Source organism: Zea mays, chromosome 3 (genome assembly GCF_902167145.1).
Source record: "Zea mays cultivar B73 chromosome 3, Zm-B73-REFERENCE-NAM-5.0, whole genome shotgun sequence".
Lineage (NCBI taxonomy): Eukaryota > Viridiplantae > Streptophyta > Magnoliopsida > Poales > Poaceae > Zea > Zea mays.
In genome coordinates, this window is record NC_050098.1 from 178448049 (window position 1) to 178520137 (window position 72089).

General features: G+C 47.1%; 1 protein-coding gene and 2 pseudogenes across 2 annotated transcripts; all 3 read left to right on the top strand.

The window, feature by feature from the left end:
• The first annotated feature begins 3545 nt into the window (after positions 1 to 3545).
• On the top strand, positions 3546 to 10267 carry LOC103650944 (Erythroid differentiation-related factor 1-like protein). Of its 2 annotated transcripts, XM_020550408.3 has the most exons (10): positions 3546 to 3842; positions 4539 to 4651; positions 4820 to 5027; positions 5109 to 5664; positions 5738 to 5989; positions 6165 to 6356; positions 6430 to 6504; positions 6597 to 8978; positions 9430 to 9500; positions 9629 to 10267. In XM_020550408.3, the coding sequence occupies exons 1-9, from the start codon at positions 3700 to 3702 to the stop codon at positions 9451 to 9453; spliced, it is 3945 nt and encodes a 1314-aa protein (XP_020405997.1). In that variant the 5' UTR covers positions 3546 to 3699; the 3' UTR covers positions 9454 to 9500; positions 9629 to 10267. The 2 variants fall into 2 exon arrangements, with proteins under 2 accessions (XP_020405997.1, XP_008674770.1); XM_008676548.3 differs by lacking the exon at positions 9430 to 9500.
• Positions 10268 to 10716: 449 nt separating this feature from the next.
• LOC111591275 (uncharacterized) lies at positions 10717 to 10806 on the top strand (annotated as a pseudogene).
• A 56405-nt stretch (positions 10807 to 67211) lies between these two features.
• Positions 67212 to 69336, top strand: LOC103652382 (probable magnesium transporter NIPA6; annotated as a pseudogene).
• Positions 69337 to 72089: the final 2753 nt, after the last annotated feature.

The window sequence follows — 72089 nt, forward strand, 5'->3', positions numbered from 1 at the left end:
CCATCATCACCCTACCCCGTGCTGACTCAGGCCACGGGGAACAAGACCGGCGTCCCATCTGGCTCGCTCCGCCAGATAGGCAATGATGGTGCCCCGCATACTCTGTGACGACGGCGGCTCTCAGCCCCCTTACGGAAGCAAGAGGACGTCAGCAAGGACTCAACAGCTCCGATAGTTGTCCCTCCGCCAGGCTCCAGCACTCCTCCGACGGCCACGACATCACACCAGCTGGGTGCCAAAATCTCTCCGGCTGCCACGACGGCATGTACTTAGGGCGCTAGCTCTCCTCCGCTAAACACGTAGCACTCTGCTACACCCCCCATTGTACACCTGGATCCTCTCCTTACGCCTATAAAAGGAAGGACCAGGGCCCTCTTAGAGAGGGTTGGCCGCGCGGGGACGAGGACGAGACAGGTGTTCGCGTGAGGCCGCTCGCTCCCTCTCCCGCGTGGACGCTTGTAACCCCCTACTGCAAGCGCACCCGACCTGGGCGCGGGACGAACACGAAGGCCGCGGGATTTCCACCTCTCTCACGCCCATCTCCGGCCACCTCACTTCCCCCCTTCGCGCTCGGCCTCGCGTCGACCCATCTGGGCTGGGGCACGCGGCGACATTCACTCGTCGGCTTAGGGACCCCCCGGTCTTGAAACGCCGACAGCTTTGGTTCAGAATCACAAGGTCTTTAAATTTTGGTGGGCTTGGGATTTCTAACTTGTATTACCAAAGTTAGGCACTATAGACTAAATTGATATGGTTGAAAAAATAGATCCTAACATGCCTTGGTTTGGGCTGAAATTTCCTATTTAACATCATGTCAGGAGATTTTTTTGCTTCTTCAGTTGTTACCTTGGTTGGAGATGAGTCTAACACTTTATTTTAGACAAATAGGTGGTTGGATGGGTCTTGTATCGAGGATTTTGCCTCTACTGTAGTTGCTAGTGTTGATAAAAGAGCTATTTCATCCAAAACAGTGGCCCATGCTCTTGAGAACTAGCAATGTATCAACAACATAGAGACCTCTATTAATTTGATTGGGCTGCAACAATACCTACAACTTTGGCACGCTTTAAGAGGAGTGTTGCTTACACAAGAGGCTAATAGACATGTGTGGATTCATTCTTCCTCTGGGCAGCTCTCTTCTAAATCCTGCTATAAGGCTTTTTTCGTGGGTTCGATTACCTTTGAACCATGGTAGAGGTTATGGAAGTCTTGGGCTCCTCCCAAATGCATTTTTTTCTATGGTTGGCAATAAGGAATAGATGTTGGACAATTTATAGACTGCAGAAGAGAGGGTTGGATCATCCTGAGGTATGTGCTTTATGTGACCATTTGCTGGAGAATATCCAACATCTTATTTGCAATTGCATTTTTGCTAGACGGTTTTGGCACTACATTCGATATCCGTTGGGGCTTGCTAATCTTTATCCTGCTTCTAATGAGTTATCTTTTACTGAGTGGTGGAGGAAGTTGTGTAAGCAAGTGCACAAATCTAAAAGAAGAGGCATTACCAGTGTCATCATCATGGAGGCTTGGTATTTATGGCTTCATCGAAATAAGGCAATTTTTGATGGTGTTAGACCTTCCATAAGCGGAATTAAGAGAGTTTTCTTGAACGAGTTAGAATGTTTAGGTCTGGTCGGGGCCAAGCATCTTGAGGAGTCCACAATAAGTGGTCCGAGGAGAAATATTAAAGCGCCCACAATAATCGAAATAAGACAATTTTCGATGGTGTTAGACCTTCCATAAGCGAAATGTTTTTGGAAGAAAACATTTTAGGGTGGATTTATGTTTACAATTGATCATTCCTATATATTAAAGCGCGGTGGAATCAAGCGATCTGAGGAGTCCATGTTGCCCAAATTACTTTTAACCGTTCAATTCCTATCGTATGGCTGTTACACTATATTCTGGACACTTCCTCCGTAGAATGGGCTGCGTCATAGAAACTTCTCTAATATATGCTTCCCGACACTTCCCTCTCGAAGCACATACGAACAGATGGCACAACAGTAGATAAAACAAAGGAAGCATCCAATGAAATTGTTCGTCTTCCCGTCGCTTTAGGTTATTATAATCTTTCCTTCTACAATTTTTTTAACATGTTCCGAGTCCTGTTCCACTGCGCATCCACGAATAGAGCTAACAGAGCCAATAGAGTATTTTTTAATAGGAAGGAATGTAGGAGTACGACAGAAGAACTTGAAGCACATTCACTGCTCTTATTTCAAGACCAAAAGAAAGAAAAATTGAATTGCCTTCACTAGACTCCTCTTTTCAAGATAAAGGTAAAAACATATATTTTTTCTATCTTGCTTTGCACAAGCGCACTCCCAAAAACTTTAGAATCTTGACATGTCACAGTCTAAACATGAATGCTTCTCAACCTTTTAAATGCCTATAATTATACTATCAAATGTATTACTGTTATGACATACTTTCTCTTCACGTTTTAGTTTAAAAATAACTAGCCGACAATAAAATATTCGAGAGAAAGTATAAAACTTAGCACATGTCTCTAAGACTCTAACTAATAACCTGCGCACTAGCTACTAGTGTTATATAAGAAGAAATGAAATCTTATGTCAGGTGAACTCTTGAGGATTGTTTTATGTAGTGGCGGAGCCAGTGTAAAAGTAAAGCCCGGTCACCCGGGACTCCACCATTGCACTGTCGTCTGTTGCCCGTCGGAGCAGGTGCTCCAGTTCCGTTCATGCACGACGGTGGTCTTCAAAGGCCTAAGGCGGCAGTGCTGAGGTGTGAGTCATTGTGCAGAGGAAAGGCCGAGGACACCGGTAGCAGGGATCGTGCGTCACTCGCGTTGAAGCCAATAGAGGAGCACCAGAGCCGAAGCCCGGACACGTGCCTAGGCTCGCCGGGCTGTGGCTCCGCCACTAGCTTTATGGACCTACGGGACAACTGGACAATTACATTGATCGGAGAATTTCACACTATTTTTGAAACGGATATCTTCAACGAATTTCTGGAACTGAAAGATGAAGCTAGTGTGGCATGGGTCTAGCTGCTGCATGCTAGCCCGCTCCCTTTGAGACTGGGCAACGATTAATATACAGGAGTTACAAACATGTAAGTAGGTCTTTTGTTCTACCGTATGTTATATTTAATATTTAAATCCTCTCACCATTATAGCTTTATAAAAAAGCTCATAGCAAACTACAATTACAAATTCAACGGACGAACAGAGCTTGAATTGCATATTAGGTAGTGTTTGGTTGAAGAGCCAAGTAGAACAGAGCCGTTATGTCTCAGTTTTGTTGCTGTTTGGTTACAAAGTAACTATAACGGAATGACTCCAATTAGGGAATATTCTTCTCAGATCCGGAACCATTCCGCTCCAAAAAATCAACCGGACGGAGCCGCTCCGTTTCCATCCCGCTCTCACAGTCACGCTCCGTTCCGTTCACTCTGCAACCAAACAAAAAACAGAGCCACTCCGTTCCAGATTACCAAACACAAAACATATCGGCTCCGTTTCTAGAATCAAGAATGGAACGGCTCGGTTCTACTTGCTCCTCAACCAAACACTGCCTCAGTGTTTTTCCATTTGGGACCGCAAGCCTTCTCGAACCCATCAAACTGCCAAGCGAATCACCGCGAAGCAAAACAGCGAGAAAGCTCCGTCCATAGAAGTGCTAGAACGCCAGAACCCGCCGCCGGCGAACCCGAAGACTGCGCCCAGCTATGGACGCGCCGGGAGAGCTGCAGTGCGTGGGCAGGCTCGAGGTCGCCGCGCCGCCGCCGGCGCGCTACCTTCGCGTTGGCTCCCTCCCCGTCCCCACCGACTCCTCTGCCTCTCTCCCAGTCCTCCTGCCTTCTCCGTCCCCGTAAGCCCCACTTCCCCACTCTCGCCTCTCCGTATATGCCTACGCGCGCGTGTTTAAGCCCTCTGGCTACTGTTTGTCCTATTCTCAATCAGGAGGGGATGATGCTTCTAGGGTTTAAAGCGTCTCGATTGACCTGTAGGACTTTTGTTAAGGGTTGAGGCTGGGAGTTTGAGATGGAGTTCCATGGGAATGAACACCATCTATGTTGTGCAATTAGAAGTATTTGTGTTTGTTATTTGGTAGCGATTAGGGAAGACCCTGGGGATAGTACGCTTCAGTTGAGTTCTGCAGATAAACTGCCAATTGCTTATTGGATTTACAAATTGTTATCATAGGAAATGGTGATGAAACTGCTATGGTGAAATGAATAGAAGTCTTGTCCTACTATTGGCTAGGATTGGTCTGATCGATGGATGCAACCTACCAAAATTCAGTTGCTATATCATGTAAAAATGAAACGAAATGAACACATATTCTGGTGGTGGTATGCTGATGGGTACTGTATACCATTTACCCTCTTTTGGTTTTATCTCCCATACTGCAATGAATAACAAGCATGTGCACACAGTCATATTGAAAGATAAAAATTATAAAACGACACTTAGTCGTTATGGTCCTAATCCTGTAGCTGGAACTGAATAATGCATGCAAATGCCTCTTCCGGAGAATTGCTGTTTAATTCTGTTCTTGATGTAGGATTGGTGCTCCAAGGTATCAAATGCTGCCATTAGAGACTGATCTGAACACACTCCCTATGATTCCAAACATCCCAGAGAAGGTTTTTTCAAGTGATGCTAAGAGTACTGAAGGTTATCTCTATTAACCCTTGATAATTACAATCTGATCAGCATAAGAGGAATACTGGCTTGTAGCTAACTTTCTCTGCGAACTGTTCGGCACTGATGAATTACTGTAGGTATTGTGTGCGACAGTTCACTTTTTATTGTCACCTTTATGACTCTGTTCATACTCTTCAGGATTACGGTATGACAGTGGTCATATCAACCAGAACTTATCAAGGAAGTGTGAAGCATTAGCTGTGTCAGGTTTGGCAGAATATGGTGATGAAATAGATGTGATTGCCCCAGCTGATATCATGAAGCAGATTTTCAAAATTCCATACTCCAAGGCACAAGTATCTATTGCTGTAAACCGTATAGGAGATACACTCATTCTAAACACAGGGTATGTAGCTGGTTGCATAATCATCATCATGCTGAGTATAGTTAATACACATGAATGTTTAATCGTGTATTCGTGTTGTAGGCCTGATGTTGATGAAGGTGAAAAGATATTCAGAAGACAAGGTAACCAGCCTAAAGGATCTGATCCATCAATATTTCTGAACTTCGCAATGCACTCTGTGCGAGCAGAAGCTTGTGATTGTCCCCCAAGTCATCAACCTTCACAGAAGAAGCAAACAGCATCTGCAGTATTGCGTGGATCTTTTGGCTGTGACGAGGGTTCTTTTGATTCATCCCCATCATCTAGTTTTAGCACATCACCTTATCTGGATCAGAATGACAGTAAAAGTAGAAAAGCTTCTCATAGTACTCATGAAAGCCTGTACCTGGGAGCAATGGAAAACAATCGAAAAGTCAAAGGGTCTGATCCTATTAAAAAAACGACTCGTGTTGGTGAAAAAAACAGCTGTGAGGTGCAAGAATCTGAGAAGAGCAAGAGAGTGGGAAATAATGGATTTCGGAAGGTTTGCTTTTGGCAATTCCACAATTTCCATGTGCTTTTGGGTAGTGACTTGCTTATATTTAGCAACGAGAAATATATTGCAGTCAGTTTGCACCTATGGGATGTTTCTAGACAGGTATGCTTTCATTACTGTTGAATGTGGTTACATACTTTCTTTTTTTTACCCCTATTGACAGGTGTTTTTATAGGTTACTCCATTGAACTGGCTCGAAGCTTGGCTTGACAATGTAATGGCAAGTGTTCCAGAATTGGCCATATGTTACCATCAGAATGGTGTTGTTCAAGGTTATGAGCTTTTAAAGAATGATGATATATTTCTCCTTAAGGGTGTCTCGGATGATGGCACACCTGCATTTCATCCACAGGTTGTCCAGCAAAATGGCCTTGCTGTCCTGAGGTTCATTCAGGATAACTGTAAGCAAGACCCTGGTGCATATTGGGTATGCCATTGAATGCCATCTTTTTTACCCTTGTTTGCTAGATGTGGTAACTACTGTCAAGATGTTACATTAAGCCTTTAGTCCCTTATCATATTGCCTAAATATCTCACTTTTTTCCCAATGATTGATGACCTCGGCTATTCTCATTAATCATATTGAGTCTGTTCCTTTTCAGCTGTACAAAGGCGCTGAAGAAGATGTCATACAGTTATATGATCTGTCTATCTTACCTGAAAAACATACAGCTGGTGATCATAGATCTCCATGCGGTCCTATGTCATCTTTTATAGACAAGGGAAGAAAGGAGTCATTGTTCTCTTTGGGTACACTCCTTTATCGTGTTGCTCACAGGATGTCCTTGTCAAAGGTACTGGTGTGTTATCTTTTGCGCTTTGTTTTCATACTTCTTCGCTGGATGTAATATTATTTATGCTTTGCAGGTGCCTAGTAATAGAGCAAAATGTGCAAAATTCTTCAGAAAATGTTTTGATTTTCTTAGTGAGCAGGATCACCTGGTATTCTATTCATCTTATCATTATGTAATCATTTAACTGTATTAGTGCATCAGTAGATTTGTGCCAATATTTGTTTTGTTTTTATCTTCTAGGTTGTCCGGGCATGTGCTCATGAACAATTTGCAAGACTCATCCTTAAATGTTATGAGGATCTGGAACTGACTTCTGAATCATTTATGATTGAATCTGAAGTCACCCTTACTGATTTGGATGACGATTCTCCAGAATTGAGACTTGAGAATTTACCAGCAAAACAAAATGTACTGCCAGAACTTGGCAAGAATGAGCCAGCAGTGTTAGATGAAGTGTTGGAATGCACAACATCAGTGTCTTCTGGTATGACAAGCAGCTTAGTGGAACCAAGCCAAGTTGATGGTGGTTCTTCATCTTCAGTTACAAAAGAAGATGTTTCTCTGGACAGCTTGGTGATGTGTCAGGCTGGTATATCAAAAACAATTGCTGATGCAATCTCCTCTAAGTTGGCTGCCATACACCACGTATCTCAAGCTATCAAATCCCTTAGATGGAATCGACAGCTGCAGAATAATACTCAGCATGGTTGCGGGGACAGTGCAGATACCATTTGGGAGAGGTCAGTCGACTTCTCTTTATGCCGATGTGGTGATGTTGATTGTATTGAGGTCTGTGATATCAGGGAGTGGCTGCCAAAATCAAAAATGGACCATAAGCTGTGGAAGCTTGTTCTTTTGCTAGGAGAATCTTATTTGGCACTTGGAGAGGCATACAAGAATGATGGGCAGCTTCAGCGCACCCTTAAAGTTGTTGAATTAGCTTGTTTGGTATATGGGTCTATGCCTGGACATATTGATGGCGACGAGTTCATCTCATCCATGTCCAACAGTTCATTGAGTCGAGAAGATCTTGCCCTAAAAACTAAACTTGTACTGGACGAGGCAGACTATTGCAATAACAAAAGATGCTTCAGTTATGAAGTTTCTTCCCACCAATTGCCACCAAATTATTTGTTCTGGGCAAAGGCATGGATGCTTGTTGGTGATGTCTATGCAGAATATCACAGATTGAATAGTCATCAAGCAAAGTTGGCACCAGAACAGAAGTCTCATGGCGAAGTTAGAATGTCAAATGAAGTTGCATTGGAGGTCAAACGCCTTAAGAGAAAACTGGGAAAGGATAAGCAGAATTGTGACACATGCTCTTTGATAAACTGTAGCTGCCAAAGTGACAGGGCAAGTAGTGGCAGCAGTGCTAGCAGCAGTAGTTCTGAGGCCTCTAAACTTTACAGCCGAAAGAAAAACAAAAAATCACTTGGTAAGAACCTTCAACTTCAATCACAATATAGAGAAGCCAGCAAGAACCCCAATGCACAAGAAGCTACACAAGGTTCTGAAAGTAAACAGCATGATGTGAATGATACTTGTATTGAGAACAACTCAGTATTAAATGATGATATTGGTCACTACAGTCAGGCCAGGGAAAATCAGTCAAGAAATGTTGATGGTGTTCCTGATAAATCTCAAGCAAGTGTTCCTACTGTGAGGGATGGTGGTATCTTCAAGTTCCTTGGTGGTCCAAAACCAGGAGATGTTGAGTACAACTTGTCTTCTGCTATTCACTGCTATGGTGCAGCCAAGGGAGCATTGTTCGCATTTCCTGTGCATTCAGTAGAAACTTCCATGGTTCTTAAGAAAAGAGGCTGGGGATTTAATGAACTGGGCCGTTGTAGACTTGAGAATAGAAATCTGGTTAGCGCCGAGATTGCTTTTGCGGATGCTATTAAAGCATTTGAAGAGGTGTTTGACCACACAAATGTTATACTGATCAACTGTAACTTAGGTCATGGTAGGAGAGCTTTAGCAGAGGAATGTGTATCCAGGATTGATGAATTTCAGAAACATAATCTTCCTGAAGGCACATATATGCAATCCTTTAAGTCGGCCAAGTCAGAATATTTTCAAGCAATAAACTACTATTCCGCAGCTAAGAGGCAACTGAAGTATGTCAATACTGAGGCCGATAAAGTACTATACCATGAGGTTTACACACAGTATGCCCATACCTACCTGAGGCTTGGAATGCTTTTGGCAAGGGAAAGCTTCTTAACTGACAGTTATGAAGGTGGACTTGTCAATGAGTCATCTAACAGAACAGCTGTAGAGATTTTAGCGAGTGATGCTTTTCGGGAGGCTTTGTCTACGTATGAATCCCTTGGTGAACATCGCAAACAGGAAGCTGCTTTTGGTCATTTTCAGCTTGCTTGTTATCAGAGGGATCTGTGCTTAAGGTTTCTGGATTTAGTTGACAAGGAGGTTAAACAGAAAAACGAGGATAAATATCGTCAGAAAAGTAAGTGGTATGGTTCACTAGCTGAGAAGAACTGGCAGAAGGCTTTAGAATTTTATGGGCCGAAGACACATCCTACTATGTTTCTTAACATCCTTATGGCGCAGTCTGCCCTTTCTATTAATATTTCTAATTCCTTCCACTCAACCGCGGTATGCTTGCTACCTATTCCATCTCCAGCTTTTCAGTGTACTAGAATTAAGTCTAGCAATGTTTTCAAGTCGGACGACTTGCTGGTCGTTCTGGCTGATCGACTAGGGCGATTAATCACGATTAGTCGGACGACTTGGACGATTAATCGTGATTGGTCCAAACTGACTTGGACGATTAATCGAGACTCGAACGACTTGAAAACATTGAAGTCCAGTCACTGTTCTTATGGAATTTCGAAAAGGGCATACCTACTCAAAGGGGTTGGTCAGTGTGCTGGTTAACCCTGTGTTTATTATGCAGAGGGGGTGCTGTATACTTAGAAGAATATAATACCCGATTTAAGTTTTATATTTGATTCAATAGTAATTTTGTTAACTGACTACATTTATTTCTTCCAAGGAGTAACATTTCCAAAGAGGACAAACTCTGAAAAGTCATTTCTTTTTGCAGTATACAGACCTCAATGGTCAGTGAAAATGGGCTAGCATCTAGCAACATATAGGTTCATCATTTACCTATAGGTACTAGGTAGAAGTCAGCCTAGTTTTTTTCTGCTAAGATTTTACCTTTTATTTGCACCTTGGTCATGTCCGGCTGGCAAATGCTCCTTTCATTAAATTTTCCAATGATCTGTTTCTCATCCTTTCAGATGCTTGACACCGCTCTGACTCACTTGTTGGAAGGCCGGCATGTGGTTGAAGCAAATGAAGACAACTCCAACGATATGGATCTGGACATAAAACCGAAGTTCTGGTGCCAGCTGCAGAGCCTGCTGAAGAGGATGCTGGCGGGATCCCTGCCTAGCAGCACGGGCAGAGCAGCCTCTGTCAGCCAAGCCAGCACTAGCAGCAGAACAGAAACTTCTAAGCTGAAAGAGATGTATCGTTTGTCGCTCAAATCTTCTACCCTGGGCCAGCTGCATGCGTTGTACAAGCTTTGGGTATCTTAACACCTTTATTTTACAAATGGTTGCTGCTCATGTTTTATATCGTCGGCATCTATCTCTTGAATTACAGAGTTTTTATTTGGTGTTCACGGCACGTTTTTTTTGTTTTGATTTCCAGCCAACTTTTAAAACTAAATATTAAGTGTAACCATGGAATGTCATGGACGGGACACACTAGCTACTACAGTCTACAACTGTTTTGTAGACTTATATAAACAGCAAATAATGGCATCCTATGTGAAGACAGTGTATTATATGTATTGTATCATAGAGAGCCAATGCCAAAATATCTGAATGTATGTGCCCTGCTTCACCGGGAATGGATAAATGTTTGGAAATTTCGATTCGATGTTCTTTATTAAGTTCTCACTAGTATGGTTCTCAACTATGACTTCCAGGCCTAGTAAAACTTTATTTCTTTTTACTAGTAGTAATAATTAGTCGTGTATATAAATAATGGTGTACACAATAGTTCGTCAGGATTTATACAACTATTTTCTTATTTATTTCTTTAACATTTTCCCTTCTAAGCACAGTAGGAGACTATGTCAGGCGTTGATGATGTAGATATGTTTTTTTAAGGCATAGTGGCGTATGTGCAAAAACTTCTTCACAGTAAGGCCACAAAGAAACATGGTCCGTGGCCCAATACAAAGCACCGCAACAAAGCCCAAATAACAGTTCGTCGGTGGAGCAACGCGCAACGCACTAGGCAAGCAAATAGTTTGTCCCACCTCGTCCAGTCACGGAACCAAAGTTGAAGTTATAAACCTGACCGAAGACACCACATCGTCTCTTCGGAGACATCCGATAAAATTGGAACGATACAGAGAAGATTAGCAAGGATGACACGCACAAATCGAGAAATGGTCCAAATTTTTTTGCGGATTTGCGCGCTGGTCCCTGGTGTTCGCAGTTAGGTCCTCCCGCACTAGTTTTTCTTCACGATTTAGCACTAGCAGATTTCTGACAGCCGTGTGTACCTGAGGCCTTTATTCGCCACTAGGCCCTTACTTTTATACTTTCTTTTACATGTATGCCCCTAGCATTTTTTACTTTAACCCTTCAGTTTTCTATTCTGTACAATTATACTCTACACCATATCTTTTGCTCTCGACGTTCAAGTTTGTTCCCAGTGGCATTCCGTAGCACTACCATGTCCTAAGTTATACGGTAGAATTTTGCAATGACACATCTAACCTTTTTCTCTCTTTATTAAAAGTAAAAATTAGCACATATGTTCATACGTTGTACGGAATGTAAAGTTTATATATGGTTAACTAAGCAACTTGTAACTTAACAATCTTGCCTTGTGTTTCTCTTCGAACCAAACTCTGCACTTTATCCGTGCACCCACTACTCAAACTAATATGGCATGGGAAGCTTAAAAATTTATCCAATTATTATGTATGTGTTTCAATTCATCTACGAACCGATTTTTGTTTAGTGCATAGTCACACCGGTCTAACTTCTATAAACACCATAAATAATAAAGTTCTACGTACTTCAAAGTTAGAATAAGTAGTATACCCATGCATTGCTATAGATTTTTTAAATACTTCTATAACCAAAGTTCGATTAAAAAGATAGTGTGTCATCACCATGCCCCATCGATAGTGATAATATTGGGTTCGAATAATAGATATACAAATCTTCAAGGGGTCTTCAAACTTAGTGGTCACAACTCATTATATAGTGCCATGCTACTGTGATTTTTCCACGCCTGCTCTAGCCATATTCGTTGGCCTCTCCATATCTGTCCTGAGCAGTCATACCTCGTCGACCGTCATGGCCACGTCTGGTCGAGCCCTGGATGTACCCCACCGAGCCTTTGAGGGTGAATCTAAGATTTGATCACGTATAGACCTATTCAAACGCTGGGTCGGGTTCAGGTCAGGTCAAGGGTCGTTTGGCATGGCCCACGCCCGACTCGTGCATAGCGTCGGGTCGAGTTGGCCCGTACCTCTCGATTGGGCGCGTTGGCCAGGTTTTTTCGGGTTGGGCCGGTTTTTAGGTCAAAACTCACGGCTCGTACGGTTGTACCCAACCCATGTTTGTTATGAGTTAAAAATTATGGCTCGTACTCGTACGTCACATTGGTCGAGTCGGGCGGGTTGGGTTTTTCGGTCATTGGTCATGAACCGGGTAGCCTGAGGCTTGTATCCGCCCTATCAGCCTCATTGAGCCCGTGCACGAGAGAAAAAAATCCCTATTTTCAGAGGAGGAAGAAAGAAACATATACAAGTGAGGCCTATCACAATGACAAAATAGTTCATTTAAATGAAAATACCCTTGCATGACTCTAAAGTCGTTGTCTAGCTAAATGCTTATTATGGTGGATATCAAATTCACTAGTAGAGCTACTCTTGAATGAATCTAAATTCAAATTCACTTTCAAGTGATTGAAATGTACCAAAAAGACTTTTAGAATGAAAATCTTCTTTGTCTCCATCTCTAGAGCCAATGTTTTTTTCTCTCTCCTCTTCTTCCTTTTTGTATTATTAGACAAAACCATGCATGACACCAGAGGCAGATGCAAAGGGTGAGCAAGGGGGGCTATTACCCCACCTCAATTTTTATTACCTTTTATTATACCTAGGTTTAAATATAATTCATAAAAAAACTTTATGTATTAGGTGTGGACAAATTTAATGAAAATCTAGTTTTGATTTAACTTTTTCTCAGTACTCCACTACTCAACCCACTCCCCACACGAGTCGTTTGGTTCCCTCCCCTAGCGGCTAGCCCACTCATGGCTCGCTAGCTCCTTCGGTCATTGACTGATTGGTTAGTGGGTGACCTAACCCGCTCACTGTCAGTCCCACCTTCACTCCTCGTCAGCTTGTCGCGTCGTCGGGATCCCATCGCCGTTACTTTGCCTCCTAGTCTGCACTGACGTGTAGGCATACCGTCAGTAGGATCATGCCTAGGCACCATGGTGCCACCTACACCTCACTATCTCACTACGGTCCTACCACGCCATCACGATGCAACAATGGTTGTTGCTTGCTGCCGCCTGCCCTCGCTACCCCTGTAAGTTGTCGCCCCATCATCGCCATCTCGCGACGGACTTATCGACTTGCCACGGCAACACGTTGATGCTCCGTCCTAGTGCGCTCCTCGTGGCCCGCCTCTTTCTCTCTCCGGCTCTCCCCTAGGGCAACCAAATTTTTTAAGTAACCATGTTATTTTAAAACACTCATAGTATTATCATCTAACCGTCACGTTATTATCATAAAACTACTTTTATCTAGTGGTTTAGTCTAGTAATTTCTCTTACGGTGTCGTCCCACTTGGAATTTTGCCTTGTGTTGCGTGCGCCACTGCATGACACCTCTCATCGACGATCGATGTCATTTATATAACATGTGCTAATCCACAAGTGGTGTGTCATTTTGTAGCAGCTACTATAATTATTGTACTTGCCTAGGGGGGGTAATAATCAGTGATGCTGCAGCTAAGCTAATGGAAAAACTTGCATGCTCGTCTTGTGTCGCCTTCACTCCAAGTCCCAAACTCCAAGCCGAACACGACATTTCGTCATGACAGTCTCTGCGCGTCCCATGTACTGTACTCCAAGTCTCCAACTCCAAGCAATGGCAGGTAAAGCAAAACCCAACACAAGAGAACTCAGGAATGGGCAAATCCCAGTAGTAAATCCTCCTGGCCCTCCCCTGTTCCTCTCCCTCGTTCCGCCGTTCACCTCCTCCAAACTCCATCGCGCAAATCACCGGTCAAAGCAAAACACTGAAACCTCGTCTTCAGATCGAACCGAGCCCGGACTGTTAGAGTGTTAGGCCTGTTAAGGCTAGGCCCATGTGGCCCATGTAAAATACTATATAGCTAACCTATTGGGTTAGCCCTAATCTATGGAATCATCACCTTAACACGGTATCAGCTAGGTTCTCTCCCTCTCCCCTACAGCCGCCGTCGCCTAGGGTTGCTCCCTAACCCTACAGCCACCGCTGCCGCCCCTAGGGTTTCTCCCTAACCTCTAGCTGTCGCCGCCGCCCCTAGGGTTTCTCCCTAACCCTCTGGCCGCCGCCACCGCCTGGCACTGCTCGCACGTCGGCGCCGTGCCCCGCGCCCGTCCCTGTTCTCCTCCGCGCCGCGCCGGGAGGACCCACGCCAAGTCCGCGCGACGTCGCGCCCGTCCCTGCTCTCCACCGTGCCGCCGCGCCAGGAGGACCCGCGCCCAGTCCAGGCGACTTCCCCGCGCGCCCGAGAAGCGCCTTCCCCGCGCCAGGAGGACCCGCGCCCAGTCCAGTCCAGGCCCCGTCACCGCGCGCCTGGAATCATTCGCGCCCCTGCATCGACCTTGGCCGCCATGCGCGCTCCGGCCGTCGTCCGCGCCCTGCACCAGTGCCCGACCGAAGCCCCAGCACACCGCCGCTCCCCTCCCATGGTTGGCGAGTTCCCTCCCCTCTCCTCCTAGGCCCGTGCCGCATCCCCTGGCAAGCGCGCCGCCATCACTACTGCCATTGCGGCGGCCGCTGAAAGGGAATTAGGCTTACACCTATTTCCTAATTGATTTTGGTGGTTGAATTGCCCAACACAAATAATTGGACTAACTAGTTTGCTCTAGTCTATAAGTTATACAGGTGCCAAAGGTTCACAAAAAAAGCCAATAAAAAGACCAAGAAAAGGGTTCAACAAAAAGAGCAAGGGATAACCGAAGTGTGCCCTGGTCTGGCACACCGGACTGTCCGGTGTGCCACTGGACAGTGTCCGGTGCACCACCGGACAGTGTCCGGTGCACCAGGGGACTTCAAGCTGAACTCCACACCTTCGGGAATTTTCAGAGACGCTTCGCTATAATCCACCGGACTGTCCGGTGCACCACCGGACAGTGTCCGGTTCCCCAAGGGAGAGTGACTCTGAACTCGCCAACTTCGGGAATCCGCTCCGCTATAATTCACCGGACTATCCGGTGAGTCACCGGACTGTCCGGTGTGACAGCGGAGCAACGACTACTTCACGCGCAACGGTCGACTGCAACGCATTAAATGTGCGCCTGCGCGCGCAGAGGAGCAGTGCACGTGCGGGTGGCACACCGGACAGCCTACAGGGCCTGTCCGGTGCACCACCGGACAGCCAGGCGGGCCCACAAGACAGAGCTCCAACGGTCGAACCCCAACGATCTGCTGACGTGGCTGGCGCACTGGACAGTGTCCGGTGGCGCACCGGACTGTCCGGTGCGCCATGCGACTGCAGCCTTCCAACAACCACTTTGTGGTGGTTGGGGCTATAAATACCCCAACCACCCCACATTCATAGTCATCCAAGTTTTCCCACTTCTACACCTTACAAGAGCTAACATTCAATACAAGACACACCAAAGAGATCAAATCCTCTCCCAACTCCACACAAAGCTTAGTGATTAGTGAGAGAGATTTGTTGTGTTCATTTGAGCTCTTGCGCTTGGATTGCTTCTTTTTCTCATTCTTTCTTGCGATCATCTCAATTGTAATCAAGGCAAGAGACACCAATTGTGTGGTGGTCCTTGCGGGAAGTTTGGTTCCCATTTGATTGAGAAGAGAAGCTCACTCGGTCCGAGGGACTGTTTGAGAGAGGGAAAGGGTTAAAAGAGACCCGGTCTTTGTGACCGCCTCAATGGGGAGTAGGTTTGAGAGAACCGAACCTTGGTAAAACAAATCCTTGTGCCACACTCTTTATTCGCTTGCGATTTGTTTTACGCCCTCTCTCGGACTCGTTCTTATTTCTAACGCTAACCCGGCTTGTAGTTGTGATTAAGTTTGTAAATTTCAGATTTGCCCTATTCACCCCCCTCTAGGCGACTTTCAATTGGTATCAGAGCCCGGTGCTTCATTAGAGCCTAACCGCTCGAAGTGATGTTGGGAGACCAAGCCAAGAAGGAGATAGTGACCGGTGAGAAGCTCGCTACAAGCCACAGGAAAGCTCCATCGGGAGAGTCCCGCAACAAGGGGAAGGAAAAGGAATCCCCTTCACACAAGTCATGTCGGAGCGGTGACAAGAAGAAGAAGATGAGGAAAGTGGTCTACTACGAGATCGACACCTCATCGCCATCCACCTCCGGCTCCGACACGCCGTCTGTAACTTCTAAGCGCCATGAGCGCAAGAAGTTTAGTAAGATCCCCCTACGCTATCCTCGCATTCCTAAACATACGCCTTTACTTTCTGTCCCATTAGGCAAACCACCAACGTTTGATGGTGAAGATTATGCTAGGTGGAGTGATTTGATGCGATTCCATCTAACCTCACTCCACAAAAGTATATGGGATGTTGTTGAGTTTGGTGTACAGGTACCATCCGTAGGGGATGAAGATTATGATGAGGACGAAGTGGCCCAAATCCAACACTTCAACTCCCAAGCCTCAACTATACTCCTCGCCTCTGAGAGCACCTAGAGGGGGGGGGTGAATAGGTGATCCTGTGAAACTTAAAAACTTAAGCCACAAAAACTTGTTAAGTGTTAGCACAATAGTTGCCAAGTGGCTAGAGATGAGTTCAAACACAATAACCACAAAGAAATCAAACACAGAGATGGCACGGTGTTTATCCCGTGGTTCGGCCAAGTACAAAACTTGCCTACTCCACGTTGTGGCGTCCCAACGGACGAGAGTTGCACTCAACTCCTCTCAAGTGATCCAATGATCAACTTGAATACCACGGTGTTCTTCTTTACTTTGATCTTTTCCCGTTTGCGAGGAATCTCCACAACTTGGAGTCTCTCGCCCTTACAATTGAATTTCACAAAGAAGTACGGAGTAAGGGAGGGAAGCAACACACACAAATCCACAGCAAAATGCGCACACACACGGCCAAGAATCGAGCTCAAAAGACTATCTCAAAGTTCTCACTAGAACGGAGCTCGAATCACTGAGAATGACAAACGAATGCGCAAAGACTGAGTGTGGATGATCAAGAATGCTCTAAGGTTGCTTGGTGTTCTCCTCCATGCGCCTAGGGGTCCCTTTTATAGCCCCAAGGCAGCTAGGAGCCGTTGAGAGCAAAACTGGAAGGCTGATCTTGCCTTCTGTCGACTGGTGCACCGGACAGTCCGGTGCACACCGGACACTGTCCGGTGCCCGATTTCTTTCCTTAAACGGCGCAGCCGATCGTTGCAGATCTGGGAGCCGCTGGAGCACCGGACATGTCCGGTGCACACCGGACAGTCCGGTGCCCCCTTCCGACCGTTGGCTCGGCCACGTGTCCCGCGCAGATCGCGCGGCCGACCGTTGGCCCGGCCGACCGTTGGCTCACCGGACAGTCTGGTGCACACCGGACAGTCCGGTGATTTTTAGTCGTACGACGTCGGCGAATTCCCGAGAGCGGCCTCTTCACGCCGAGTCAGCCTGGCGCACCGGACACTGTCCGGTGCACCACCGGACAGTCCGGTGCACCACCGGACAGTCCGGTGTGCCAGACTGAGCTGAGTCTTGGCTGTACACAGCCAAGTCTTTTGCACCTCTCTTCATTTCTTCTTCTTTCTGTTTCTAACACTTAGACAAGTATATTAGTACACAAAACCAATGTACTAAGGCTTAGAAACATACCTTTACTCATGATTTGCACTTTGTTCATCCATGGGCATAAATTCACATTTAAGTACTTGTGTTGGCACTCAATCACCAAAATACTTAGAAATGGCCCAAGGGCACATTTCCCTTTCAATCTCCCCCTTTTTGGTGATTTATGCCAACACAACATAAAGCAACTAGAACAAGTGCAATATCACTTCAAATAAAACTCAAATTTATTTTGATTCAATTTTGGCATATATGGATCATCCTTTGCCACCACTTGGTTTGTTTTTGCAAATCAAACTCAAATCTCTATCTCTAAGTCAAACACACATGTTGAAGCATAAAGAGAGTCATTCCAAAAGAGATTGATCAAAGATTTCAAAACCTCCCCCTATTTCCCATAATCAACACTTCTCCCCACAAGAAGCCAACTTTTGACAAAAGAGACAATGAAAGAGTTTTGACAAACCAAAAAGCTCTACTCTACTATTTTCAAATCTCTCAAGTGGTAGCTGATCCATTTATTGCTTTGGCCTATTGAAAGGGAAATGTGCCCTTGGGCCATTTCTAAGTATTTTGGTGATTGAGTGCCAACACAAGTACTTAAATGTGAATTTATGCCCATGGATGAACAAAGTGCAAATCATGAGTAAAGGTATGTTTCTAAGTCTTAGTACATTGGTTTTGTGTACTAATATACTTGTCTAAGTGTTAGAAACAGAAAGAAGAAGAAATGAAGAGAGGTGCAAAAGACTTGGCTGTGTACAGCCAAGACTCAGCTCAGTTTGGCACACCGGACTGTCCGGTGGTGCACCGGACAGTGTCCGGTGCGCCAGGCTGACTCGGCGTGAAGAGGCCGCTCTCGGGAATTCGCCGACGGCGTACGGCTAAAAATCACCGGACTGTCCGGTGTGCACCGGACTGTCCGGTGAGCCAACGGTCGGCCGGGCCAACGGTCGGCCGCGCGATCTGCGCGGGACACGTGGCCGAGCCAACGGTCGGAAGGGGGCACCGGACTGTCCGGTGTGCACCGGACATGTCCGGTGCGCCAGCGGCTCCCAGATCTGCAACGGTCGGCTGTGCCGTTTAAGGAAAGAAATCGGGCACCGGACAGTGTCCGGTGTGCACCGGACTGTCCGGTGCACCAGTCGACAGAAGGCAAGATCAGCCTTCCAGTTTTGCTCTCAACGGCTCCTAGCTGCCTTGGGGCTATAAAAGGGACCCCTAGGCGCATGGAGGAGAACACCAAGCAACCTTAGAGCATTCTTGATCATCCACACTCAGTCTTTGCGCATTCGTTTGTCATTCTCAGTGATTCGAGCTCCGTTCTAGTGAGAACTTTGAGATAGTCTTTTGAGCTCGATTCTTGGCCGTGTGTGTGCGCATTTTGCTGTGGATTTGTGTGTGTTGCTTCCCTCCCTTACTCCGTACTTCTTTGTGAAATTCAATTGTAAGGGCGAGAGACTCCAAGTTGTGGAGATTCCTCGCAAACGGGAAAAGATCAAAGTAAAGAAGAACACCGTGGTATTCAAGTTGATCATTGGATCACTTGAGAGGAGTTGAGTGCAACTCTCGTCCGTTGGGACGCCACAACGTGGAGTAGGCAAGTTTTGTACTTGGCCGAACCACGGGATAAACACCGTGCCATCTCTGTGTTTGATTTCTTTGTGGTTATTGTGTTTGAACTCATCTCTAGCCACTTGGCAACTATTGTGCTAACACTTAACAAGTTTTTGTGGCTTAAGTTTTTAAGTTTCACAGGATCACCTATTCACCCCCCTCTAGGTGCTCTCAATTGGTATCGGAGCCGCTCTCTTCAAGAAGGGACTAATCGCCCGAAGAGATGGATCCTAAGGGAAAGGGGATGGTGGTCGACAACAACGAGAAGGAGTCTATCTTCAACGAGCCAAAGAATGACAAGTCTACCGACTTGGGCTCAAGCCACAAGCGCAAAGATGGGAAGAAGAAGAAGACAAGGCGCATCAAGGAGATCGTCTACTACAACAGCGACGAATCCTCTTCTTCCCAAAAGGACGACGACAACGACTACAGGAAGACGGTCAATTCGAACTTTTCATTTGATTATTCTCGTATTCCACATAGTTCGAATTCGCATTTGCTTTCCATTCCTCTTGGCAAACCTCCACACTTCGATGGGGAGGACTACGGATTTTGGAGTCACAAAATGCGTAGTCATTTATTCTCTCTCCATCCAAGCATATGGGAGATTGTAGAGAATGGAATGAAATTTGATAGCTCGGATAGCCCTATGTTTATTAATGAACAGATTCATAAAAATGCACAAGCTACTACTGTGTTGCTAGCTTCTTTGTGTAGGGACGAGTACAACAAGGTGAGCGGCTTGGACAACGCCAAGCAGATCTGGGACACCCTCAAGATTTCTCATGAGGGAAATGACGTTACCTTGCTTACCAAAACGGAGTTGGTGGAGGGCGAGCTTGGACGGTTCGCGATGATAAGGGGCGAGGAGCCAACTCAAACATACAACCGGCTCAAGACCCTTATTAACAAAATAAGGAGCTACGGAAGCACGCGATGGACAGACCACGACGTCGTCCGACTAATGCTAAGGTCCTTTACCGTTCTTGATCCTCATTTGGTGAATAATATTCGTGAGAATCCCAGGTACACCAAAATGTCGCCCGAAGAAGTCCTCGGAAAATTCGTCAGCGGGCGAATGATGATCAAGGAGGCGAGGTACGTGGACGACGCCTTGAATGGACCAATCAACGAGCCGCAACCTCTTGCTCTCAAAGCCACAAGAAGCAAGGAGGCGCTACCTAGCAAGGTGGCACAAATTGAAGCGGCCGGACTTAATGATGAAGAGATGGCCCTCATCATCAAAAGATTCAAGACGACGCTTAAGGGTCGCAAGGGACAGCCAAGCAAGACCAAAGCCAAGGGGCAGCGCTCATGCTTCAAATGCGGTAAGCTTGGTCATTTTATTGCTAACTGTCCCGACAATGATAGTGATCAGGACCAAGGGAATAAAAGGGAGAAGAAGAAGCATTACAAGAAGGCCAAGGGCGAGGCACATATCGGAAAGGAGTGGGATTCGGATTGCTCCTCCTCCGACTCCGACAATGAAGGACTCGCCGCCACCGCCTTCAACAAGTCATCTCTCTTCCCCAACGAGCGTCACAAATGCCTGATGGCAAGAGAGAAGAAGGTGAGTACTCGAGACTCCACTTATGCTTCCTCTAGTGATAATGAGTCTAGTGATGATGATGACATAGACTATTCATGCTTATTCAAGGGCTTAGATAGATCTAAGATAGATAAGATAAATGAACTCATTGATGCCTTGAATGATAAGAATAGGCTATTAGAAAAACAAGAGGACCTTTTATATGAAGAACATGATAAGGTTGTAGAAGCACAAAAATCACTTGCTTTAGAGATTAAAAGAAATGAAATGCTTTCTTGTGAGTTGTCTACATGTCATGAAACCATTTCTACTTTAAAAAGTGTTAACAATGATTTAAATGCGAACTTAGAAATAGCAAATAAATCTAATTCTTGTGTAGAACATGTTATGATTTGCACTAGGTGTAAAGATTTTGATATTGATGCTTGTAGTGAACACCTAGTTTCAATTTCCAAATTAAAAGATGAATTGGCTAGTCTTAATGCCCAACTTAAGACTAGCAAAAGTGATTTTGATAAGCTAAAATTTGCAAGGGATGCCTACACGATTGGTAGACACCCCTCAATTAAGGATGGACTTGGCTTCAAGAGAGAAGCCAAGAACTTAACAAGCCATAAGGCTCCCATCTCCGCCAAGGAGAAAGGGAAGGCCCCTATGGCAAGTAGCACTAAAAGGAATCATGCTTTTATGTATCATGATAGGAGACAAACTATAAACGCTTATAGGAGTTATAATGCTTATGATGATTTTGACTCTCATGCCACGGTTGCTTCTAGTTCTTCCTATATGCATGGTAGAAATATGTCTAGGAAAAATGCTATTCATCATATGCCTAGAAAGAATATTATTCATGCTCCTAGGAAAGTAGTGAATGAACCTTCTACAATTTATTGTGCTTTAAATGCTTCCTTTGCTATTTGTAGAAAGGATAGGAAAATAGTTGCTAGGAAGTTAGGGGCAAAATGCAAGGGAGACAAAACTTGCATTTGGGTCCCTAAGGATATTTGCACTAACCTTGTAGGACCCAACATGAGTTGGGTACCTAAGACCCAAGCCTAAATTTGCCTTGCAGGTTTATGCATCCGGGGGTTCAAGCTGGATTATCGACAGCGGATGCACAAACCATATGACGGGGGAGAAGAAAATGTTCACCTCCTACGTCAAGAATAAGGATTCCCAAGATTCAATTATATTCGGTGATGGGAATCAAGGCAAGGTAAAAGGGTTAGGTAAAATTGCAATTTCTAATGAGCACTCTATCTCTAATGTGTTTTTAGTAGAGTCTCTTGGATATAATTTGCTATCGGTTAGTCAATTATGCAATATGGGATATAACTGTCTATTTACAAATGTAGATGTGTCGGTCTTTAGAAGAAGTGATGGTTCACTAGCTTTTAAGGGTGTATTAGACGGCAAACTTTATTTAGTTGATTTTGCAAAAGAAGAGGCCGGTCTAGATGCATGCTTAGTAGCTAAGACTAGCATGGGCTGGCTGTGGCATCGCCGCTTAGCACATGTGGGGATGAAGAACCTTCACAAGCTTCTAAAGGGAGAACACGTGATAGGCTTGACTAACGTGCAATTCGAAAAAGATAGACCTTGTGCAGCTTGTCAAGCAGGTAAACAAGTGGGAGGAGCACATCACAGCAAGAATGTGATGACCACTTCAAGACCTCTGGAGCTGCTGCATATGGATCTCTTCAGACCCGTCGCCTATCTGAGCATAGGAGGAAGTAAGTATGGTCTAGTTATTGTTGATGACTTTTCCCGCTTCACTTGGGTGTTCTTTTTGCAGGATAAGTCTGAAACCCAAGGGACCCTCAAGCGCTTCCTCAGGAGAGCTCAAAATGAGTTTGAGCTCAAGGTAAAGAAGATAAGGAGCGACAACGGGTCCGAGTTCAAGAACCTTCAAGTGGAGGAGTTCCTTGAGGAGGAAGGGATCAAGCACGAGTTCTCCGCTCCCTACACACCACAGCAAAATGGTGTGGTAGAGAGGAAGAACAGGACGCTAATCGATATGGCGAGGACGATGCTTGGAGAATTCAAGACCCCCGAGCGTTTTTGGTCGGAAGCCGTGAACACGGCTTGCCACGCCATCAACAGGGTCTACCTTCACCGCCTCCTCAAGAAGACGTCGTATGAGCTACTAACCGGTAACAAACCCAATTTATCGTACTTTCGTGTATTTGGGAGTAAATGCTACATTCTAGTGAAGAAGGGTAGAAATTCTAAGTTTGCTCCCAAAGCTGTAGAAGGGTTTTTGTTAGGTTATGACTCAAATACAAAGGCGTATAGAGTCTTCAACAAATCATCGGGTTTGGTTGAAGTCTCTAGCGACGTTGTATTTGATGAGACTAATGGCTCTCCAAGAGAGCAAGTTGTTGATTGTGATGATGTAGATGAAGAAGATGTTCCGACGGCCGCTATACGAACCATGGCGATTGGAGAAGTGCGGCCACAGGAACAAGATGAACGAGATCAACCTTCTTCCTCAACTATGGTGCATCCCCCAATTCAAGACGATGAACAGGTTCATCAACAGGAGGCGTGTGATCAACGGGGAGCACAAGATGATCATGTGATGGAGGAAGAAGCGCAACCGGCACCTCCAACCCAAGTTCGAGCAATGATTCAAAGGGATCATCCCGTCGACCAAATTCTGGGTGACATTAGCAAGGGAGTAACTACTCGATCTCGATTAGTTAATTTTTGTGAACATTACTCCTTTGTCTCTTCTATTGAGCCTTTCAGGGTAGAAGAGGCCTTGCTAGATCCGGACTGGGTGTTGGCCATGCAAGAGGAGCTCAACAACTTCAAGAGGAATGAAGTTTGCACGCTGGTGCCTCATCCCAAGCAAAATGTTGTGGGAACCAAGTGGGTGTTCCGCAACAAACAAGACGAGCACGGAGTGGTGACAAGGAACAAGGCTCGACTTGTGGCAAAAGGTTATGCCCAAGTTGCAGGTTTGGACTTTGAGGAGACTTTTGCTCCTGTGGCTAGGCTAGAGTCCATTCGTATCTTGCTAGCATATGCCGCTCACCATTCTTTCAGGTTGTTCCAAATGGATGTGAAGAGCGCTTTCCTCAACGGGCCAATCAAGGAGGAGGTGTACGTAGAGCAACCCCTGGCTTCGAGGATGAACGGTACCCCGACCACGTGTGTAAGCTCTCTAAGGCGCTCTATGGACTTAAGCAAGCCCCAAGAGCATGGTATGAATGCCTTAGAGATTTCTTAATTGCTAATGCTTTCAAGGTTGGGAAAGCCGATCCAACTCTTTTTACTAAGACTTGTGATGGAGATTTGTTTGTGTGCCAAATTTATGTCGATGACATAATATTTGGCTCTACTAATAAAAAGTCTTGTGAAGAGTTTAGCAGGGTAATGACGCAGAAATTCGAGATGTCAATGATGGGCGAGTTGAACTATTTCCTTGGGTTCCAAGTGAAGCAACTCAAGGATGGCACCTTCATCTCTCAAACGAAGTACACGCAAGACTTGCTAAAGCGGTTTGGGATGAAGGACGCCAAACCCGCAAAGACTCCGATGGGAACCGACGGACACACCGACCTCAACAAAGGAGGTAAGTCCGTTGATCAAAAAGCATACCGGTCAATGATAGGATCGTTACTTTACTTATGTGCTAGTAGACCGGATATTATGCTTAGCGTATGCATGTGTGCTAGATTTCAATCCGATCCTAAGGAGTGTCACTTAGTGGCGGTGAAGCGAATCCTTAGATATTTAGTTGCTACGCCTTGCTTCGGGCTCTGGTATCCAAAGGGGTCTACCTTTGACTTAATTGGATATTCAGATTCCGACTATGCTGGATGTAAGGTTGATAGGAAGAGTACATCGGGGATGTGCCAATTCTTAGGAAGGTCCCTGGTGTCATGGAATTCTAAGAAACAAACCTCCGTTGCCCTATCCACAGCTGAGGCCGAGTATGTTGCCGCAGGACAGTGTTGCGCGCAACTACTTTGGATGAGGCAAACCCTCAGGGACTTTGGCTACAATCTGAGCAAAGTTCCACTCCTATGTGATAATGAGAGTGCTATCCGCATGGCGGAAAATCCTGTTGAACACAGCCGCACAAAGCACATAGACATCCGGCATCACTTTTTGAGAGACCACCAGCAAAAGGGAGATATCAAAGTGTTTCATGTTAGCACCGAGAACCAGCTAGCCGATATCTTTACCAAACCTCTAGATGAGAAGACCTTTTGCAGGCTGCGTAGTGAGCTAAATGTCTTAGATTCGCGGAACTTGGATTGAATTGTAGCATACATGTGTTTATGCCTTTGATCATGTTCACTCTGCATTTTGTTGCTTATTATGGTGCTCAAGTTGTACAAGAACTCCCCGGACCTCACAAGTCCTTATGCAAGAGATGCACATATTTAGGGGGAGATGTGTTACAACTTGACCCTTTGAGACTAACCATATGCTTGAGTTTGCTTGATTTAGTCTCAAAGGAGAATTGAAAGGGAAAAGGTGGACTTGGACCATGAAAGACTTCCACTGCACTCCGATGAGAGGGTAACTTATTCCAAGTTCATCTCATGAACTCTTATTGCCATTTGCTCTTAATTGAAGATTTTGGTGAGGCAATGGGGTTATAGGGCCAAGATTCTCTAAGTCGAGAGGAGTATAATAAGGTGCAAGGGTTGAAAGGTGCTAAGGAGATTTGGGACACGCTAAAGACCGTGCACGAAGGAGACGAGGTGACCAAAATCACCAAGCGGGAAACGACCGAGGGGGAGCTTGGTCGCTTTCGACTTCGCCAAGGGGAGGAGCCACAAGATATGTACAACCGGCTCAAAACCTTGGTGAACCAAGTGCGCAACCTCGGGAGCAAGAAATGGGATGACCATGAAATGGTCAAGGTTATTCTAAGATCCCTCGTTTTTCTTAACCCTACGCAAGTTCAATTAATTCCTAGATATACACTAATGTCTCCCGAGGAAGTAATCGAGAATTTTGTGAGCTTTGAATTGATGATCAAAGGCTCAAAGAAGATCAACGAGCTTGATGACCCCTCCACGTCCGAAGCACAACCGGTCGCATTCAAGGCGACGGAGGAGAAGAAGGAGGAGTCTACATCAAGTAGACAACCAATCGACGCCTCAAAGCTCGACAATGAGGAGATGGCGCTCATCATCAAGAGCTTCCGCCAAATCCTCAAACAAAGGAGGGGAAAGGACTACAAATCCCGCTCCAAGAAAGTGTGCTACAAATATGGTAAGCCCGGTCATTTTATTGCAAAATGTCCATTATCTAGTGATAGTGACAGGGGCGACGACAAGAAAGGGAGAAGAAAGGAGAAGAAGAGGTACTACAAGAAGAAGGGCGGCGATGCCCATGTTTGCCGTGAATGGGACTCCGACGAGGACGCCGCCAACATCACCGTCACCAAGGGACTTCTCTTCCCCAACATCGGCCACAAGTGCCTCATGGCAAAGGACGGCAAAAATAAGAAGGTTAAATCCAAATCCTCCACTAAATATGAGTCCTCTAGTGATGATAATGCTAGTGATGAGGAGGATAATTTACGTACCCTTTTTGCCAACCTAAACATGCAACAAAAAGAAAAACTAAATGAATTGATTAGTGCTATTCATGAGAAGGATGATCTCTTGGACACCCAAGAGGACTTCTGAAGCGTCCCCAATCCTCTGGGACTCAAATGTGATACAATTACTAGTCCCAGGAGGCTAGTAAACACATTTATACATCAGATGATTACAGATCTGCTTAAACGACAAACCTATAAAGGTGGCGAACAACTTTAAGAGTTGGTCCACAACTCGGGACATATCATCAGAGTGGGGCTGAAGTAGCCCGATATACGGAGCGAAGCAAATCAACGGTCCAACAGCCACAGGCAAGGTTGGGAACAGTCGTAACTCTTACCCGATCTCCTTTTTCTGAAAAAAAGATAAATAAGCAAGAGTGAGTACAAACGTACTCAGCAGCCCACCTTCACCCGTGGAATGGGGAAATCAGATATAATGCATGGAATATATGGAGCTCAGGATATTTTGCAGAAACAACAATATTTTATGCAGAGTTGTTTTGAAAAACATTTCGTATTTTTGCAAAGCGCATCCTCTCCAAAAGGAGCAGGAAGTTTTTCAATATAGAACAAAATCCCCTGGACTAAACCATCCAGGTATCTCAGCAGTTTCCCACTGGTTTTCATTTTAAAAAAAACAGCTACTGGACTTCCCGTCCACCATAGCTCACGGCTCAACCGCCGGACCTTTTTAAAAACCATTTTTCTCAAACGCACCCTTTTTGAAAACAAAACCTTAATTGCCATACCATACCAGACTCGTCCATTCCTGTGGACACGGACTATTCGAATAGGTTTTCAAACTCTGCGCAGAGGTGTACACTTTACCCACTAGTCTGGCTCTGCGATCCCATAGCTAGTGAGACCCGAACCCGAATCTATTTCTTTCCCCGCACGTCCTAACCTTAACGGTTATCCGGAAGGAGTCAGACCACCACCATGTCCAAACCGGACAAAACTTTCCCCCTCCTTATCCTCCCGGTGCTCCCCAGCCTTCATAACCCTAGGGTTGGACCGTACGAGTTCAGATTGAGTGACTGCCCACACAGTCTCGAGTGGTTGTACTTATCATGAGTACATGTAGTGAAAGATGACAAACTGGTCCTTATACGAGGGGACAATCCTTCTGCTCACGCCTAAACCAGCTGAGCCATCACCTTAGGCCCTCCCCTAAACCAGGGAATCCCTGATTATCCCACTCACAAGGTGATAAGGGTGAAAACCCTCCATCATACACATTTTGAAAAGCATTTTCTTTTGAAAACTCACACCTTTTCTCCAATCATTTGGAACATATATATCAAGGATTGATTGCGGCAAGCGGCTTGGGTGGCCATAATAACTTGTCTCAAAATCATATCATGCATAAAATAATAGGCTGAGGGTTGTGGTTGTAAAAGCATAGGTAATTTATGCATCAAAGGGATCCAGTGAGCTTGTCGTGCTTATCCGCCGAAGGGGGAAGAAGAGCTCACGGAACTGGCTTCTGGCTCCTGGCGTAGACTTGTAGATCTGGCCTCCACGAGACAGTACGAACGCACCGATAACTATGCAACATGAACAAGCAAACATACAAACAAGCAAGTATACCAACAAATATTTAGTATAGTGGTCAGAATAGAGATATATGGATGGATAGAGTCTTGAGTAGAATCTGCGTCATGTGGTGTTGAGATACTACTAGTGGTGGAGTGGAGGTGCTTACCAGGAGGGTGGACTGGAGGCGAAGCGACACTATGCGTGTAGCCGGTAGAGCGGAGTAACTGAGTGGGTGGGCGTTTGCCTTGGCCGAGGGTGTTGAGTGTGTGTGGAGAGGGAGAGGGTAGATGGGTGTATTTATAGCTGGGTGTATGTGGTGTAGCACAGTGAAGTTCACTGTTGGTGAGAATAGTGACGAATGAATCGTCTGACTTAGTCTGAACAGAGAGATTATAGGCAAAATATGGGATAAGAGTATTTTAGGAGTTTTCTGGATTATGAACCATGCTTATGGGATGACATTGTTGGATAGGGAATAATTCGATAAGAATTTAGAAACGAGAATTATTGGAATCTGAGTTTGGAAGCCTGGTTCGAAGGAATCTCAAGTTAAGCATGCTCAACTTGGAGAAACCTAGGATGGGCGACCAGATGGGAAGTTCCCTACTGGAATGAAAATCACAGTCACCGGAGTTCGTATGACTGGAATATGGGTCTGGCTGGTCTTAGGTGGACTGGACAACATGATGGATGAGTAGTTGAAATTTGGGGTGATCGGATGATCGATGAATAGTAACGGTGAATAGTAACGACAAATAGTAACGGTAAAAAGTAACGGTAAAAAGTAACGGTAAAAAGTAACGGTAAATAGTAACGGTAAAAAGTAACGGTAAATAGTAACGGTAAATAGTAACGGTAAAAAGTAACGGTAAATAGTAAAAAGTAACGGTAAATAGTAAAAAGTAACGGTAAAAAGTAACGGTAAAAAGTAACGGTAAAAAGTAACTGTAAATAGTGATGGTAAATAGTGACGGTAAATAGTGACGATGAACGAACGATGAACGATGAATAGGAACTATGAACGAACGGACGAACGATCGAACGATCGAACGAACGAATGATCGGAATTTTGGCAGCATAACGGCAGGAAAAGGATTATTTGGACGAACGAACGGACGAACGATCGAACGATCGGACGAACGAACCATGAACGATCGGACGAACGATCAAACGATCGGACGAACGAACGATCGGAATTTCGGCAGCATAACAGCAGGAAAAAGATTATTTGGACGAACTAACGGACGAACGATCGAACGATCAAACGAACGGACGAACGAACCATGAACGATCGGACGAACGAACGAACAAACTAAGAACAGGGGGACGAACGATCGAAGAACGACCGAACGATCCTTATGCTAGTGTGTGCTTGTGTGGAATATGGAGTGGGTGTGTGTGGGGGGGGGGAGAGTTGCCATGAGATGGCTTGGGGTGGGATGAGAGGAGGCCTTTCCCCTCTATTTATAGCCATGGTGGGGGGATTAGGGGGGAGGGATGAGGGGATTAGTGGGAGGATGAGAGGATTAGTGGGAGATTAGCATGGATTTGTCTTATATGAGTGAAATTAGCTTGTAGAGCTCACCGTATGACACCGGAGGCATACGTATATGTATGAGCATGAGAAAAGTTATGGATAAATATTTGTAGGGACTTGAAAAAAGATTCTGAAGGTATTTCTCAAGAAGAAAATACTTGGACATATATCGGTGGAATATTTGGGCAGTATTTCTGAAAGAGTTTGAGGGTGATCACTGGGGAAATATTTGTAGGATATTTTGAGGAGGATTTTAGAGAGAATATAGACCACTATATTTTATTTGCTGATATCAACCTGCAAACAAACATTTTGAAATGAAATTTGAAATTCATTTTGAATTTAGAGCGAGTTTGAGAAAATTTTAGGATTTGAATTTTTGGGATGCTACAAATCTACCCCACTTAAAAGGAATCTCGTCCTCGAGATTCGGCTTAGAAGGGTTATGGGTATAGCTTTACTTCAGCTACATATCTTCACTTTGTAGACTCTTCGAGGAGATGGAACTTCAACAAGATCTGGCCTTTGAGGAGCATCTAGTTGCTGATTGCAAACGGTTGATTCTGGCTACTCAAGATCATCTTCAGGCTTCTAGCTTTTGCTTGGCAGCTAGCTTATTGAAGAAGCAACGATGCCAACATGTAAACCTTCCTCTTGCGAACTCCCACATGGATTCCTTCCTTGATTGGTCTTCTGGTGCTTCATCAACAACACTTGGGTGACCACTTCTCATCCAGAAACTTATATGGTTTGATGATCTGGTCCTCCACAAGCTTGCTACAGGCCTTCTTCTTTTTCTCCGTAGTAGAAACCTTACTGGAACACTACCCCACTTAAAAAGAATGAGGGTAGAACTCTTGAATCTTGGATTTGAACTCCTTTAAGTACCTCATAACAACGGTGTTACGGGACCTTCTTCTGCTGTTGCTGCTTGACCAGGCTGCAGAGAGATGACTGTCACAAGGTTGATTCTGGGAGAACCTTCTTCTTATCTTCTCTTCACTATCTTCTTTTCACTGACCCTTTCTTTCTCTTTGCTCTTCCCACTGGAGGATTCTATCGATGAGTATTACCATCATACAGAGGAGGAGACCAAAGACTATGAACCATGTGCAACAGTCTTCAACCCAAGAATCACCAAGCATTGTGATCTTAGGGGCGAGGGAGTGGGAAATGGGGTTGCTTGCGATTATGACAGAGGGGATTTATCTGGAGTGTGCTTTGCTTTGAGCGAGATGGGAGTTGAGGGAGCTGGTGGGGGGTTTTATAGGCGAGCGGGGGTGCTCGGGTGCGGAGTGGCGGTGATGGAATAGGTGACACGAGGCAGCAAATGCGATAAGGGGAAGGGGGGGCCTGTTGCCGGCGACGATGGCGGTGGGTGCGCTGCAAAAGGGGGCGTGGGTGGCGGTAGTGCGCTGCAAAGGGGGCGTGGGGTGGTGGTAGTGCGCATGGAGGCGGGCACGCGTGCGGGGGGCACGAGTGAGTGCTGGGGTCAATGACCCTGATGTTTGTGGTCTCTGGTTCCAATAATCTTTGCCTCTCTGTATGGTAATAACTCCTTTTGTCCTCTTTTCCTGTTTACTTTGACTCACAGCCAGTGCTTTGATTCTCACGGTCGGTCCTTTTGACTGAGTGAGAGCACCTAGAGGGGGGGTGAATAGGTGATCCTGTAAAACTTGAAAACTTAAGCCACAAAAACGTGGTTAAGCGTTAGCACAGTAAATGCCAAGTGGCTAGAGAGGAGTCTCAACAAAACACAATAACCACAAGAAATCAATCACAGAGATGGCACGGTGGTTATCCCGTGGTTCGACCAAGACCAACGCTTGCCTACTCCACGTTGTGGCGTCCCAACGGACGAGGGTTGCAATCAACCCCTCTCAAGCAGTCCAAAGACCCACTTGAATACCATGGTGTTTTGATTGCTTTTCTCAATCCCGTTTGCGAGGAATCTCCACAACTTGGAGCCTCTCGCCCTTACACTTGAAGTTCTCAAAGAAGCACAGAGCAAGGGAGGATTAGCAACGCACACAAGACACAAGAATCAGAGTGTCAACACGCACACAAGTCGCAACAAGAGCTCGCAACACAACTCAATGAGTTCACAACTCCACTAGAGCTCTATATGCTATCACAATGAAACAAATGCACGGAATCGAGGTCTTGGTGCTTAGAAATGTTGTAGGAATGCTTGGTGTACTCCTCCATGCACCTAGGGGTCCCTTTTATAGCCCCAAGGCAGCAAGGAGTCGTTGAGAGCATTCTAGGAAGGCTGATCTTGCCTTCTGTCGACTGGCGCACCGGACAGTCCGGTGCACACCGGACAGTGTCCGGTGCCCAATTTCTTTCCTTAAATGGCGAAGCCGACCGTTGCAGATTCGGGAGCCGTTGGCGCACCGGACATGTCCGGTGCACACCGGACAGTCCGGTGCCCCCTTCTAGCCGTTGGCTCGGCCACGTGTCCCGCGCAGATCGCGCGGCCGACCGTTGGCTCACCGGACAGTCCGGTGCACACCGGACAGTCCGGTGAATTATAGACGTACGTCGCCGATGAAGTCCCGAGACCAGTCACTTTGCTCGAGCCAGCCTGGCGCACCGGACACAGTCCGGTGCTCCCAGACTTAGCAGAAACTTGGCTGCTCGAGCCAAGGCATTTTCAATTGGATTTTTCCTGTTTCCAACACTTAGACACAATACATTAGTCCATAAAACAATGTACTAAGTTTGAGAAACATACCTTTATCCTTGATTTGTACTTTGTCCACCATTTTACACTTAGGCACTTGTGTTGGGCACTAAATCACCAAAATACTTAGAAATGACCCAAGAGCACATTTCCCTTTCAATCTCCCCCTTTTTGGTGATTTATGCCAACACAACATAAAGCAAGTAGAACAAGTGCAAAATCAATTCAAATAAGAACCCAAAATTGTTTTGATTCAATTTTGACATATATGGATCATCCTTTGCCACCACTTGGTTTGTTTTTGCAAATCAACCTCAAATTCCTTTCTCTAAGTCAAACACACTAGTTAAAACATAAGGAGAGTCATTCCAAGAGAAATTGAGTCAAGATTCAAAAACTCCCCCTTTTTCCCAGAATCAACATTTCTCCCCACAAGAGGCCAACTTTTGACATAAGAGACAACAAAAGAGTTTTGACAAACCAAAAGCTCTAATCTACTATTTTCAAAATTTCTCAAGTGGTAGCTGATCCATCTATTGCTTTGGCCTTTATTTTCTCCCCTTTGGCATCAAGCACCAAAACGGGATCAATCTTGGCCCGTTAACCCCATTGCCTCACCAAAATCTTCAAATGAGAACACGAAGGCAATAAGAGGACGTGAGATGAACTTGGAATTAGTTACCCTCTCATCGGAGTGCAGTGGAAGTCTTTCATGGTCCAAGTCCACCTTTTCCCTTTCAAAACTCCTTTGATACTAAATCAAGCAACCTCAAGCAAACGGTTAGTCTCAAAGTGTCAAGTTGTAACACATCTCCCCCTAAACATGTGCATCACTTTGCAACGGACTTGTGAGGTCCAGGGAGTGTTTATACAACTTGAGCACCATTATTAAGCAACAAAATGCATAAGGAACATGATCAAAGGTATAAACACATGTATGCTATAAATCAATCCAAGTTCCGTGAATCTAAGACATTTTGCTCACTACGCAGCCTGCAAAAGGTCTTCTCATCTAGAGGTTTGGTAAAGATATCGGCTAGCTGGTTCTCGGTGCTAACATGAAACACTTCGATATCTCCCTTTTGCTGGCGGTCTCTCAAAAAGTGATGCCGGATGTCTATGTGCTTTGTGCGGCTGTGTTCAACAGGATTTTCCGCCATGCGGATAGCACTCTCATTATCACATAGGAGTGGGACTTTGCTCAGATTGTAGCCAAAGTCCCTGAGGGTTTGCCTCATCCAAAGTAGTTGCGCGCAACACTGTCCTGCGGCAACGTACTCGGCCTCAGCGGTGGATAGGGCAACGGAAGTATGTTTCTTAGAGTTCCATGACACCAGGGACCTTCGTAAGAATTGGCACGTCCCCGATGTACTCTTCCTATCGACCTTACATCCAGCATAGTCGGAGTATGAATATCCAATCAAGTCAAAGGTAGACCCCTTTGGATACCAGATCCCGAAACAAGGCGTAGCGACTAAATATCTAAGAATTCGCTTCACAGCCACTAAGTGGCATTCCCTTGGATCAGATTGAAATCTAGCACACATGCATACGCTAAGCATAATATCCGATCTACTAGCACATAAATAAAGTAAAGACCCTATCATAGACCGATATGCTTTTTGATCAACGGACTTACCTCCTTTGTTGAGGTCGGTGTGTCCGTCGGTTCCCATCGGAGTCTTTGCGGGTTTGGCGTCCTTCATCCCAAACCGCTTTAGCAAGTCTTGCGTGTACTTCGTTTGAGAGATGAAGGTGCCATCCTTGAGTTGTTTCACTTGGAACCCAAGGAAGTAGTTCAACTCGCCCATCATTGACATCTCGAATTTCTGTGTCATCACCCTGCTAAACTCTTCACAAGACTTTTTATTAGTAGAACCAAATATTATGTCATCGACATAAATTTGGCACACAAAAAGATCACCGTCACACGTCTTAGTGAAAAGAGTTGGATCGGCTTTCCCAACCTTGAAAGCATTAGCAATTAAAAAGTCTTTAAGGCATTCATACCATGCTCTTGGGGCTTGCTTAAGTCCATAGAGCGCCTTAGAGAGCTTACATACGTGGTTGGGGTAGCGTTCATCCTCGAAGCCAGGGGGTTGCTCCACGTACACCTCCTCCTTGATTGGCCCGTTGAGGAAAGCACTCTTCACATCCATTTGGAACAACCTGAAAGAATGGTGAGCGGCATATGCTAGCAAAATACGAATGGACTCTAGCCTAGCCACAGGAGCAAAAGTCTCCTCAAAGTCCAAACCCGAGACTTGGGCATAACCTTTTGCCACAAGTCGAGCCTTGTTCCTTGTCACCACCCCGTGCTCGTCTTGTTTGTTGCGGAACACCCACTTGGTTCCCACAACATTTTGCTTGGGACGAGGCACCAGCGTCCAAACTTCATTGCGCTTGAAGTTGTTGAGTTCCTCCTGCATGGCCAACACCCAGTCCGGATCTAGCAAGGCCTCTTCTACCCTGAAAGGCTCAATAGAAGAGACAAAGGAGTAATGCTCACAAAAATTAACTAATCTTGAACGAGTAGTTACTCCCTTGCTAATATCACCCAATATTTGGTCGACGGGATGATCCCTTTGAATCGTTGCTCGAACTTGGGTTGGAGGTGCCTGAGGTGCTTCTTCCTCTTCAACTTGAACATCTTGTGCTCCCCCTTGATCATGCGCCTCCACTTGAGGTACCTGTTCGTCATCTTGGGTTGGGGGAAGCACCATAGTTGAGGAAGACGGTTGATCTTGCTCCAATTGTTCCTGAGGCCGTACATCTCCAATCGCCATGGTGCGTATCGCGGCCGTTGGAACGTCTTCTTCATCTACATCATCAAGATCAACAACTTGCTCTCTTGGAGAGCCATTAGTCTCATCAAATACAACGTCGCTAGAGACTTCAACCAAACCCTATGATTTGTTGAAGACCCTATACGCCTTTGTATTTGAATCATAACCTAATAAAAACCCTTCTACAGCTTTGGGAGCAAATTTAGAAGATCTACCTTTCTTCACAAGAATATAAAACTTGCTCCCAAATACACGAAAATAAGACACATTGGGTTTGTTACCAGTTAGCAGCTCATATGAAGTCTTTTTGAGGAGGCGGTGAAGGTAGACCCTGTTGATGGCGTGGCAAGCCGTGTTCACGGCTTCCGACCAAAAACGCTCGGGGGTCTTGAACTCTCCAAGCATAGTCCTCGCCATATCAATGAGCGTCCTGTTTTTCCTCTCTACCACACCATTTTGCTGAGGTGTGTAGGGAGCGGAGAACTCGTGCTTGATCCCCTCCTCCTCAAGGAACTCCTCCACTTGAAGATTCTTGAATTCGGACCCGTTGTCGCTTCTTATCTTCTTCACCTTGAGCTCAAACTCATTTTGAGCTCTCCTTAGAAAGCGCTTGAGGGTCCCTTGGGTTTCAGACTTATCCTGCAAAAAGAACACCCAAGTGAAGCGGGAAAAGTCATCAACAATAACTAGACCATACTTACTTCCTCCTATGCTCAGATAGGCGACGGGTCCGAAGAGGTCCATATGCATCAGCTCCAGAGGTCTTGAAGTGGTCATCACATTCTTGTTGTGATGTGCTCCTCCCACTTGTTTACCTGCTTGACAAGCTGCACAAGGTCTATCTTTTTCGAATTGCACGTTAGTCAAACCTATCACGTGTTCTCCCTTTAGAAGCTTGTGAAGATTCTTCATCCCCACATGTGCTAAGCGGCGATGCCACAGCCAGCCCATGCTAGTCTTAGCAATTAAGCATGCATCTAGACCGGCCTCCTCTTTTGCAAAATCAACTAAATAAAGTTTGTCGTCTAGTACACCCTTAAAAGCTAGTGAACCATCACATCTTCTAAAGACAGACACATCTACATTTGTAAATATACAATTATATCCCATATTACATAATTGACTGACAGATAGTAAATTATATCCAAGAGACTCAACTAAAAACACATTAGAGATAGAGTGCTCATTTGATATTTCAATCTTGCCTAAACCTTTCACCTTGCCTTGGTTCCCATCACCGAATATGATTGAATCTTGGGAATCCTTATTCTTGACGTAGGAGGTGAACATCTTCTTTTCCCCCGTCATATGGTTCGTGCATCCGCTGTCGATAATCCAGCTTGAACCCCCGGATGCATAAACCTGCAAGGCAAATTTAGGCTTGGGTCTTAGGTACCCAACTCTTGTTGGGTCCTACAAGGTTAGTCACAATTGTCTTAGGGACCCAAATGCAAGTTTTATCACCCTTGCATTTTGCCCCTAATTTCCTAGCAACTATCTTCCTATCCTTTCTACAAATAGCAAAGGAAGCATTTAAAGCATGATAAATTGTAGAGGGTCCATTCATAACTTTTCTTGGAACATGAACAATATTCTTTCTAGGCACATGATGAATATTTTTCCTAGGCATATCTCTACCATGCATATAGGAAGAACTGGGAGCAAACATAGCATAAGAATCATAGGCATGTGAATCAAAAGCATTACAACTCCTATGAGACTGTCTTCTCTCATTGTACATAAAAGCATGGTTCTTTTTAGTACTACTTGCCATAGCGGCCTTCCCTTTCTCCTTGGCGGAGATGGGAGCCTTATGGCTTGTTAAGTTCTTGGCTTCCCTCTTGAAGCCAAGCCCATCCTTAATTGAGGGGTGTCTACCAATCGTGTAGGCATCCCTAGCAAATTTTAGTTTATCAAAATCACTTTTGCTAGCCTTAAGTTGGGTATTAAGACTAGCCATTTCATCATTTAACTTTGCAATAGAAGCTATGTGTTCACTACAAGCATCAATATCAAAATCTTTACATTTATTGCAAATAACAACATTTTCTACACAAGTTGTTGATTTACTAGTTATTTCTAACTTAGCATTCAAATCATCATTAATGCTCCTTAAGCTAGAAATTGTCTCATGGCAAGAAGATAATTCACAAGAAAGCATTTCATTTCTCTTAACTTCTAAGGCATGAGATTTTTGTGCTTCTACAAATTTGTCATGTTCTTCATACAACAAGTCCTCTTGTTTTTCTAAAAGCCTATTCTTATCATTCAAGGCATCAATTAATTCATTAATTTTATCTACCTTGGTTCTATCTAGGCCCTTAAATAAACATGAATAATCTATTTCATCCTCATCACTAGATTCGTCCTCACTTGAAGAAGCATAAGTAGAGTTTCGAGTACATACCTTCTTCTCCCTTGCCATAAGGCATGTGTGACGCTCGTTGGGGAAGAGGGATGACTTGTTGAAGGCGGTGGCGGCGAGTCCTTCATTGTCGGAGTCGGACGAGGAGCAATCCGAATCCCACTCCTTGCCAAGATGTGCCTCGCCCTTTGCCTTCTTATAGTTCTTCTTCTTCTCCCTCTTGTTCCCTTGATCCTGATCACTATCATTGTCTGGACAATTAGCAATAAAATGACCAATCTTACCGCATTTGAAGCATGAGCGCTTCCCCTTGGCTTTGGTCTTGCTTGGCTGTCCCTTGCGTCCCTTAAGCGCCGTCTTGAAGCGCTTGATGATGAGGGCCATTTCTTCATCGTTTAGCCCTGCCGCCTCAACTTGCGCTACCTTGCTAGGTAACGCCTCCTTGCTCCTTGTTGCCTTGAGAGCAATGGGTTGAGGCTCATGGATTGGACCGTTCAACGCGTCGTCCACGTACCTCGCTTCCTTGATCATCATTCTCCCGCTTAAGAATTTTCCAAGGACTTCTTCGGGCGACATTTTGGTGTACCTGGGATTCTCACGAATATTATTCACCAAATGAGGATCAAGAACGGTAAAGGACCTTAGCATCAGTCGGACGACGTCGTGGTCTGTCCATCGTGTGCTTCTGTAGCTCCTTATTTTGTTGATAAGGGTCTTGAGCCGGTTGTATGTTTGAGTTGGCTCCTCGCCCCTTATCATCGCGAACCGTCCAAGCTCGCCCTCCACCAACTCCATCTTGGTGAGCAAGGTGACGTCGTTCCCCTCATGAGAAATCTTGAGGGTGTCCCAGATCTGCTTGGCATTGTCCAAGCCGCTCACTTTATGGTACTCGTCCCTGCACAAGGAGGCTAACAACACAGTAGTGGCTTGTGCATTTCTATGAATTTGTTCATTAATGAAAATAGGACTATCCGAGCTATCGAACTTCATTCCACTTTCCACAATCTCCCATATGCTCGGATGGAGAGAGAACAGGTGACTACGCATTTTGTGGCTCCAAAATCCGTAGTCCTCTCCATCAAAGTGAGGAGGTTTGCCAAGTGGAATGGAGAGCAAATGAGTATTTGTACTTTGCAGAATACGAGAGTAGTCAAAAGAAAAGTTCGAATTAACCGGTTTTCTTCTTTCGTAGTCGTTGTGGTCGTCGTCCTTTTGGGAAGAGGTAGACTCATCGCTGTCGTCGTAGTAGACAATTTCCTTGATGCGCCTTGTCTTCTTCTTCTTCCCATCTTTCCGTCTATGGCCCGAGCCCGAGTCGGTAGGCTTGTCATCCTTCGGCTCGTTGACGAAAGACTCCTTCTCTTTGTCGTTGATCACGATTCCCTTCCCCTTAGGATCCATCTCTTCGGGCGATTAGTCCCTTTGTGAAGATAACAGCTCTGATACCAATTGAGAGCACCTAGAGGGGGGGTGAATAGGTGATCCTGTAAAACTTGAAAACTTAAGCCACAAAAACGTGGTTAAGCGTTAGCACAGTAAATGCCAAGTGGCTAGAGAGGAGTCTCAACAAAACACAATAACCACAAGAAATCAATCACAGAGATGGCACGGTGGTTATCCCGTGGTTCGGCCAAGACCAACGCTTGCCTACTCCACGTTGTGGCGTCCCAACGGACGAGGGTTGCAATCAACCCCTTTCAAGCGGTCCAAAGACCCACTTGAATACCACAGTGTTTTGCTTGCTTTTCTCAATCCCGTTTGCGAGGAATCTCCACAACTTGGAGCCTCTCACCCTTACACTTGAAGTTCTCAAAGAAGCACAGAGCAAGGGAGGATTAGCAACGCACACAAGACACAAGAATCAGAGTGTCAACACGCACACAAGTCGCAACAAGAGCTCGCAACACAACTCAATGAGTTCACAACTCCACTAGAGCTCTATATGCTATCACAATGAAACAAATGCGCGGAATCGAGGTCTTGGTGCTTAGAAATGTTGTAGGAATGCTTGGTGTACTCCTCCATGCGCCTAGGGTTCCCTTTTATAGCCCCAAGGCAGCAAGGAGCCGTTGAGAGCATTCTAGGAAGGCTGATCTTGCCTTCAGTTGACTGGCGCACCGGTCAGTCCGGTGCACACCGGACAGTGTCCGGTGCCCGATTTCTTTCCTTAAATGGCGAAGCTGACCGTTGCAGATTCGGGAGCTGTTGGCGCACCGGACAGTCCGGTGCCCCCTTCTAGCCGTTGGCTCGGCCACGTGTCCCGCGCAGATCGCCCGGCCGACCGTTGGCCCGGCCGACCGTTGGCTCACCGGACAGTCTGGTGCACACCGGACAGTCCGGTGAATTATAGCCGTACGTCGCCGATGAAGTCCCGAGAGCAGTCACTTTGCTCGAGCCAGCCTGGCGCACCGGACACTGTCCGGTGCACCACCGGACAGTCCGGCGCTCCCAGACTGAGCAGAAACTTGGCTGCTCGAGCCAAGGCATTTTCAATTGGATTTTTCCTGTTTCCAACACTTAGACACAATACATTAGTCCATAAAACAATGTACTAAGTTTGAGAAACATACCTTTATCCTTGATTTGTACTTTGTCCACCATTTTACACTTAGGCACTTGTGTTGGGCACTAAATCACCAAAATACTTAGAAATGACCCAAGAGCACATTTCCCTTTCACTGAGCGGCTGGACTGGTTTCTTCTGTAGCTTGTTCCAGGCTTCAAGGGTAAGCTTCTCAGTATCTTCTTGGGTAAGGCACTTTTCTCTTGAGATGGGTTGAGATGAGAATGGAAGCATAAGGTGAGGATTAGCTCTAATTTGTGATCTATGTTTTTAGAGAAAACCTTTCTTAAAAATAAAGATAACACACAAGCTCAACAATGACAAGCACAAACAAATCGAATGTTTTGAATAAGGGAAGAATAGAGTTTTTCCAAATCACGAACTACTTGGATTCGGGGGCTAAGCATAACTACTATTGCTCAGCTTCTGAATTGAGAACTATGCTAACCAGGACTTATGAGCACTAACGTTAAAGCATCACATATGCACTCAAAAGGGGGAGAAAACATCAAGCAAAATTCATTTTGAAATGCCCTAGGGGGCCACACAATTAGAGTTTTTCAAAACACGAGTCTACACGATTACCTCTCATACATGTAGGGCTCTAGCCAAAGTGAAGAAAAACTTCACTACCCAATGCATGCAGAGGACTGGCATAACTAACTTCAGACCAGGCAACTTCTCTTCTGGCAAGGCTGGCGCACAACTTCAATCTGAGACATCTCCGAGATGGGTCAAGAGGGAGCTGATGTTGATGACTTCTTCTGGCGGCAACTGAGGTGGCAAAACGGGGTCGAACTCTTCTTCGAGCTGGACTGGCTCTTGTAGCTCCTCAGAGGGCGGCGGTGCTGGCGGGGTGCTTGCAGCTTCTTCCTTGACTTCAAGGGATGGTGCTAGAATCTTCTTCATGGTGAGGGGCTCAAACAACTCTGGCGGGGGATCTTGAGAGGACTCAGGGTGCTCTTGCTTATCCATAGCCTGAGGGGAGACTGGAATTCCTTCCAAGACTATGGCTCCTTCTGGGAGTTCCCAAGCCTTCTTCTCTCCTCTGATAGAGACCGGGTGACCTTCAAAAATCTGCGGGTCTTCAGCTCTTATGGGTTGAACTAGGTTGGATGAAGCGGGTTCTTGGATTCGCAGGGCTCTACGTTGGTTATGGGTGACCAAGTAGGCCTCCATCAACTTCTGGACGTGCTCATCCTTGGCTTGCTTCAGGGCTTCAACAGCAATGACTTCACGACTTTCCAATGCAGTTGCACGGGCTTGAGCTGTGGTGAGATCCACATGGAGCTGACGGTTGCGCTTCTCTGCATCTTCTACTCGGGCAATCATCTGACGATGGTGCCGAGCCAAGAAATCATACTGGGCATCCAGGGTGAGCAGGTATGCAGTGAGGTACACGACTGTGGGGTCATCCTCAAGCAGCTGCTGACCTTCCAATGCACGCATCTTGGCCATCCAAACAGGACGGTCTCTCTGAAAGGGCGGAAAGAATCTGAGCGGTGTGTCGGCCACTTCTTCTTCATAGATCTGACACAGGGCCCTCAATGCCTTGCGAGCGACAACTTGGCAGGTGTCTTTGAATCTGTGCCCAGCAGCAGTGACACTCCATTCCACATGGTGCGGACTGGATCCAATGTATACAGTCACGACACACTTCTCTGTGCCATGCTCGACGAATTCACGGCCATCATACTCTGGCTGGCTCCTGATTCCGAGGCGAACTGTGCATGCTCTCAGCAACTTGGGGAAACCATCTTCATTCTGGCAAAAGTTGGTTTGGCAATCGACCGCCATCTGACTTCTGAGAGAAGGAAAGGGGGAAAGCATTTTTGAAATCAAGGAATGAGAGCAAGAATTTCTTTTTTTAAGAAAATAGTTTGGACTCAAAAACTTTTGGATCAGGCTAAGGGTTACGTCCTGCGGCCAACCTAACAGCTCTGATACCACCTGAAGCGTCCCCAATCCTCTGGGACTCAAATGTGATACAATTACTAGTCCCAGGAGGCTAGTAAACACATTTATACATCAGATGATTACAAATCTGATTAAACGACAAACCTATAAAGGTGGCGAACAACTTTAAGAGTTGGTCCACAACTCGGGACATATCATCAGAGTGGGGCTGAAGTAGCCCGATATACGCATCAAAGCAAATCAGCGGTCCAACAGCCACATGCAAGGTTGGGAACAGTCGTAACTCTTACCCGATCTCCTTTTTCTGAAAAAAAGATAAATAAGCAAGAGTGAGTACAAACGTACTCAGTAGCCCACCTTCACCCGCGGAATGGGGAAATCAGATATAATGCATGGAATATATGGAGCTCAGGATATTTTGCAGAAACAGCAATATTTTATGCAGAGTTGTTTTGAAAAACATTTCGTATTTTTGCAAAGCGCATCCTCTCCAAAAGGAGCAGGAAGTTTTTCAATATAGAACAAAATCCCCTGGACTAAACCATCCAGGTATCTCAGCAGTTTCCCACTGGTTTTCATTTTAAAAAAAAACAGCTACTGGACTTCCCGTCCACCATAGCTCACGGCTCAACCGCCGGACCTTTTTAAAAACCATTTTTCTCAAACGCACCCTTTTTGAAAACAAAACCTTAATTGCCATACCATACCAGACTCGTCCATTCCTGTGGACACGGACTATTCGAATAGGTTTTCAAACTCTGCGCAGAGGTGTACACTTTACCCACTAGTCCGGCTCTGCGATCCCATAGCTAGTGAGACCCGAACCCGAATCTCTTTCTTTCCCCACACGTCCTAACCTTAACGGTTATCCGGAAGGAGTCAGGCCACCACCATGTCCAAACCGGACAAAACTTTCCCCCTCCTTATCCTCCCGGTGCTCCCCAGCCTTCATAACCCTAGGGTTGGACCGTACGAGTTCAAATTGAGTGACTGCCCACACAGTCTCGAGTGGTTGTACTTATCATGAGTACAGGTAGTGAAAGATGACAAACCGATCCTTATACGAGGGGACAATCCTTCTGCTCATGCCTAAACCAGCTGAGCCATCACCTTAGGCCCTCCCCTAAACCAGGGAGTCCCTGATTATCCCACTCACAAGGTGATAAGGGTGAAAACCCTTCATCATACACATTTTGAAAAGCATTTTCTTTTGAAAACTCACACCTTTTCTCCAATCATTTGGAACATATATATCAAGGATTGATTGCGGCAAGCGGCTTGGGTGGCCATAATAACTTGTCTCAAAATCATATCATGCATAAAATAATAGGCTGAGGGTTGTGGTTGTAAAAGCATAGGTAATTTATGCATCAAAGGGATCCAGTGAGCTTGCCGTGCTTATCCGGCGAAGGGGGAAGAAGAGCTCGCGGAACTGGCTTCTGGCTCCTGGCGTAGACTTGTAGATCTGGCCTCCACGAGACAGTACGAACGCTCCGATAACTATGCAACATGAACAAGCAAACATACAAACAAGCAAGTATACCAACAAATATTTAGTATAGTGGTCAGAATAGAGATATATGGATGGGTAGAGTCTTGAGTAGAATCTGTGTCATGTGGTGTTGAGATACTACTAGTGGTGGAGCGGAGGTGCTTACCAGGAGGGTGGACTGGAGGCGAAGCGACACTATGCGTGTAGCCGGTAGAGCGGAGTAACTGAGTGGGTGGGCGTTTGCCTTGGCCGAGGGTGTTGAGTGTGTGTGGAGAGGGAGAGGGTAGCTGGGTGTATGTGGTGTAGCACAGTGAAGTTCACTGTTGGCGAGAATAGTGACGAATGAATCGTCTGACTTAGTCTGAACAGAGAGATTATAGGCAGAATATGGGATAAGAGTATTTTAGGAGTTTTCTGGATTATGAACCATGCTTATGGGATGACATGGTTGGATAGGGAATAATTTGATAAGAATTTAGAAACGAGAATTATTGGAATATGAGTTTGGAAGCCTGGTTCGAAGGAATCTCAAGTTAAGCGTGCTCAACTTGGAGAAACCTAGGATGGGTGACCAGATGGGAAGTTCCCTACTGGAATGAAAATCACAGTCACCGGAGTTCGTATGACTGGAATATGGGTCTGGCTGGTCTTAGGTGGACTGGACAACATGATGGATGAGTAGTTGAAATTTGGGGTGATCGGATGATCGATGAATAGTAACGATAAATAGTAACGGTAAAAAGTAACGGTAAATAGTAACGGTAAAAAGTAACGGTAAATAGTAACGGTAAAAAGTAACGGTAAATAGTAACGGTAAATAGTAACAGTAAAAAGTAACGGTAAATAGTAAAAAGTAACGGTAAAAAGTAACGGTAAATAGTAACGGTAAAAAGTAACAGTAAAAAGTAACTGTAAATAGTGACGGTAAATAGTGACGATGAACGAACGATGAACGATGAATAGGAACTATGAACGAACGGACGAACGATCGAACGATCGAACGAACGAACGATCGGAATTTTGGCAGCATAACGGCAGGAAAAGGATTATTTGGACGAACGAACGGACGAACGATCGAACGATCGGACGAACGGACGAACGAACCATGAACGATCGGACGAACGAACGATCGGAATTTCGGCAGCATAACGGCAGGAAAAAGATTATTTGGACGAACGAACGAACGAACGATCGAACGATCGGACGAACGAACCATGAACGATCGGACGAACGATCGAACGATCGGACGAACGAACGAACAAACTAAGAACAGGGGGACGAACGATCGAAGAACGACCGAACGATCCTTGTGCTAGTGTGTGCTTGTGTGGAACATGGAGTGGGTGTGTGTGGGGGGGAGAGAGTTGCCATGAGATGGCTTGGGGTGGGATGAGAGGAGGCCCTTGCCCCTCTATTTATAGCCATGGTGGGGGGATTAGGGGGAGGGATGAGGGGATTAGTGGGAGGATGAGAGGATTAGTGGGAGATTAGCATGGATTTGTCTTATATGAGTGAAATTAGCTTGTAGAGCTCACCGTATGACACCGGAGGCATACGTATACGTATGAGCATGAGAAAAGTTATGGAGAAAATATTTGTAGGGACTTGAAAAATGATTCTGAAGGTATTTCTCAGGAAGAAAATACTTGGACATATATCGGTGGAATATTTGGGCAGTATTTCTGAAAGAGTTTGAGGGTGATAACTGGGAAAATATTTGTAGGATATTTTGAGGAGGATTTTAGAGAGAATATAGACCACTATATTTTATTTGCTGATATCAACTTGCAAACAAACATTTTGAAATGAAATTTGAAATTCATTTTGAATTTAGAGCGAGTTTGAGAAAATTTTAGGATTTGAATTTTTGGGATGCTACAACTTCCTTATTAAAGAAAATAAGAAGCATGTTAAGGTTAAAAATGCTTACGCTCTAGAAGTAGAAAAATGTGAAAAACTATCTAGTGAGCTAAGCACTTGCCATGAGACTATTGACAACCTTAGAAATGAGAATGCTAGTCTAATAGCTAAGGTTGATTCAAATGTTTGTGATGTTTCAATTCCAAATCTTAGAAATGATAATGTTGATTTGCTTGCTAAGATTGAAGAATTGAACATTTCTCTTGCTAGCCTTAGGGTTGAAAATGAAAAATTGCTTGCTAAGGCTAGAGAATTAGATGTTTGCAATGCTTCCATTTCCGACCTTAGAAGTAAAAATGATATCTTACATGCTAAGGTTGTAGAATTAAAGTCGTGCAAACCCTCTACATCTATCGTTGAGCATACTTCTATTTGTACTAGATGTAGAGATATTAACATTGATGTTGTTCATGATCATATGGCTTTAATTAAACAACAAAATGATCATATAGCTAAATTAGATGCTAAAATTGTCGAGCATAACTTAGAAAATGAAAAGTTTAAATTTGCTAGAAGCATGCTCTATAGTGGGAGACGCCCTGGCATCAAGGATGGCATTGGCTTCCAAAGGGGAGACAATGTAAAACTTAATGCTCCTCCTAAAAGATTGTCAAATTTTGTTAAGGGCAAGGCTCCCATGCCTCAGGATAACGAGGGTTACATTTTATACCCTGCCGGTTATCCCGAGAGCAAAATTAGGAGAATTCATTTTAGTAAGTCTCACTCTGGCCCTAACCATGCTTTTATGTATAAGGGTGAGACATCTAGCTCTAGGCAATCAACTCGTGCTAAGAAGAAAACTCCTAGTGCATCAAATGATTCCAACTTCTCATTTAAAACTTTTGATGCATCTTATGTTTTGACTAACAAATCCGGCAAGGTAGTTGCCAAGTTTGTTGGGGGCAAACACAAGGGATCAAAAACTTGTGTTTGGGTACCCAAAGTTCTTGTATCTAATGCCAAAGGACCCAAAACAGTTTGGGTACCTAAAACAAAGAACTAAACTTGTTTTGTAGGTTTATGCATCCGGGGGCTCAAGTTGGATAATCGACAGCGGGTGCACAAACCATATGACAGGGGAGAAGAAGATGTTCTCCTCCTATGAGAAAAACCAAGATCCCCAAAGAGCGATCACATTCGGGGATGGAAATCAAGGTTTGGTCAAAGGATTGGGTAAAATTTCTATATCACCTGACCATTCCATTTCCAATGTTTTTCTTGTAGACTCTTTAGATTACAATTTGCTTTTCGTATCTCAATTATGCAAAATGGGCTACAACTGTCTTTTCACAGATGTAGGTGTTACTGTCTTTAGAAGAAGTGATGATTCAATAGCATTTAAGGGAGTGTTAGAGGAACAGCTATACTTAGTAGATTTTGATAGAGCTGAACTCGACACTTGCTTAATTGCTAAGACTAACATGGGTTGGCTCTGGCACCGCCGACTAGCCCACGTTGGGATGAAGAATCTTCATAAGCTTCTAAAGGGAGAGCACATTTTAGGATTAACAAATGTTCATTTTGAGAAAGACAGGATTTGTAGCGCATGCCAAGCAGGGAAGCAAGTTGGTGTTCATCATCCACATAAGAACATCATGACGACTGACAGGCCACTCGAGCTCCTACACATGGATCTATTTGGCCCGATAGCTTACATAAGCATCGGCGGGAGTAAGTACTGTCTAGTTATTGTGGATGATTATTCTCGCTTCACTTGGGTGTTCTTTTTGCAGGAAAAATCTCTTACCCAAGAAACCTTAAAGGGATTCTTGAGACAGGCTCAAAATGAGTTCGGCTTAAGGATCAAGAAAATTAGAAGTGACAACGGGACGGAGTTCAAGAACTCACAAATCGAAGGCTTCCTTGAGCAGGAGGGAGTCAAGCATGAGTTCTCTTCTCCCTACACGCCACAACAAAATGGTGTAGTGGAGAGGAAGAATAGAACTCTATTGGACATGGCAAGAACCATGCTTGATGAATACAAGACTTCGGATCGGTTTTGGGCCGAGGCGGTCAACACCGCCTGCTACGCCATCAACCAGTTATATTTACACCGAATCCTCAAGAAGACATCATACGAACTCCTAACCGATAAAAAGCCCAATATTTCGTATTTTAGAGTCTTTGGTAGCAAATGCTTTATTCTTGTTAAAAGAGGTAGAAAATCTAAATTTGCTCCTAAGACTGTAGAAGGCTTTTTACTAGGATATGACTCAAACACAAGGGCATATTGAGTCTTTAACAAGTCCTCAGGACTCGTTGAAGTTTCTTGTGACGTTGTGTTTGATGAGACTAACGGCTCTCAAGTAGAGCAAGTTGATCTTGATGAGATAGGTGATGAAGAGGCTCCATGCATCGCGCTAAGGAACATGTCCATTGGGGATGTGTGTCCTAAGGAATCCGAAGAGCCTCCAAATGCACAAGATCAACCATCCTCCTCCACACAAGCATCTCCACCAACTCAAAATGAGGATGAGGCTCAAGTTGATGAAGGAGAAGATCAAAGAGATGAGCCACCTCAAGATGACGGCAATGATCAAGGGGGAGATGCAAATGATCAAGACAAGGAGGATGAAGAACCAAGACTGCCACACCCAAGAGTCCACCAAGCAATTCAACGAGATCACCCTGTCGACACCATCCTCAGCGACATTCATAAGGGGGTAACTACTAGATCTCGTGTTGCACATTTTTGTGAGCATTACTCTTTTGTTTCCTCTATTGAGCCACACAGGGTAGAGAAAGCACTACAAGATTCGGATTGGGTGGTGGCGATGCAAGAGGAGCTCAACAACTTCACTAGGAACGAGGTATGGCATTTAGTTCCACGTCCTAATCAAAATGTTGTAGGAACCAAGTGGGTTTTCCGCAACAAGCAAGATGAGCATGGTGTGGTGACAAGGAACAAAGCCTGACTTGTGGCCAAGGGATATTCACAAGTCGAAGGTTTGGATTTCGGTGAAACCTATGCACCCGTAGCTAGCTTGAATCAATTCGTATATTACTTGCCTATGCTACTTACCATGGCTTTAAGCTTTATCAAATGGACGTGAAAAGTGCATTCCTCAACGGACCAATCAAGGAAGAGGTCTATGTTGAGCAACCTCCCGACTTTGAAGATAGTGAGTACCCTAACCATGTTTACAAACTCGCTAAGACGCTTTATAGGCTCAAGCAAGCCCCAAGAGCATGGTATGAATGCCTAAGAGATTTTCTTATCACTAATGGCTTCATAGTCGGAAAAGCCGATCCTACTCTATTCACTAAAACTCTTAACAATGATTTGTTTGTATGCCAAATTTATGTTGATGACATTATATTTGGGTCTACTAACGAATCTGCATGTGAGGAATTTAGTAGGATCATGACAAAGAAATTCGAGATGTCGATGATGGGGGAGTTGAAGTACTTCTTAGGATTTCAAGTGAAGCAACTCCAAGAGGGCACCTTCATTAGCCAGACGAAGTATATTCAAGACATTCTAAACAAGTTTGGGATGAAGGATGCCAAGCCCATCAAGACACCCATGGGAACCAGTGGGCATCTCGACCTCGACACGGGAGGTAAATCCGTAGATCAAAAGGTATACCGGTCGATGATAGGGTCTTTACTATACTTATGTGCATCTCGACCGGATATTATGCTTTCCGTATGCATGTGTGCAAGATTCCAAGCCGACCCTAAGGAAGCTCACCTTACGGCCGTAAAACGAATCTTGAAATATTTAGTTTATACTCCTAAGTTTGGGCTTTGGTACCCTCGGGGATCCATATTTGATTTAATTGGTTATTCGGATGCCGATTGGGCAGGGTGTAAGATTAATAGAAAGAGCACATCAGGGACTTGCCAGTTCTTGGGAAGATCCTTGGTGTCTTGGGCTTCAAAGAAGCAAAATTCCGTAGCTCTTTCTACCGCCGAAGCCGAGTATATTGCCGCAGGCCATTGTTGCGCGCAACTACTTTAGATGAGGCAAACCCTTAGGGACTATGGTTACAAATTAACCAAAGTTCCTCTTCTATGTGATAATGAGAGTGCAATCCGCATGGCGGATAATCCCGTTGAGCATAGCCGCACTAAACACATAGCCATTCGGTATCATTTTCTAAGGGATCACCAACAAAAGGGAGATATCGAGATTGCATATATTAACACTAAAGATCAATTAGCCGATATCTTCACCAAGCCACTAGATGAACAATCTTTTAACAAACTTAGGCATGAGCTAAATATTCTTGATTCTAGGAATTTCTTTTGATGTCTTGTACACATAGCTCATGAATATACTTTTGATCATGTCTCTTTCATGTGCTATGACTAATGTGTTTTCAAGTGAATTTCAAACCAAGTCATAGGTATATTGAAAGGGAATTGGAGTCTTCGGCGAAGACAAAGGCTTCCACTCCACTACATAACTCATCCTTCGCCATCACTCCGAGCATCTCTCCAACTTTGGTATAATCTTAACTCATATGTCTTTTGCCAAAGGGGGAGAAATTAGTTACAAAAGGGCTTTAATGATTCCGTTTTTGGCGATTTATGCCAAAGGGGGAGAGAGAATGAGCCCAAAGCAAAAGGACCGCACCACCACCAATTTCAAAATTTTAGTCTTTCAATTTGGTTTTAAAGAAGTATTTTCAAATTGGTATCTTATTTTTGATATAATTTCAAATTGGTATACCCTCTTCAAAATTAACATCAAAACCCTCTTGAACACTAAGAGGAGGATTTCATTAAGGGGGAGTTTTGTTTTAGTCAAAGGAGAAGCATTTCAAACAGGGGGAGAAAATTTCAAATCTTGAAAATGCTTCTCAAAATCTTATTCATTTACCTTTGACTATTTGCAAAAGGACTTTGAAAAGAATTTACAAAAGGATTTGCAAAACAAAACATGTGGTGCAAGCGTGGTCCAAAATGATGAAATTAAAGAAACAATCCATGCATATCTTATGAGAATTTATATTCGCTCAATTCTAAGTAACCTTTGCACTTACAATTATGCAAACTAGTTCAATTATGCACTTCTATATTTGCTTTGGTTTGTGTTGGCATCAATCACCAAAAGGGGGAGATTGAAAGGGAATTTGGCCTGTCCGGTGCACCACCGGACAGCCAGCCGGGCCCACAAGACAGAGCTCCAACGGTCGAACCCCAACGGTCTGCTGACGTGGCTGGCGCACCGGACTGTCCGGTGCGCCATGCGACTGCAGCCTTCCAACGACCACTTTGTGGTGGTTGGGGCTATAAATACCCCAACCACCCCACATTCATAGTCATCCAAGTTTTCCTACTTCTACACCTTACAAGAGCTAACATTCAATACAAGACATACCAAAGAGATCAAATCCTCTCCCAACTCCACACAAAGCTTAGTGATTAGTGAGAGAGATTTGTTGTGTTCATTTGAGCTCTTGCGCTTGGATTGCTTCTTTTTCTCATTCTTTCTTGCGATCATCTCAATTGTAATCAAGGCAAGAGACACCAATTGTGTGGTGGTCCTTGCGGGAAGTTTGGTTCCCATTTGATTGAGAAGAGAAGCTCACTCGGTCCGAGGGACCGTTTGAGAGAGGGAAAGGGTTAAAAGAGACCCGGTCTTTGTGACCACCTCAACGGGGAGTAGGTTTGAGAGAACCGAACCTCGGTAAAACAAATCCTTGTGCCACACTCTTTATTCGCTTGCGATTTGTTTTACGCCCTCTCTCGGACTCGTTCTTATTTCTAACGCTAACCCGACCTGTAGTTGTGATTAAGTTTGTAAATTTCATATTCGCCCTATTCACCCCCCCTCTAGGCGACTTTCAGCCGCCATGGGTGGGCGTGCCCCCCTGGCCCCTCCCCACCCCCTCCCAGTCGCTGCAGGTGCGCAGGCACTGGTGGCAGGGGCATGGGGGTCCGTTCCCGCCTCCCCTGCGCTCGGGCCGGCGTGGGGGGCAGGGCCCACCGTCACCGGTGGGGCCCTCACCGCTGCGGGCACCGCCTCAGCCCTTGCGGCAGTGGCGAATGTGCTTCCCGCGGGGGTTGCCGGTCCGGAGGACCCTCCCCCGCCAATTCCCCCGTCGCTGGTCGTCGATCCACAACATGTCGTCGATCAGCCGCCTCCTCCACCGGTCGACCACTCGACATACACCGTCGTCGCCCTGACTGCTGCCCGTGCGGAGCACGCGACGCGACAGGCCCGTTTGCGGGAACTGGCCCTCGTGTGGGAGCGTGAGCACGAAGCCGCGGACGCTATCGCTGCTCAGATTGTCGTGGCGGAACAGCTCCTCGCCTCGCCTGTGGCCCACGACGGCGGGACCACCTGCTCTGACACCATGGGCGGCGTGTACGGTGTCCCAACCGCACCGACCATCGGAACCGGGCCTCACACCATCCCCACGGTGCTCTGGCATGACCCGGCTGACCCGCTCGTGGCTCAGCTCCACCTTCAGGATGGGAGTGTCCAGAACATTCGCCTCATGGTCCCTGTTGTCCTGGAGCCAGAGTCGCCGTCCTACGCACGCTGGCGGGACTTACTACTCCTCACCCTTCGCCGCTACACCTTGGATGACCACGTCCTATGCGACCCCACCGGCATGGCTCCCACTGCCGCGTGGGTGCGTCTCGACAGCACTGGCCCCCTCTACACCCTTCGGCTTCCGCACGCCACATCTTCTTCCTCTTTGTCACCTGACACAGCTGCTGCTTTTGCCGCCACCACATCTTCTACTACCTGGCATTGTCGCCTTGGACACCCCGGACATGATGCATTACTGCAGCTTACTCGTAGTGCCACTATCCCATGTACTCGATCCCTTGAGGAGCATCTATGTCATGCGTGCCAGTTAGGCCGCCATGTTCGTCTTCTGTTTTCCTCTTCTTCCTCGCATGCTACTCATGCTTTTGATCTTGTACACTGCGATTTGTGGACTTCACCCATTACCAGTATGTCGGATTACAAATACTATCTTGTCATGCTTGATGATTTTTCTCATTATGTGTGGACTTTTCCGTTACGTGCCAAGTCTGAGACTTTCCCCACCCTCCGCCACTTCTTCGCATGGGTGTCCACTCAGTTCGGCCTCACCATTAAGGCCGTTCAGTGTTATAACGGTCGGGAGTTCGATAACTCTGCCTCCCGTGACTTCTTTCTCCTCCACGGGATGCAGTTGCGGATGTCTTGCCCGTATACCTCCTCCCAGAACGGCAAGGCTGAACGCATGATCCGCACGACCAACGACACCATCTGGACTCTTCTTCTCCAGGCGCACCTACCGCCACGTTTTTGGGCCGAGGCCCTCCACACCTCTACCTACCTTCTCAACCGTCTCCCTTCCACTGCGTGCCCGGCCCTCACTCCTCACCAGGCACTTTTCGATACCCCTCCGCGCTATGACCACCTCCATGTCTTCGGGTGTGCTTGCTACCCGAACACCGCTACCACTGCTCCTCACAAGCTAGCACCCCGTTCCACCCTCTGTGTGTTTCTTGGGTACTCCTCGGACCACAAGGGCTACCGGTGCTTTGACCTTTCCTCTCGGCGGATTCTCATCTCTCGCCATGTGGTGTTTGATGAGTCCGTATTTCCCTACTCCTCCACCTCCACACCACCCTCCTCCGACCCTGACCTTGACCTATTCACTCCATTCCCGACTGACGCGGTGGTCGAGCCACCTATCCTTCCTCTCTCTGCAGGTACTCGCTCACCGCCTGTCGGTCCTACTCCTGGCCTAGTGCCTTGCCCGGGTCCGGTGGTGTCGCCTACGGCGGTATCGCCTCTCCGTGGAGCCCCCTCTCCGATCGCCCCCGGGCCGAGCGGGGGTGGTGGGACTGCACTGCCTGCGGGGCCGTCAGTACCGACCCCTTCGGCCCGCTTCGCCCAGCCGGTGTGGGTCTACCAGCGCCGGCTGCCACTGCCGGGGTTCGCACCTGCACCATCGCTGTTGCCGCCACCACCGCCGTCCCCACCTGTGGCCCAGTCCCCGCCAGGGACACCTACACCTCCGCAGCAGCCTCCTGCAACACGTGTCGAGACGCCGGTGTACCACCCACCGCTCCTTCACCGCGACCCGCGGCACGTCCACCCGATGGTGATGCGGCACGCGGCTGGTACCCTGCCGCCCCGTGTCCTGGCGGCCACGACCATAGACTCACAGGTTTCTCTGGTACCCTCCTCCGTCCGCACCGCCCTGCTGGACCCCCACTGGCGTCAGGCGATGGAGGAGGAGTACGCGGCGCTCGTCGCCAACCAGACATGGGATCTGGTGCCCCGTCCACCCGGCACCGACGTCATCACCGGCAAGTGGATCTGGACGCACAAGCGCCGGGCCGATGGGACCCTGGAGCGGTACAAGGCTCGCTGGGTTCTTCGGGGCTTCACTCAGCACCTCGGAGTCGACTACGATGAGACCTTCAGTTCGGTTGTGAAGCCGGCCACCGTCCGCATGGTGCTCTCGCTGGCCCTTGCTCGCTCTTGGCCGGTTCACCAACTCGACGTCAAGAACGCCTTCCTGCACGGCGCCCTCACCGAGACCGTCTACTGCTGTCAGCCCGTGGGGTTCGTGGATTCCTCTCGACCTGACATGGTCTGCCGGCTCAACAGGTCCCTCTACGGCCTCAAGCAGGCCCCCCGGGCGTGGCACTCCAGACTGGCTACGTTCCTGGTGACACTAGGCTTCGTAGAGGCCAAGTCAGACACGTCTTTGTTCATCCACCATCATGGAGCAGAGATTGCCTACTTGCTCCTCTACGTGGATGACATTGTCCTCACCGCCTCCAGTCAGTCCCTTATTCGCCGTCTCGTTGACACGCTTCAGTGGGAGTTTCTGTAACGCCCTGAATTTGGGGGTAGAATTTTTTCTTCTTTTCTCTCACCAAATTCGGGCGTTACTCTCTTTTCTCTTTCCCCGTTTGCTCCTTCTCCAGAATTTCAAACCAGTATAGCGGCAGGTGTCCGTGTCATGTATAAACCAAAACCTAAGTGTCATGGGTGTTGCATCATGCCGAAGCACATTTCTTTGTCTGATGTTGAGTATTCGTCTCGTTCCGTTCCGGGTTTCGGTTCGCGATTTAATTCCGTTTAGTGGTCGTGCACGTCGTGGGTTTTCGATCCGCGAAGTGGCCCGGCCCAACCTAGTCCAGCCCAGCCCAGCCGGCCCGGCCCGCCCCGGCCTGCGCGCCCCTGGCGCCCAAACCCCCCATGCGCCCCCCTCCCCTCTCTCTCTCTCTCATTTGGATCTCCCGCGCAACAACCTCTCCTCTCCCTCTTCCACCTCTCTCTCCCCGTGGTGCCCTAGGATTTGGAGACGGCGATCACCGGATTTTGGACCCCGAGGTGAGCTCCCCTCCCCTCCCCTTCTCCTCTCTCTCTCTCCCTCCTCTTCTTCCCCCCACGCGCGCCCTCCCTCTCCCCCTGCCCGCGCGCGACCCCGCCCGTCCCCGCCCCTGCCCGGCGCGGCGGCGCCCGACCCCGCCCCGGCCTCCCCGGCGGCGCTCGACCCCCCGCTCGGCCCTCCCCGACGCGGCGGCGCCCGACCCCGCCCCGGCCTCCCCGGCGGCGTCCGCCCCCTGCCCCGGCCCCTGCGCGTGGCGCTCGCCCGCCCCGCCCCTCGGCTCGGCCGGTCGTGGCGGCCCGGCGCCCTCCCGCGGCGCGGCGAGCCCCGCTCGCCCGCGCGCCCCCGCCCCCCGGCTCGGTCGCCCCTGGCCGGTTCAACCGCCCCGGCCCCGGCTCGGCCGCCCGTTCCCCCGTCCCGGCCTCGCCCGACCGTATCTTCGCTCGCCCGCGCTCGCGGTGATTATTTGTTAATTAGCGTGTTGCGTCGCGCGCTTCGCCGCGCGATGGATTTGTCTAATTTCAGATTCTATCTTGTGTTGCGTCGTGTGCTTCGTCGCGCGACGATCCATTTTTGTTTCAGGTTGTTTAAGGTGTAACGCCGCGTGTGTATTCACGCGACGTTCCACTTTGGACTCAGTTTAGTCGACGTATGCCGTCGTGCGCTTCGTCGCGCGACGCTTAACGTCTCCTCATAACTAAGGCGAAGTGTCTCGTTGCGTGCTCGGTCGCGCGACGAGTCGTTAACTTCTTAATTTGTTTTAGAGAGCTTTGTCGCGCGTCTCGCCGCGCGACCATCTTTTTATTTATCTCCACCTGCTTATAATAATTAGACATGAAACATAACTTTACTTTACGCTAAACATAGTGTCTACATTAAATTTCCTTCCATTAGGCGAGTGGTTAATTTATAATCATGTAACGTGATCGTTTCTCGACTGTCTTTTCCTCTTTCTCTCTTAACCGTACTCACGAGCCCGCGTGGAACGTCTATTTACTTATTACATTCTATTGTATGGTGTACTGTTCTTTTGTATTAAATGTGTGGATGTATGTATGTTTGCGCTCGCATAGAGAACGATCCGGTTGAAGAGCCCGAGGAACTCGCAGGAGAAGCCCCTGAGCAGCAGTCGGTTGGTGGAGGCAAGTGTCCCTTGACCTATCTCTGTCCTATTCATTATTTAATTCACCTCCCGCTTTACACATTTATGCCTAATGATTGACTAGCTTTTGTTATCCATGTCCTTGTTTACCTATTTGGGTTGGATTATTATTGTTTAGCTTTATGCTATTGCTCAAACTCTAATCAATGAACATGATGAGATTATCTATGATACGCTGTTTTTCCCTTCTCTTATTATGATGTTGTACTTGTGGTCTTCAAGGGGGCTCGAGCGGTTTCTCGAGTGCCTCTCCGTAAGGACCTGTTCTATGGATGACCGTCCGGGAAAACAGTGCAACCATGAGGGTGGAATGGGATGCCCTTAGCTGAATAATTAGAGGATCCGGGGTGTAGTTCACTTAGCCGTCGTGCCGTCAATGGGGCTCGGTGTATGCGGCTCGCTCTGCCAAGTTTGGGTTCGCCCCTTGGGGAGGAGTGCGGTGCATTTAGAAAACCTAACGGGTAGCTACAGCCCCGGGGAATCTTTGTAAAGGCTACGTAGTGATGCCCTGCTGGGTCACCTTGGTAGTGATCAATGGAGAGTCATGATCTCCGGGCAGAATGGGAATCACGGCTTGTGGGTAAAGTGCACAACCTCTGCAGAGTGTTTGAAAACTGATATATCAGCCGTGCTCACGGTTATGAGCGGCCAAGGGAGCTCGAGTGATTAGTGGTACTTGATCAGAGACATTATGGTACAGGTGGCTATGAGATCGATGGTTTTGGTTATGACTATGGTGCTGGTAAGTGGTATTCTTTCCGTTTGGAAAGGGTACATCGGGTTAATAACTTGGGTTAATGCTAAAACTTGGCTTTCTATTAGTAAATAATAATCTGACCAACTAAAAGCAACTGCTTGACTTATCCCCACATAAAGCTAGTCCACTACAGCCAAACAGGATGCTTGCTGAGTATGTTGATGTGTACTCACCCTTGCTCTACACACCAAACCCCCCCATCCCCAGGTTGTCAGCATTGCAACCACTGCTCAGGCGAAGATGAAGCTGTGGAAGGAGACTTCCAGGAGTTCCAAGACTACGACGAGTTCTAGGTGTGGGTTAGCGGCAACCCCCAGTCGGCTGCCTGTGAAGGCCGCGGTTATCTACGTTTCTTTTCCGCACTTTGATTTATTGTAAGGACTATATGGACGTCTCAGACGTATGATGTAATCGACTATTTCCCTTATTAATACTATTTTGAGCACTGTGTGATGATGTCCATGTTATGTAACTGCTGTGTACGTGAATAACTGATCCTGGCACGTACATGGTTCGCATTCGGTTTGCCTTCTAAAACCGGGTGTGACATAAGTGGTATCAAAGTCGTGCTGACTGTAGGACCGCTAACCTAGAGTAGAATGGTCGTTCTAAGGACTATAGACCTCTGTCTCTGCCTTGACTTTGATATCCCTTCAAAAGTTGGTCATACCGACCAAACCTATGTTCTACTATATATTATACCTTGCTGAAAATCATGTTTTATTCTAATCCTTCATTTACTTATGATTCATTATTTGCTGGTCATATTAATTCTGTTCTCACCCTTTTGCTTGCGATGTCTTTTGTAGATGGCTCGACTTAGACACACTGCACGAAAGTCAGTCATCCCCTTCTTACCCTCCCGCCTTGTTGAGCGTCCGCTTCGCCGTCCCGTGGCCGGACAGTCCAGCCACTTGGAGAGACTGCACCACCGCCTGCATGAAGAGCAGGAACGTCGACGACAGGAGCAGCAGGGCTCTTCCTTCTCGCTCCAGCAGGAGATAGAGTATGTGAGGAGCTGCTCCCCTGTGCTTCCTCTGGAGGCGCCCCCTGCACCACCACTGGGCGTCCCAGCTTCTGGAGTAGCTGCTGGAGGAGACCCAGACGACGGAGGTGGCGACGACAGCTCGAGCCACGACACCGACTTCTCTGCTAACCTTGAGCCGGAAGGATGGGTTGCTCGACCCATCACTCGCGACGCTACTCGCGGGTGTCACTTCCACGATGCGCTCGACACCCTGCTACGTCGGGCATTTAACCGGCATACTTGGTCTATCGAGTATCGCTGTGTGGTCTACCAGCATAGTCGCGGGGTCTACCCGGACCGCTGGGAGGCTACCTGCTTGGTGCGCTGCCCGGAGAACAGTCTCCAGGGTGCAGAGGCCTGCTTAGAGCACTATTCTATCTCTGAGCGGGACTCAGCTGAGGCAGCCATGCAGGATGCTGCACGGCGTGCGCTTTCGCACTACTGCTCGGTTTTCGGTGGGGCAGCTGACGGTCTTGACCTGAAGTATTACCCCCGCCGTCCATCTGGCAGCACAGGAGGCGTGATTGTCTCACCTGTCGGTGAGGGCAATCCTAGGTTGAGCAGCACAGTCAACCTAGCCGCCGTGCTAAACACGGAGCTAGACCATGCATTAGACGAGCTGAGTAGGGCTCGTGCTGAGATCGCCCTGCTGCGGGCTGAGCGCGCGGAACGTCGTCGCCTGGATGGTGGTTCCCCCGCTCCCATCGGGACTCAGCACCCGTACCGCTCACCTCAGCGTGGACACCAGTCTTATGGCAATCCCGACTGCAAGACCAAGATAACTCTAGAACCATAGATCGTTAGAGTTGGATCTTGTAATTAATACGAAATATATACGTAGAAGCTACAGTCTTAGCGTTAGTCTCGGTCTTAGTTAGTCTTAGTTAGACAGGGTAGTTTGCTATATCCTGTGCATCTATGTTTGTCATGATGAACTATGTTTGGTTTGGATCTTTGTAATGATTGTCACCAGAGTGTGGGTATCCCCTGCATTTTGGTTTACCTATTATGTTAATGGAGTTAGTTATATAGTTGGGAAACCTTTTATTCCACTCTCCTCTTTATCTGAGAAGCTGTGTGGTCTGTGTTGGAGATCAGTGAAGATGCTCATCTGTTCAGTGTTGTTGAAGAATTCTATTCTCTTTTCTTATGCTGCAAGATTTGCCAGATCAGTTCTGATGTGTGGTTGCATTCTGCAGATGTCAGAGAACAGGCGCAGAGGAGGAAGGCGTGCTCAGCAGGAGCGAGCCGCTCAACAGGATGAGGTGCCCCAGCAGCAGCACCTGCCACCCCCGCCCCCGATGTCGATCGAGCAGATGTTTCTGATGCAGACTCAGGCAGTTCAAGCCATCGGTCAGACTTTGGCCGCCATTCAGCAGCAGCAGCAGCAACAGCAGCAGGCCCCACCTCAGCCTCAGATGCCTCAGATGCCCAGAGACAAGCGTGCTGAATTCATGAGAGGCCATCCACCAACGTTCGCTCACTCTTCTGACCCCATGGATGCTGAAGACTGGTTGCGCACTGTGGAGCGGGAGTTGCATACCGCTCAGTGCGATGACAGGGAGAAGGTTCTGTATGGTCCCCGTCTGTTGAGAGGAGCAGCCCAATCATGGTGGGAGTCTTACCTCGCCACCCATGCCCACCCTGACGCCATCACCTGGGAAGAGTTTAGAGGAAGCTTTCGTCAGTACCATGTCCCTGCAGGTCTGATGACTGTGAAGAAGGAGGAGTTCCTGGCCCTCAAGCAAGGGCCATCGTCTGTCAGTGAGTACCGAGACAGGTTTCTGCAATTGTCTCGCTATGCTCCTGAAGATGTCAACACCGACGCCAAGCGACAGTACCGTTTCCTGAGAGGCTTGGTTGACCCTCTTCAGTATCAGCTGATGAATCACACCTTCCCGACATTTCAGCACCTGATTGACAGAGCAATCATGACAGAGAGGAAGCGTAAGGAGATGGAAGATCGTAAGCGCAAGATTAGTGGACCCCAGCCTGGAAGCAGCAATCGTCCTCGTTTCTCAGGCAATCAACCTCAGCAGTTCAGGCAGAACCAGCGTCCACCTCAGCATCAGCAGTTCCAAAGGCAGTATCCTCAGCACCAGTACCAGAACCGTCAGAGCAATCAGTCAGGAGGTCAGTTTCAGAGGCAGAATCAGCAGGCACCTCGTCTTCCTGCCCCAGCAAACCAGCAGAACAGTCAGGCAGCACCAGCTCAAGTTGGAAACAGAGCATGTTTCCACTGTGGAGAGCAAGGCCACTGGGTGATGCAATGTCCGAAGAAGGCAGCCCAGCAGCAGTCAGGCCCCAATGCCCCAGCAAAGCAGAATGTGCCTCAGCCTGGATCAGGCAATCGCTCTCAGCCGCGCTATAATCATGGGAGACTGAACCACTTGGAGGCTGAAGCAGTTCAGGAGACCCCCGGCATGATAGTAGGTATGTTCCCAGTCGACTCCCATATTGCAGAAGTGTTATTTGATACTGGAGCAACGCATTCTTTCATTACTGCATCATGGGTAGAAGCACATAATCTTCCAATTACTACCATGTCAACCCCCATTCAAATTGACTCAGCCGGTGGTAGAATTCGAGCCGATAGCATTTGTTTGAATATAAGTGTGGAAATAAGGGGGATAGCGTTTCCCGCCAACCTTATAGTAATGGGTACTCAGGGAATAGATGTCATCCTAGGGATGAATTGGCTAGATAAGTATCGGGCAGTTATCAGTTGTGATAAAAGGACCATCAAGTTGGTGTCCCCACTAGGAGAGGAAGTGGTGACCGAGTTAGTCCCGCCTGAGCCAAAGAAAGGAAGTTGTTATCAGATAGCTGTTGATAGCAGTAAAGCAGACCCGATCGAGAGTATCAAGGTTGTGTCCGAGTTCCCATATGTGTTTCCAAAGGACTTACCGGGTATGCCACCAGAGCGGAAAGTTGAGTTTGCTATAGAGCTTCTTCCTGGAACCGCCCCTATCTCCAAGAGAGCTTACAGAATATCCGGACCAGAGTTGGTTGAGCTTAAGAAGCAAATTGATGAGCTGTCAGAGAAAGGTTACATTCGGCCAAGCACCTCGCCTTGGGCCGCCCCTGTCCTATTTGTGGAGAAGAAAGATGGCACCAAGAGGATGTGTATCGATTACCGAGCTTTGAATGAGGTCACGATCAAGAACAAGTATCCCTTGCCCAGAATTGAAGATCTGTTCGACCAGTTGAGAGGAGCCAGTGTGTTCTCCAAGATTGATCTGAGGTCAGGTTATCATCAGCTCAGGATCCGACCTTCGGACATTCTGAAGACGACATTCATTACCAAGTATGGTTTATATGAGTTCATAGTGATGTCTTTTGGTTTGACCAATGCGCCAGCGTTCTTCATGAACTTGATGAACAGTGTATTCATGGATTACCTTGATAAGTTTGTGGTGGTATTCATTGATGATATTCTGGTTTATTCTCAAAGCGAAGAAGAGCACACAGATCATTTGAGGATGGTATTGTAGAGATTGCGAGAGCACCAGTTGTATGCAAAGTTGAGCAAGTGTGAATTCTGGATCAGTGAAGTCCTGTTCTTGGGTCACATAATCAACAAAGAAGGATTGGCTGTGGATCCGAAGAAAGTGGCAGACATTTTGAACTGGAAAGCACCAACAGATGCTAGAGGAATCAAGAGCTTCATTGGAATGGCCGGATATTATCGGCGATTCATTGAAGGGTTTTCGAAGATTGCGAAACCAATGACAGCGTTGCTAGGCAACAAAGTTGAGTTCAAGTGGACCCAGAAATGCCAAGAGGCCTTTGAAGCGCTGAAAGAGAAGTTGACTACAGCGCCTGTCCTAGTCTTGCCTGATGTGCACAAGCCCTTCTCGGTGTATTGTGATGCTTGTTACACAGGTTTGGGATGCGTGTTGATGCAAGAGGGAAGAGTTGTGGCTTACTCGTCCCGACAGCTGAAGGTTCATGAGAAGAATTACCTAATCCATGATCTAGAGTTGGCAGCAGTGGTTCACGCACTGAAGTCATGGAGGCACTATTTGTATGGACAGAAATGTGATGTTTACACAGACCACAAGAGTCTAAAGTACATATTCACTCAGTCAGAGTTGAACATGAGGCAACGAAGATGGTTAGAGTTGATCAAAGATTATGAGTTGGAGATTCATTACCATCCAGGCAAAGCAAACGTAGTGGCAGATGCTTTGAGCAGAAAGAGTCAAGTCAATCTGATGGTCGCTCGTCCGATGCCTTATGAGTTGGCCAAGGAGTTCGACAGGTTGAGTCTCGGATTTCTGAATAATTCGCGAGGAGTCACAGTTGAGTTGGAACCTACCTTGGAGCGCGAAATCAAAGAAGCGCAGAAGAATGATGAGAAAATCAGTGAGATCCGACGACTGATTCTAGATGGCAGAGGCAAAGATTTTCGAGAAGATGCAGAAGGCGTGATATGGTTCAAAGACCGCTTGTGTGTTCCCAATGTCCAGTCCATTCGGGAGTTGATTCTCAAGGAAGCTCATGAGACGACCTATTCGATTCACCCTGGCAGTGAGAAGATGTATCAGGATCTGAAGAAGAAATTCTGGTGGTACGGAATGAAGAGGGAAATCGCAGAGCATGTGACTATGTGCGATAGTTGCCGAAGAATTAAGGCAGAGCACCAGAGACCTGCTGGATTGTTGCAACCGTTGCAGATCCCTCAGTGGAAATGGGATGAAATTGGTATGGATTTCATAGTCGGATTGCCTCGCACTCGAGCCGGCTACGATTCCATTTGGGTAGTGGTGGACCGCTTGACCAAGTCAGCCCACTTCATACCTGTCAAGACCAACTACAGCAGTGCAGTATTGGCAGAATTGTATATGTCTCGGATCGTTTGTCTTCATGGTGTGCCAAAGAAGATAGTGTCAGATAGAGGAACGCAGTTCACCTCTCATTTCTGGCAGCAGTTGCATGAAGCTTTGGGCACGCATCTGAATTTCAGTTCAGCTTATCACCCGCAGACAGATGGTCAGACCGAAAGGACCAACCAAATTCTTGAAGACATGTTGAGAGCCTGTGCGTTGCAAGATCAGTCCGGATGGGATAAGAGATTGCCTTATGCAGAGTTTTCCTATAACAACAGTTACCAGGCCAGTTTGAAGATGTCACCATTTCAGGCGCTTTATGGAAGGAGTTGTAGAACTCCGTTGCAATGGGATCAGCCTGGAGAAAAGCAAGTGTTTGGGCCAGACATTTTGCTCGAAGCCGAAGAGAACATCAAGATGGTCCGAGAGAATCTAAAGATAGCGCAATCGAGGCAGCGAAGCTATGCAGACACAAGAAGAAGAGAGCTGAGTTTCGAAGTCGGAGACTTCGTCTATCTGAAAGTGTCACCGATCAGAGGAGTCAGAAGGTTCGGAGTGAAAGGCAAGCTAGCACCCCGCTACATTGGTCCGTATCAGATCCTTGCGAGACGTGGAGAAGTGGCCTATCAGCTCAGTTTGCCCGAGAATTTGTCTGCTGTGCATGATGTTTTTCATGTGTCTCAGTTGAAGAAGTGCTTGCGTGTGCCAGAGGAGCAGTTGCCAGTGGAAGGTCTTGAAGTCCAGGAGGACTTGACCTACGTTGAGAAACCAGTGCAAATCCTTGAGGTTGCAGATAGAGTCACCCGAAGGAAGACCATCAGAATGTGCAAAGTCAAATGGGATCATCACTCTGAGGAAAAAGCAACCTGGGAGCGTGAAGATGATCTGATGGCTAAATACCCTGAGCTCTTTGCTAGCCAACCCTGAATCTCGAGGGCGAGATTCTTTTAAGGGAGATAGGTTTGTAACGCCCTGAATTTGGGGGTAGAATTTTTTCTTCTTTTCTCTCACCAAATTCGGGCGTTACTCTCTTTTCTCTTTCCCCGTTTGCTCCTTCTCCCCAATTTCAAACCAGTATAGCGGCAGGTGTCCGTGTCATGTATAAACCAAAACCTAAGTGTCATGGGTGTTGCATCATGCCGAAGCACATTTCTTTGTCTGATGTTGAGTATTCGTCTCGTTCCGTTCCGGGTTTCGGTTCGCGATTTAATTCCGTTTAGTGGTCGTGCACGTCGTGGGTTTTCGATCCGCGAAGTGGCCCGGCCCAACCTAGTCCAGCCCAGCCGGCCCGGCCCGCCCCGGCCTGCGCGCCCCTGGCGCCCAAACCCCCCATGCGCCCCCTCCCCTCTCTCTCTCTCTCTCATTTGGATCTCCCGCGCAACAACCTCTCCTCTCCCTCTTCCACCTCTCTCTCCCCGTGGTGCCCTAGGATTTGGAGACGGCGATCACCGGATTTTGGACCCCGAGGTGAGCTCCCCTCCCCTCCCCTTCTCCTCTCTCTCTCTCCCTCCTCTTCTTCCCCCCACGCGCGCCCTCCCTCTCCCCCTGCCCGCGCGCGACCCCGCCTGTCCCCGCCCCTGCCCGGCGCGGCGGCGCCCGTCCCCGCCCCTGCCCGGCGCGGCGGCGCCCGACCCCGCCCCGGCCTCCCCGGCGGCGCTCGGCCCCCCGCTCGGCCCTCCCCGGCGCGGCGGCGCCCGCCCCGGCCTCCCCGGCGGCGTCCGCCCCCTGCCCCGGCCCCTGCGCGTGGCGCTCGCCCGCCCCGCCCCTCGGCTCGGCCGGCCGTGGCGGCCCGGCGCCCTCCCGCGGCGCGGCGAGCCCCGCTCGCCCACGCGCCCCCGCCCCCCGGCTCGGCCGTCCCTGGCCGGTTCAACCGCCCCCCTGGCCGGTTCAACAACCCCGGCCCCGGCTCGGCCGCCCGTTCCCCCGTCCCGGCCTCGCCCGACCGTATCTTCGCTCGCCCGCGCTCGCGGTGATTATTTGTTAATTAGCGTGTTGCGCCGCGCGCTTCGCCGCGCGACGGATTTGTCTAATTTCAGATTCTATCTTGTGTTGCGTCGTGCGCTTCGTCGCGCGACGATCCATTTTTGTTTCAGGTTGTTTAAGGTGTAACGCCGCGTGTGTATTCACGCGACGTTCCACTTTGGACTCAGTTTAGTCGACGTATGCCGTCGTGCGCTTCGTCGCGCGACGCTTAACGTCTCCTCATAACTAAGGCGAAGTGTCTCGTTGCGTGCTCGGTCGCGCGACGAGTCGTTAACTTCTTAAATTGTTTTAGAGAGCTTTGTCGCGCGTCTCGCCGCGCGACCATCTTTTTATTTATCTCCACCTGCTTATAATAATTAGACATGAAACATAACTTTACTTTACGCTAAACATAGTGTCTACATTAAATTTCCTTCCATTAGGCGAGTGGTTAATTTATAATCATGTAACGTGATTGTTTCTCGACTGTCTTTTCCTCTTTCTCTCTTAACCGTACTCACGAGCCCGCGTGGAACGTCTGTTTACTTATTACATTCTATTGTATGGTGTACTGTTCTTTTGTATTAAATGTGTGGATGTATGTATGTTTGCGCTCGCATAGAGAACGATCCGGTTGAAGAGCCCGAGGAACTCGCAGGAGAAGCCCCTGAGCAGCAGTCGGTTGGTGGAGGCAAGTGTCCCTTGACCTATCTCTGTCCTATTCATTATTTAATTCACCTCCCGCTTTACACATTTATGCCTAAGGATTGACTAGCTTTTGTTATCCATGTCCTTGTTTACCTATTTGGGTTGGATTATTATTGTTTAGCTTTATGCTATTGCTCAAACTCTAATCAATGAACATGATGAGATTATCTATGATACGCTGTTTTCCCTTCTCTTATTATGATGTTGTACTTGTGGTCTTCAAGGGGGCTCGAGCGGTTTCTCGAGTGCCTCTCCGTAAGGACCTGTTCTATGGATGACCGCCCGGGAAAACAGTGCAACCATGAGGGTGGAATGGGATGCCCTTAGCTGAATAATTAGAGGATCCGGGGTGTAGTTCACTTAGCCGTCGTGCCGTCAATGGGGCTCGGTGTATGTGGCTCACTCTGCCAAGTTTGGGTTCGCCCCTTGGGGAGGAGTGCGGTGCATTTAGGAAACCTAACGGGTGGCTACAGCCCCGGGGAATCTTTGTAAAGGCTACGTAGTGATGCCCTGCTGGGTCACCTTGGTAGTGATCAATGGAGAGTCATGATCTCCGGGCAGAATGGGAATCACGGCTTGTGGGTAAAGTGCACAACCTCTGCAGAGTGTTTGAAAACTGATATATCAGCCGTGCTCACGGTTATGAGCGGCCAAGGGAGCTCCAGTGATTAGTGGTACTTGATCAGAGACATTATGGTACAGGTGGCTATGAGATCGATGGTTTTGGTTATGACTATGGTGCTGGTAAGTGGTATTCTTTCCGTTTGGAAAGGGTACATCGGGTTAATAACTTGGGTTAATGCTAAAACTTGGCTTTCTATTAGTAAATAATAATCTGACCAACTAAAAGCAACTGCTTGACTTATCCCCACATAAAGCTAGTCCACTACAACCAAACAGGATGCTTGCTGAGTATGTTGATGTGTACTCACCCTTGCTCTACACACCAAACCCCCCCATCCCCAGGTTGTCAGCATTGCAACCACTGCTCAGGCGAAGATGAAGCTGTGGAAGGAGACTTCCAGGAGTTCCAAGACTACGACGAGTTCTAGGTGTGGGTTAGCGGCAACCCCCAGTCGGTTGCCTGTGAAGGCCGCGGTTATCTACGTTTCTTTTCCGCACTTTGATTTATTGTAAGGACTATATGGACGTCTCAGACGTATGATGTAATCGACTATTTCCCTTATTAATACTATTTTGAGCACTGTGTGATGATGTCCATGTTATGTAACTGCTGTGTACGTGAATAACTGATCCTGGCACGTACATGGTTCACATTCGATTTGCCTTCTAAAACCGGGTGTGACAGTTTCCGGTCAAGGATCTAGGTGTGCTTCACCATTTCCTGGGGTCACCGCTGAGCCTCGCCCCTCCAAACTCCTCCTTCACCAGCGGCAGTACACTCTTGACATTCTAGAGCGGGCCCAGATGAGTGACTGCAAGCCCTGATGCACCCCAGTTGACATGCAGGCCAAGCTCTCAGAGGCCATAGGTGACCCGGTCGCGGACCCCACCGGCTACAGGAGTCTTGCCGGTGCCCTTCAGTACCTCACCTTCACTAGACCGGACATCTCCTACACAGTGCAGCAGGTCTGTCTCCATATGCACGACCCCCTGAGAGCCCCACCTTGTGGCTCTCAAGCACCTCCTCCGCTACCTCCGGGGCACCGTCGACTATGGGCTGCTTCTTCACCGGTCTACCTCCTCCGAGCTGGTCGTCTACACCGACGCTGACTGGGCTGGGTGCCCAGACACTCGGTGATCCACCTCCGGCTACGCCGTATTCTTAGGCGGCAACCTGGTGTCCTGGTCGTCGAAGCGTCAGTCGGTCGTCTCTCGCTCGAGTGCCGAGGCGGAGTACCGTGCTGTGGCCAACGGCGTGGCGGAGGCTACCTGGCTCCGGCAGCTCCTCGCCGAACTTCACAGCCCCCTGTCCAGGAGCACGTTGGTCTACTGCGACAACGTCAGTGCGGTCTACCTCTCCACCAACCCAGTGCAGCATCAGTGGACCAAGCATGTCGAGATCGATCTGCACTTCGTTCGCGATTATGTCACCGCCAGTGCTGTTCGGGTCCTCCACGTCCCGACCACCTCCCAATTTGCTGATATCTTCACCAAGGGTCTTCTGTCCTCGACCTTCGCTGAGTTTTGCTCCAGCCTCAACATCAGTAGTGGCTAGTTACGTCTGTGGGGGGATCCTGTGGTGTTCCTTTTGAGTCCAGTTGAACTCCGCTGCGTCAGAAGTCCAGACTGCGGGGGTGTCGTCTTCTTTTGAGTCCAGTCTATGAACTCCGCTGCGTTGGAAGTCCAGACTGCGGGGGTGTTAGAGTGTTAGGCCTGTTAAGGCTAGGCCCATGTGACCCATGTAAAATACTATATAGCTAACCTGTTGGGTTAGTCATAGAATCATCACCTTAACACGGACTCTGGAGGCTTCGCTTCAAATGCGTGAGGCGCGTAACGCCGTTGTACGCAATCGATGACCCTCGACGCGACTGAAGCCGGCGGCGGCGGGGACCTCTTCGCCGCTAACCTCATGGGCTCGCTCCTCACTGTCGCCTCCTCGGAGTTCATCGGCGTTAGCTTCATCGTCAAGAAGAAGGGCCTCGGGTGCCACCGGCACCCGAGCAGGTATCTGCTCATCTCCCCGCCCTCGCTTCCCGAAGCTGTTGTCTTGCCTGTGCTGCTCGTTGTGACACTAGGTCTTTCTGGACTTTGGTTGCTAATTCGAACCCTACATGCCGCGAAATGAAACAAAGACCGCCCCTCTATGCCCATTCCGGTCGATTTCATGTAACAGACGACGTAACCTTCCTTCAATTGTCCAAAATTTTAGGTGACGGAGGGTATGGCTATCTCTTGGAGCCACTCTGTGGGTCGGGATGGTCACTAGTAAGCATCAACGACCCCCTTGGCCTCCTTTATTCGTAATTATATGGCAAAGCCCAAAAGTGTGCTAGAATTTTATCAAAAATGGAAATTTGCAGTGCTTGTTGGGGAGATTGCAAATTTTATAGCGTACATGATTGAGTCGGCGATCCTCGTCACGCCGCTAGGTGCACTCAACATTATTGTGAGGTATAGTGGTGGATGCCTCCGGTGGTTTGTTCTGAATGTGTCTTTGTATGTTTCTGATGAGCTTTGTTATGTGCAGTGTTGTTCTAGCACATTTCACACTGAATGAGAAGTTGCATCGGGTGGGCGTGCTGGGCTGTGGTCTCTGCATTGTTGGGTCAACGATGATCATTCTACATGCTCCCCAGGAGAGGACCCCTAGTTCCGTGGAACATATTTAGAACTTGGCAACACAACCTTGTAAGCTTCTATGTCTTGTTTCCTTAGCTCAGCTACCATTGCAGTTGACAAATGTTTTTATATTCTCCTGTAATTTTGGCAACCTTCCTTTGCTATGCTACCATTGCCCTGGGAGTGTCCCTGTTCCTCATGCTATATTGTGCTCCATGCTATGGACAAACAAACATAATTGTTTATGTTGGGATTTGTTCAATGATTGGATCCCTGACGGTAAAAACATGCCTTATTTTCTTCCCATCCTGACATGTGCATTGTCTTGTTTATGATTTTAATTTTGTTTGATGTTATGGTACTATTAGGTAATGAGCATAAAGGTTGTGGGCATTGCCATTAAGCTAACGTTGGAAGGAATAAATCAGGCCGGCTATTTCCAGACGTGGGTGTTTGCAGTGGTTTCCACAACATGTATAGTTATTCAGTTAGTTTACCTAAATAAGGTGCAGCACTTGTCTCATCAGTTACATGAAAAGGAAGCTTGTTTCGCTTCAATTTTTCACAAATAGTGCATGCAGAACATATGTATAAATTATGCCATTTAAAAACCATGCCATAGGTTTCATACAAGGAACTTGTCTTAGAGGTGTCACACTTGCAGCCACATTGGCTTTTTTGCAGTGCCACTTGACTGATTATGCAGTTCCCAATTTCAATTAGTGATATTTCAGTACTTAATTCCAATATGTGTGTGTTCCTTAGTTAAAGATATTTACTGATGTTACTTTTTAACTAGGAAATATGAACTGATATTACTATATGTGTTAAACTCAGGCTCTGGATACTTTCAATACATCAGTTGTCTCTCCCATCTACTATGCCATGTTCACGACCCTCACCATCTTAGCAAGTGCCATAATGTTAAAGGTGAGAATTGTTTTCATGACCTTTAGTATACATATAACATCAGTAGGGCTGTGTTAATTTGGTAGTAAACCTTTTCTGGTGATCATACAGGACTGGTCTGGGCAGAGAGCAAGCAATATTGCCTTTGAGATTTGTGGATTTCTTACGGTTCTTGCTTACACTGTTGTGCTACATTCTACTAGAGAACCTGATCAAACTGTATCAGCAGTTAGAGATCTTTGATCAGTTTGGCAGAACATGGGAGCAAGTATATTTTTTCCAAATTATTCTCATCTTTTCTGTTGATTACCGCAGACATGTATGCACCACTCCCGCCAAAAATATACTGTCATATCCAAGGGAACGACGATATTGGGCAGCAAAGAGAGGATGACTCCCTTACATACGAATTCATCATTGTTGTGCGACAAGACTACTTTGTGTACTGATCAGTCAGCATGCTTGGTATCAGATGTGTTCTTTCTGAGACCCTATGTTGCAGTTGTAGACTGAATCCGGTGCGCACCCATCAACACCAAGTCGAGACAATTCCAAACTGTTGTAGAAATTGTGACCAACACACTGTTTCGAAGCCAGTGCCCACATTATTTGCTTCTGAACAACCTAGTATTCTAGTTTGATAATGCCTTGCTTGAGTAGGAAGTGTTTTTCTACCCCCATCCGAGTGTAAATTATGTAAGTTGACTTTCTATCGCTGTATCATGTCATATGTGTTTTTTTGAATTTAAGCCCTTTTCGGTCCCAAAACGTAAGTAGGTGTATTAGAGGTCTGTATTTGTGCAGTCCATTCTGGCATTGTGTGTGTATGTAAAACCCCTAGCTCAGTGTAGCATTGAAATCAAGCAAACTGCTTTCCTTGATTATGTTTATTGTAAAAATCTTTGAACCACAACTTTATCAGATTTCCTCCTATGACTAACCTGTGTTTTACACAAATAAGTAGGTTACAATAATACAAGTTGGCTAGACTTGTATGGTATTGTTGTCCTTAGTGATGGAGATCAATTGTTGGTTTTAAATGATGGTATAAAAGGTTAAGAATAAGCTAGTTCTAAGTATTAGTAGAGTTATTGGACACTTAGACTAGGGTCTTTATTTTTGTAAGATGTATTGTTAAGCGGGCACGAAACAGATATGTTGATCTTGGCGATTCTAGTAATCTATGGTGGTGCATATTTATGAGAACTAGTATTAGGTAAACCCAAGAGAGCTTTGTCGGCATTTCGAATCATTGGCTAGTAATAATCATGTTTCGCAATCTAGAGGACACAATGATCTATACTGGTTCGAACGAAATGTCCCTACGGTCAGTTGTACGGTCCATGTTACTCTATATGGATTTGTAGTTGAGGGTCATAAACGGTCGAGAGGGAACGAGCTTCCTTCACATATATGCATGAAAACCTAGAGTTCTTCACATATAGAGCTTACAGTAGCTATATACATGAGGGCGATTTTATCTTTTCCATATTTTGTAAGTCGTTGATTCTATGTTTTGAGTCGAGCTTGGTGCCTTCGCTTAGAAAGTCTTGAGCTGAGCTTCGCGTGCTGACGTTATTGGTGAAACTTCATGCGAAGGCGTTGTCGAAGTTTCGTGCGAAGTTGCCGACAGAGCTTCATGTGGAAGTTTTGACAAAACTTCGCATAAAGGTATCGATGAGGCTTCACGCGAAGAGCTCCGCATGAAGATGTCTCTCGCACGAAATTTTTTTGATGAAGCTTTGTGTGAAGGGCTTTGCATAAAGATGTCTACGAGGCTTTGCATGATGATGTTGACGAACCTGGCCCTCTAAACGAAACAACGAATGCTAATATGCATGTAATGTCTGTTTAGCTTCAAAATTTTAGGGGCGCGTTTTCATCTGTGATGAAGCCTCCAATACTATTACATAAGCTCGAACATTTTTTTATTCTTGTGATCTACCTTATCTTGTTTTGTATTGTAGAACATAGTTAGTTATAATAACGTTATATTATCATTAATCATCAAAACCAAATTAGAGTCGAATGCTTTTAAACTCTCCAATAAGTCGACTCCGATCCATTTCTATCTATAGTTATGTGATTGAGTACTCACTCGATCATAAAGCTACAAAATTTTAGCTACATATTGTAAGATACTAATTGAGAATTACATACGCTGATGCTTTTTTTATATGAACGACAAATTTTAAAGTAGCAATTGTTTTAGAACGTAAGAAGCGTAGGCATCGACTAACCGACGTGAGATGGCGTGTGTGGTGTGGATGAGAGGGTGGCACGCGCCCTACATCCAAGCATGGCCGAACATCGGGCTCGATTCATTTCATAGAAGGGGGAGGAAGCGTACCCTGCCCGTCCCTTTGTATCGTGAAAGTATGCGAGGACGAGCAAAACGTAGCCCAAAAAATGTCTCGCGCGACGCGGATGAGGCGCGCGCTGGCCACCACCCAACGTTCCGACCCGATCCCGAGTGGCGGTGAGGGCTCTCCGAAAGACGGCACTGATTCCGCGACGTAGACTCGCCCCATTGGCCGTTGGACGCTAGCGGCCGGGCTGTGCGCCGCCTCTTCGCGAGTGGGCGTGTGGCCGCGCGGCGCCCGCCTCCCGGTTGCGTTGCGTGTGCAGACGCGACGCGAGTGGGGTGGGGGTGGAGGACGATGGGAGGAGGCGAATGGGGAACAGCGAATGCCGAGACGCAACGCGCCAAGGAGGCAAGGACCGGGCCGACTTGCCCGCGGTCCAGAAGACCAGAACACGGGTAAGATTCTGTGCCTCGGCTAGTCGGCTAGAGGTTTAGATTCGACCGTGACTGCCGTTCACAAAACTACCAACACGTTGCTGCAGAGCTCTCGTCTTATCCACACACACAGCTGCGGCTGGCTGATGCCCTTTCAAGGACGACTCCTGACGACCTGACCTGAGTTGTGACTTGGATTGGATGGCGAAGCTAGTTCTTCCGCGGTTTACGGGTGTACGCGAGTCGAATAGCCATTCTACGTTTCTTTTGTGGGCCGTACGTACGTATGGCCCGTATCCTGCTCGGCCTAGTATCATCATCCGCCGGGAAATCGATCGGCGTCGGCGGGGCCGGCCTTTATTTGCGTGAAAGCAGCACCATGGCCCACCACGTCCACTTGGCTGGGACCACCTGCAGGCTGCAGACCTGATTCCTGCAATCAAGTCGGCTCAGTGCCTGGTG

Coding starts and splice junctions, on each gene's coding strand:
- LOC103650944 (XM_008676548.3), top strand. CDS start 3,700: ATGGACGCGCCGGGAGAGCTGCAGTGCGTGGGCAGGCTCGAGGTCGCC. Junction 4,652..4,819: donor TGATGCTAAGAGTACTGAAG/GTTATCTCTATT, acceptor CATACTCTTCAG/GATTACGGTATGACAGTGGT. Junction 5,990..6,164: donor AAGACCCTGGTGCATATTGG/GTATGCCATTGA, acceptor GTTCCTTTTCAG/CTGTACAAAGGCGCTGAAGA.